Source organism: Haliotis rufescens, unplaced genomic scaffold, assembly GCF_023055435.1.
Source record: "Haliotis rufescens isolate VD_foot unplaced genomic scaffold, xgHalRufe1.0.p SCAF_1, whole genome shotgun sequence".
Taxonomy (NCBI): domain Eukaryota; kingdom Metazoa; phylum Mollusca; class Gastropoda; order Lepetellida; family Haliotidae; genus Haliotis; species Haliotis rufescens.
Window position 1 is genome coordinate 74,197,911 of NW_025963779.1, and position 72,089 is coordinate 74,269,999.

The window sequence follows — 72,089 nt, forward strand, 5'->3', positions numbered from 1 at the left end:
AGGCAGACAGTGACTGAGGAATGGGTCTGTGAAGGCAGAGAGTGACTGAAGAATGGGTCTGTGAAGGCAGACAGTGACTGAAGAATGGGGTCCGTGAAGGCAGACAGTGACTGAAGAATGGGTCTGTGAAGGCAGACGGTGACTGAAGAATTGGTCTGTGAAGGCAGACAGTAACTGAAGAATGGGTCTGTGAAGGCAGACAGTAACTGAAGAATGGGTCTGTGAAGGCAGAAAGTGACTGAAGAATGGGGTCTGTGAAGGCAGAGAGTGACTGAAGAATGGGTCTGTGAAGGCAGAGAGTGACTGAAGAATGGGTCCATGAAGGCAGACAGTGACTGAAGAATGGGTCTGTGAAGGCAGACAGTGACTGAAGAATCGGTCTGCGAAGGCAGAGAGTGACTGAAGAATGGGTCTGTGAAGACAGACAGTGACTGAAGAATGGGGTCTGTGAAGGCAGAGAGTGACTGAAGAATGGGTCCGTGAAGGCAGACATTTGCTGAAGAATGGCGTCTGTGAAGGCAGACAGTGACTGAATAATGGGTCTGTGAAGGCAGACGGTGACTGAAGAATTGGTCTGTGAAGGCAGACAGTAACTGAAGAATGGGTCTGTGAAGGCAGACAGTAACTGAAGAATGGGTCTGTGAAGGCAGAAAGTGACTGAAGAATGGGGTCTGTGAAGGCAGACAGTGACTGAAGAATGGGTCTGTGAAGGCAGACAATGACTGAAGAATGTGTCCGTGAAGGCAGAGAGTGACTGAAGAATGGGTCTGTGAAGGCAGACAATGACTGAAGAATGGGTCCATGAAGGCAGACAGTGACTGAAGAATGGGTCTGTGAAGTCAGAGAGTGACTGAAGAATGGGGTCTGTGAAGGCAGACAGTGACTGAAGAATGGGTCTGTGAAGGCAGACAATGACTGAAGAATGGGTCTGTGAAGGCAGAGAGTGACTGAAGAATGGGTCTGTGAAGGCAGACAGTGACTGAAGAATGGGTCTGTGAAGGCAGAGAGTGACTGAAGAATGGGTCCGTGAAGGCAGACAGTGGCTGAAGAATTGGTCTGTGAAGGCAGAGAATGACTGAAGAATGGGTCTGTGAAGGCAGAGAGTGACTGAAGAATGGGGTCTGTGAAGACAGACTGTGGCTGAAGAATGGGTACGTGAAGGCAGAGAGTGACTGAAGAATGGGTCTGTGAAGGCAGACAATGCCTGAAAAATGGGTCTGTGAAGGCAGAGAGTGACTGAAGAATGGGGTCTGTGAAGACAGACTGTGGCTGAAGAATGGGTCTGTGAAGACAGACAGTGACTGAAGAATGGGTCTGTGAAGACAGACTGTGGCTGAAGAATGGGTCTGTGAAGGCAGACAATGACTGAAGAATGGGTCTGTGAAGACAGACAGTGACTGAAGAATGGGGTCTGTGAAGGCAGACTGTGGCTGAAGAATGCGGGGAATGCTATAAATCTGATTATAGAAAAATACTGGAAACTAATGTTAACTGTTCACGACAAGGAACATGGGTCATAGGTCATGTCATAGTCAGCCAGGGATGTGCCCTCGTCGTTAGCTAACGTTTGGCAACCCTGTCAAGTGTCTCCCGAAATACGAAAAGTGGCGAATTCCGTTTTGATTTCAAAGCAATTATGTACGGATTTCAGTAACGGTACTTTAGAATTTTGAAGAACCAACAAAAGCATGGAACAGGTAATGGAAAATATGTGGAAAGAATGCAATCATCGAGAACTGATAGCAAACAGGGAGATTGACAGATTTAATGAAAACAATTAACCCCGTAAACGCTATACCCTTCACATATGGTACACGTGTACAGAAATGGGACATCATGAAAACATCGCCATGGATAAGATTTCTATGACTGTAAACAAGACATGTCGTAGATAGTAATGGGTGGTGAGGACATTTGTAGCCGATCACCAGGCTATCTTGCACTGTCATCAAGCCATTATACTGTCGTTTCACACCGAAACAGCCCCCGACATGTGGTGACGAAGGAGTGACGCCGAGAGACGCGCAAGTGGTTGGAGTGGAGCTGTAGTTGGGAGAGGGGGGCGTGGTGGTAGTAAATTACAGCTGTTGATCTATCCCATGTGTTCTCGTTAGTAAGGCGTTAGCCTAAATAACTGACTTTTAACATCAAAAATATTTTATTTGATGTGTGTGGAGTTGTATCATGATTATCTTAATTTTCTTTTCGAGATTAACGATCGAACAATGTTTGAATTCTTCGAAAGTCCGGAAACAGGACATACATAAACACGTGTTCCAAACCAGGATATAAGATATTTGTTGGGACATGGAACATTACAAACGCAGCCCTTTCACTGAGTAGATTACGTAAATGATATCATTTTTTAGTGGATGGGGGGCGTGCCACCACCTGACCTAATGTTTCCCGGCGCAATTTTAACCCTTTATTCTACTATTTACGCAAAGATAAACCCACTTCTACCTGACGTTACATTCTACCCGTTGCTTATAATATCGATCACTACTTGTCCAGACGTGAGTATACACAGGTTCCCGACATACAGTTGGACCTGGACTGAGCGCGGCGTTATACCAACAAGAAACAAGCGGTGGTCCTACCCGGCGATTACCCCACCACATTACGCTACCCGAAGATAAACATGTCACTCTATCGGGGAAAGCCATGTCTTCATGACCACGACCACTATCACCACAACTGACCAAACTATACAAGACTCCAAGAAGCCACTTACGTAGAAGTACCCTGTGGAGATCACAGGGCGTAAATTGTGTCAAGTGCGTTCTTGTTGTCTGGCTATGTGATGACACATAGCCGTACTATCGATTACCCGTTTGTATGCAGGGTTAGTGGGATAACTGTATTACCCGTTTGTATGCAGGGTTATTAGGATAACTGTATTACCCGTTTGTATGCAGGGCTATTGGGATAACTGTAGTACCCGTTTGTATGCAGGGTTAGTGGGATAACTGTATTACCCGTTTGTATGCAGGGTTAGTGGGATAACTGTATTACCCGTTTGTATGCAGGGTAAGTGGGATAACTGTATTGCCCGTTTGTATGCAGGGTTATTGGGATAACTTTATTACCCGTTTGTATGCAGGGTAAGTGGGATAACTGTATTACCCGTTTGTATGCAGGGTTATTGGGATAACTGTATTACCCGTTTGTATGCAGGGTTAGTGGGATAACTCTATTGCCCGTTTGTATGCAGGGTTTTTGGGATAACTGTCTTACCCGTTTGTATGCAGGGTTATTGGGATAACTTTATCACCCGTTTGTATGCAGGGTTATTGGGATAACTGTATTACCCGTTTGTATGCAGGGTTATTGGGATAACTGTATTACCCGTTTGTATGCAGGTTTAGTGGGATAACTGTATTACCCGTTTGTATGCAGGGTTATTGGGATAACTGTATTACCCGTTTGTATGCAGGGTTAGTGGGATAACTGTCTTACCCGTTTGTATGCAAGGTTATTGGGATAACTTTATTACCCGTTTGTATGCAAGGTTATTGGGATAACTGTATTACCCGTTTGAATGCAAGGTTATTGGGATAACTGTATTAGCCGATTTAATGCAGGGTAAGTGGGATAACTGTATTACCCGTGTGTACGCAGGGTTAGTGGGATAACTGTATTACCCGTTTGTATGCAGGGTGAGTGGGATAACTGTATTACCCGTTTGTATGCAAGGTTATTGGGATAACTGTATTAGCCGATTTAATGCAGGGTAAGTGGGATAACTGTATTACCCGTTTGTATGCAGGGTAGGTGGGATAACTGTATTACTCGTTTGTATGCAGGGTAAGTGGGATAACTCACTTATTCTTCATACGCCACGTTCACGAAATATATTAATAAACCTCTCAGCGTGGGTGTAACATGATTATATGTAAAGGTGCCATACATATACGTCGTAAACAAACACAATTTACATGTGGCATCTTATCGTTAAATTTATATTTTCCGCTCAAGAAATTATGTGTACTAAAAGTCAATACCTGTCACTATTTACACGTCCTACTATCTTGTTAAGGGATAACCGCATATTTTTAACAAACATTTAATCGGGTCATTGTCTTTACGAGCCGTTCGTGCCAAGTGGCCCAAACTATAAAAATAACTGTCCTACCCATGGATGGTGTTTACAACTTTGATGCGTCGCTGTTTTGACTCGATCAAATCTGGCGACATGTGCGCATGCGCTGGTGTGAGTATATCCCAGACGAAGGCCTGAAGTGTTATCATTATCGAAAGTGATATTTCATTTTGCACGTGTCTTCTCGAGTGACACGCGACATAACAACTCTCGCCGTCAGTATGCCCAGATCTTTCCTAATCCGAAACGCAACCCGCAGTTATTGCAGCGACAATTCTGCTTTGACCCCAATCGGTGAGTACATGATTTATTTGCCCATAGAATACTTTATTGTTTTTAAAAATAATTCATAAACTATTGAGATATTCCACATCAAGACCCGGACGCCGGATTCCGCTGTGCGATATTTATATCAGGGCACAAATAGGTGAATACACTTCTTGATAAATATTTATATACTTATATTTTATTGTGCTTATTTCTATATTATAAAATATACTGACACGTCCAACGTTATCCATTTTCATATGTTTGCAGCAATCATTCCTTTGTTGAATTCCGTATTTTAACAGCTTTCTCTAACCAGTATTTAGTCCACGTCAATTTTAATATTACGAATAACTTGTGTTTCATCTAATTGTAAATTCGTGCGTTTATTAACAGAGGTGAATTAATAGCTAGCGCAAGATTTTAGAGAAACATAGGTTTGTCTTGACTAAATGTAGCTCACGTGGAGATGGCGTTGTTTGCTAATTATATAGACAGCCTAAAGCATGAGTTGGACGCGAAACCAGGAAGATCCTGATATACAATATAAAGATGATGCATAAGTTGCGTTAATTAATTAGATAATGCTACTGAATTCATCACATTCCTACCTACACTTTTCGTGGAAATGCATGATTATTCCTTAGAATTAGAACATTATTTCACACGTAAAATCGTGCGTAGGCCTTCCAGCTAAGGGTCTTTGTCACAGTGAGTAAAATATAAATGACATATTTAAGTTTGACCCCACAAAAAGTTTCGAGTTATTTTAGTTCTCTGATGAGGTTCAAAACTCCCCTAAATAAGACAGATTGATATAATCACATGATAGAGCTATAACCACCGTCATGACAGATACAGGAATAAGTTTATGAATACTTCCTTCCTAAAATACTTCACACATAATGCAGAGAAGCATTATGTGTAAAAATACTGGTTTTCAGAGTTTGACAAAATCTGTCATTTTAGTAATTCTTAGAATGAAACCGGATGTTGCATATACATGAAGATCCACACATTACATACAGCAAGCGCCCGGCCTCAACTGACGGAAACATCGAGATCACCTCGAGACACCACCCACCCCCCCACCCCCTCAACCCCCTCCCTCCCGTCCCACACATTTATTTCGCAATGCTGGCCCTGCGATTTCCCAATCTCCTGTGAAATCGTTTCAGTCTCACATGTTCTCCACACTAACTTCCACATGCTATCGACTGATTCAGCCTTGCGTGTTCTACACCATATCGGTGGTAGAGCGTCCAACGAGAGCGGAAGGTCGGGGTTCGACTCCCGGCCGCGTTTCCAAAAGACGTTAAAAGATGGTACTTGGTATTACCCTGTCTGGCGCTCGTCATTAACGCGATAAAACGAGGACTGGTCGGCTCCGAGTCTGTATACTGTGTCTGAGTAGGGTATTCATGTTAAACTGCGGCGTGGTATCTCAGTGGGCTAGCGCTATAAAATAGGCATTAGTCACACACAGACACAGACACATACATACGCGACGTTAATCCCAATCTCACCTCGCCTACTCCCTATCTTCGACATGCTATCTACTTGTTCACTCTCACGTGTTCTACTCCCTATCTCCGACATGGCATCTGCTGGTTCAGTCTCACATGTTCTACTCCCTATCTCCGACATGCTATCTACTGGTTCACTATCACGTGTTCTACTCCCTATCTCCGACATGGTATCTACTGGTTCACCCTCACATGTTCTACTCCCTATCTCCGACATGCTATCTGCTGGTTCAGTCTCATATGTTCTACACCCTATCTCCGACATGCTATCTACTGGTTCACTATCACGTGTTCTACTCCCTATCTCCGACATGCTATCTACTGGTTCACCCTCACATGTTCTACTCCCGATCTCCGACATGCTATCTATAGGTTCACCCTCACGTGTTCTACACCCTATCTCCGACATGCTATCTGCTGGTTCAGTCTCACGTGTTCTACACCCTATCTCCGACATGCTATCTACAGGTTCACTCTCACGTGTTCTACTCCCTATCTTCGACATGCTATCTACAGGCTCAGTCTCACATATTCTACTCCCTATCTCCGACATGCTATCTGCTGGTTCAGTCTCACATGTTCTACTCCCTATCTCCGACATGCTATCTTCAGGTTCAGCCTCACATGTTCTACTCTCTATCTCCGACATGCTATCTACAGGTTCAGTCTCACGTGTTCTACTCCCTATCTCCGACATGCTATCTGCTGGTTCAGTCTCACATGGTCTACTCCCGATCTCCGACATGCTATCTACAGGTTCACCCTCACATGTTCTACTCCCGATCTCCGACATGCTATCTGCTGGTTCAGCCTCACATGTTCTACTCCCTATCTCCGACATGCTATCTACAGGTTCAGCCTCACATGTTCTACTCCCTATCTCCGACATGCTATCTGCTAGTTCAGTCTCATATGTTCTACACCCTATCTCCGACATGCTATCTACAGGTTCACTCTCACGGGTTCTACTCCCTATCTCCGACATGCTATCTACAGGTTCACCCTCACGGGTTCTACTCCCTATCTCCGACATGGTATCTACTGGTTCACCCTCACATGTTCTACACCCTATCTCCGACATGTTATCTACAGGTTCAGTCTCATATGTTCTACGCCCTATCTCCGACAAGCTATCTACAGGTTCACTCTAACGTGTTCTATGCCCTATCTCCGACATGCTATCTACAGGTTCAGTCTCACGTGTTCTACTCCCTATCTCCGACATGCTATCTACTGGTTCACCCTCACATGTTCTACTCCCGATCTCCGACATGCTATCTATAGGTTCACCCTCACGTGTTCTACACCCTATCTTCCACATGCTATCTACAGGTTCACCCTCACATGTTCTACTCCCTATCTTCGACATGCTATCTACAGGTTCAGCCTCACATGTTCTACTCCCTATCTCCGACATGCTATCTACAGGTTCAGCCTCACATGTTCTACTCCCTATCTCCGACATGCTATCTACTGGTTCAGCCTCACATGTTCTACTCCCTATCTTCAAAATGCTATCTACAGGTTCAGTCTCACGTGTTCTACTCCCTATCTCCGACATGCTATCTACTGGTTCACCCTCACATGTTCTACTCCCGATCTCCGACATGCTATCTATAGGTTCACCCTCACATGTTCTACACCCTATCTTCCACATGCTATCTACAGGTTCACCCTCACATGTTCTACTCCCTATCTTCGACATGCTATCTACAGGTTCAGCCTCACATGTTCTACTCCCTATCTCCGACATGCTATCTACAGGTTCAGCCTCACATGTTCTACTCCCTATCTTCGACATGCTATCTACAGGTTCAGTCTCACATGTTCTACTCCCTATCTCCGACATGCTATCTACTGGTTCAGTCTTCCATGTTCTATACCCTATCTCCAACATGCTATCTACAGGTTCAGCCTCACATGTTCTACTCCCTATCTTCGACATGCTATCTACAGGTTCAGTCTCACGTGTTCTACTCCCTATCTCCGACATGCTGTCTACAGGTTCAGTCTCACATTCACATATTACATCGGCATTCACGTATTGTTTCGGTATTTACAAATACAGGCATTCACGCACTGTACTATCATTTACGTAGTACATCGGTATTGACATTTTGTATATGTATTCACGCCTTGTATCGGTGTTCACATATTTCATCGGCATTCGCGTATCGTATTGGTATTAACATGCAAACAACACATTGGCATTCACGTACTGAATCGTCATCATAAAGATATATACAGCCAAAAAAGTAATTGGATCAATGATGGTTTCGAGGAAATCGTATCGCGACTGTAGCCACACTCTGTGGGTTACGTTGTGGTTGGGGAGAATGATGTAGCGGTATTAGGAGTGGGAAGCAGGTCGTATCGCTTCATCAACTGGTCTTACATCAACTGTTCGTTCATCGGATCTTTTCCCCAAAGTCTGGAGACAGGGAGCAAACATGTTCCATTACAGAGTACATTGTTCCAGATTATTGTGATTTTGAGACTTATTTTAATTTTGTAGCGCATTAATTCTTGCTTTTCAATAAAAGCGCATGCACGGAGTTAACAGGTAGCCGGTTCATTTGTGCAATATTCATAGTTCAGTCCCACATGTTCTACTCCCTATCTCCGACATGCTATCTGCTAGTTCAGTCTCATATGTTCTACACCCTATCTCCGACATGTTATCTACAGGTTCACTCTCACGTGTTCTACTCCCTATCTCCGACATGGTATCTACTGGTTCACCCTCACATGTTCTACACCCTATCTCCGACATGTTATCTACAGGTTCAGTCTCATATGTTCTACGCCCTATCTCCGACAAGCTATCTACAGGTTCACTCTAACGTGTTCTATACCCTATCTCCGACATGCTATCTACTGGTTCAGTCTCACGTGTTCTACTCCTTATCTCCGACATGCTATCTGCTGGTTCAGTCTCACATGTTCTACTCCCTATCTCCGACATGCTATCTGCTGGTTCAGTCTCACGTGTTCTACACCCTATCTCCGACATACTATCAACAGGTTCACTCTCACGTGTTCTACTCCCTATCTCCGACATGCTATCTAAAGGTTCACTCTCACGTGTTCAACTCCCTGTCTTCGACATGCTGTCTACAGGCTCAATCTCGCGTGTTCTACTCCCTATCTCCGACATGCTATCTGCTGGTTCAGTCTCACGTGTTCTACAACCTATCTCCGACATACTATCAACAGGTTCACTCTCACGTGTTCTACTCCCTATCTCCGACATGCTATCTACTGGTTCACCCTCACATGTTCTATACCCTATCTCCGACATGCTATCTACAGGTTCAGCCTCACATGTTCTACTCCCTATCTCCGACATGCTATCTACAGATTCAGTCTCACGTGTTCTACTCCCTATCTTCGACATGCTAACTACAGGTTCAGTCTCACTTGTTCTACTCCCTATCTCCAACATGCTATCTACTGGTTCAGTCGCATATGTTCTACGCCCTATCTCCGACAAGCTATCTACAGGTTCACTCTAACGTGTTCTACACCCTATCTCCGACATGCTATCTACAGGTTCACCCACACGTGTTCTACAACCTATCTCCGACATGCTATCTACAGGTTCAGTCTCACATGTTCTACTCCCTATCTTCGACATGCTATCTACAGGTTCAGTCTCACATGTTCTACACCCTATCTCCGACATGCTATCAACAGGTTCACTCTCACGTGTTCTACTCCCTATCTCCGACATGCTATCTACTGGTTCAGTCTCACATGTTCTACTCCCTATCTTCGACATGCTATCTACAGGTTCAGTCTCACATGTTCTACTCCCTATCTCCGACATGCTATCTACAGGTTCAGCCTCACATGTTCTACTCCCTATCTTCGACATGCTATCTACAGGTTCAGTCTCACTTGTTCTACTCCCTATCTCCGACATGCTATCTACAGGTTCAGTCTCACATTCACATATTACATCGGCATTCACGTATTGTTTCGGTATTCACAAATATAGGCATTCACGCACTGTATTATCATTTACGTAGTACATCGGTATTGACATTTTGTATATGTATTCACGCCTTGTATCGGTGTTCACATATTTCATCGGCATTCGCGTATCGTATTGGTATTAACATGCAAACAACACATTGGCATTCACGTACTGAATCGTCATCATAAAGATATATACAGCCAAAAAAGTAATTGGATCAATGATGGTTTCGAGGAAATCGTATCGCGACTGTAGCCACACTCTGTGGGTTACGTTGTGGTTGGGGAGAATGATGTAGCGGTATTAGGAGTGGGAAGCAGGTCGTATCGCTTCATCAACTGGTCTTACATCAACTGTTCGTTCATCGGATCTTTTCCCCAAAGTCTGGAGACAGGGAGCAAACATGTTCCATTACAGATTACATTGTTCCAGATTATTGTGATTTTGAGACTTATTTTAATTTTGTAGCGCATTAATTCTTGCTTTTCAATAAAAGCGCATGCACGGAGTTAACAGGTAGCCGGTTCATTTGTGCAATATTCATAGTTCAGTCCCACATGTTCTACTCCCTATCTCCGACATGCTATCTGCTAGTTCAGTCTCATATGTTCTACACCCTATCTCCGACATGCTATCTACAGGTTCACTCTCACGTGTTCTACTCCCTATCTCCGACATGGTATCTACAGGTTCACCCTCACATGTTCTACACCCTATCTCCGACATGTTATCTACAGGTTCAGTCTCATATGTTCTACGCCCTATCTCCGACAAGCTATCTACAGGTTCACTCTAACGTGTTCTATACCCTATCTCCGACATGCTATCTACTGTTTCAGTCTCACGTGTTCTACTCCTTATCTCCGACATGCTATCTGCTGGTTCAGTCTCACATGTTCTACTCCCTATCTCCGACATGCTATCTGCTGGTTCACTCTCACGTGTTCTACACCCTATCTCCGACATGCTATCTAAAGGTTCACTCTCACGTGTTCAACTCCCTGTCTTCGACATGCTATCTACAGGCTCAATCTCGCGTGTTCTACTCCCTATCTCCGACATGCTATCTGCTGGTTCAGTCTCACGTGTTCTACACCCTATCTCCGACATACTATCAACAGGTTCACTCTCACGTGTTCTACTCCCTATCTCCGACATGCTATCTACTGGTTCACCCTCACATGTTCTATACCCTATCTCCGACATGCTATCTACAGGTTCAGCCTCACATGTTCTACTCCCTATCTCCGACATGCTATCTACAGATTCAGTCTCACGTGTTCTACTCCCTATCTTCGACATGCTAACTACAGGTTCAGTCTCACTTGTTCTACTCCCTATCTCCAACATGCTATCTACTGGTTCAGTCGCATATGTTCTACGCCCTATCTCCGACAAGCTATCTACAGGTTCACTCTAACGTGTTCTACACCCTATCTCCGACATGCTATCTACAGGTTCACCCACACGTGTTCTACAACCTATCTCCGACATGCTATCTACAGGTTCAGTCTCACATGTTCTACTCCCTATCTTCGACATGCTATCTACAGGTTCAGTCTCACATGTTCTACACCCTATCTCCGACATGCTATCAACAGGTTCACTCTCACGTGTTCTACTCCCTATCTCCGACATGCTATCTACTGGTTCAGTCTCACATGTTCTACTCCCTATCTTCGACATGCTATCTACAGGTTCAGTCTCACATGTTCTACTCCCTATCTCCGACATGCTATCTACAGGTTCAGCCTCACATGTTCTACTCCCTATCTTCGACATGCTATCTACAGGTTCAGTCTCACTTGTTCTACTCCCTATCTCCGACATGCTATCTACAGGTTCAGTCTCACATTCACATATTACATCGGCATTCACGTATTGTTTCGGTATTCACAAATATAGGCATTCACGCACTGTATTATCATTTACGTAGTACATCGGTATTGACATTTTGTATATGTATTCACGCCTTGTATCGGTGTTCACATATTTCATCGGCATTCGCGTATCGTATTGGTATTAACATGCAAACAACACATTGGCATTCACGTACTGAATCGTCATCATAAAGATATATACAGCCAAAAAAGTAATTGGATCAATGATGGTTTCGAGGAAATCGTATCGCGACTGTAGCCACACTCTGTGGGTTACGTTGTGGTTGGGGAGAATGATGTAGCGGTATTAGGAGTGGGAAGCAGGTCGTATCGCTTCATCAACTGGTCTTACATCAACTGTTCGTTCATCGGATCTTTTCCCCAAAGTCTGGAGACAGGGAGCAAACATGTTCCATTACAGATTACATTGTTCCAGATTATTGTGATTTTGAGACTTATTTTAATTTTGTAGCGCATTAATTCTTGCTTTTCAATAAAAGCGCATGCACGGAGTTAACAGGTAGCCGGTTCATTTGTGCAATATTCATAGTTCAGTCCCACATGTTCTACTCCCTATCTCCGACATGCTATCTGCTAGTTCAGTCTCATATGTTCTACACCCTATCTCCGACATGTTATCTACAGGTTCACTCTCACGTGTTCTACTCCCTATCTCCGACATGGTATCTACTGGTTCACCCTCACATGTTCTACACCCTATCTCCGACATGTTATCTACAGGTTCAGTCTCATATGTTCTACGCCCTATCTCCGACAAGCTATCTACAGGTTCACTCTAACGTGTTCTATACCCTATCTCCGACATGCTATCTACTGTTTCAGTCTCACGTGTTCTACTCCTTATCTCCGACATGCTATCTGCTGGTTCAGTCTCACATGTTCTACTCCCTATCTCCGACATGCTATCTGCTGGTTCAGTCTCACGTGTTCTACACCCTATCTCCGACATACTATCAACAGGTTCACTCTCACGTGTTCTACTCCCTATCTCCGACATGCTATCTAAAGGTTCACTCTCACGTGTTCAACTCCCTGTCTTCGACATGCTGTCTACAGGCTCAATCTCGCGTGTTCTACTCCCTATCTCCGACATGCTATCTGCTGGTTCAGTCTCACGTGTTCTACAACCTATCTCCGACATACTATCAACAGGTTCACTCTCACGTGTTCTACTCCCTATCTCCGACATGCTATCTACTGGTTCACCCTCACATGTTCTATACCCTATCTCCGACATGCTATCTACAGGTTCAGCCTCACATGTTCTACTCCCTATCTCCGACATGCTATCTACAGATTCAGTCTCACGTGTTCTACTCCCTATCTTCGACATGCTAACTACAGGTTCAGTCTCACTTGTTCTACTCCCTATCTCCAACATGCTATCTACTGGTTCAGTCGCATATGTTCTACGCCCTATCTCCGACAAGCTATCTACAGGTTCACTCTAACGTGTTCTACACCCTATCTCCGACATGCTATCTACAGGTTCACCCACACGTGTTCTACAACCTATCTCCGACATGCTATCTACAGGTTCAGTCTCACATGTTCTACTCCCTATCTTCGACATGCTATCTACAGGTTCAGTCTCACATGTTCTACACCCTATCTCCGACATGCTATCAACAGGTTCACTCTCACGTGTTCTACTCCCTATCTCCGACATGCTATCTACTGGTTCAGTCTCACATGTTCTACTCCCTATCTTCGACATGCTATCTACAGGTTCAGTCTCACATGTTCTACTCCCTATCTCCGACATGCTATCTACAGGTTCAGCCTCACATGTTCTACTCCCTATCTTCGACATGCTCTCTACAGGTTCAGTCTCACTTGTTCTACTCCCTATCTCCGACATGCTATCTACAGGTTCAGTCTCACATTCACATATTACATCGGCATTCACGTATTGTTTCGGTATTCACAAATATAGGCATTCACGCACTGTATTATCATTTACGTAGTACATCGGTATTGACATTTTGTATATGTATTCACGCCTTGTATCGGTGTTCACATATTTCATCGGCATTCGCGTATCGTATTGGTATTAACATGCAAACAACACATTGGCATTCACGTACTGAATCGTCATCATAAAGATATATACAGCCAAAAAAGTAATTGGATCAATGATGGTTTCGAGGAAATCGTATCGCGACTGTAGCCACACTCTGTGGGTTACGTTGTGGTTGGGGAGAATGATGTAGCGGTATTAGGAGTGGGAAGCAGGTCGTATCGCTTCATCAACTGGTCTTACATCAACTGTTCGTTCATCGGATCTTTTCCCCAAAGTCTGGAGACAGGGAGCAAACATGTTCCATTACAGATTACATTGTTCCAGATTATTGTGATTTTGAGACTTATTTTAATTTTGTAGCGCATTAATTCTTGCTTTTCAATAAAAGCGCATGCACGGAGTTAACAGGTAGCCGGTTCATTTGTGCAATATTCATAGTTCAGTCCCACATGTTCTACTCCCTATCTCCGACATGCTATCTGCTAGTTCAGTCTCATATGTTCTACACCCTATCTCCGACATGCTATCTACAGGTTCACTCTCACGTGTTCTACTCCCTATCTCCGACATGGTATCTACAGGTTCACCCTCACATGTTCTACACCCTATCTCCGACATGTTATCTACAGGTTCAGTCTCATATGTTCTACGCCCTATCTCCGACAAGCTATCTACAGGTTCACTCTAACGTGTTCTATACCCTATCTCCGACATGCTATCTACTGTTTCAGTCTCACGTGTTCTACTCCTTATCTCCGACATGCTATCTGCTGGTTCAGTCTCACATGTTCTACTCCCTATCTCCGACATGCTATCTGCTGGTTCACTCTCACGTGTTCTACACCCTATCTCCGACATGCTATCTAAAGGTTCACTCTCACGTGTTCAACTCCCTGTCTTCGACATGCTATCTACAGGCTCAATCTCGCGTGTTCTACTCCCTATCTCCGACATGCTATCTGCTGGTTCAGTCTCACGTGTTCTACACCCTATCTCCGACATACTATCAACAGGTTCACTCTCACGTGTTCTACTCCCTATCTCCGACATGCTATCTACTGGTTCACCCTCACATGTTCTATACCCTATCTCCGACATGCTATCTACAGGTTCAGCCTCACATGTTCTACTCCCTATCTCCGACATGCTATCTACAGATTCAGTCTCACGTGTTCTACTCCCTATCTTCGACATGCTAACTACAGGTTCAGTCTCACTTGTTCTACTCCCTATCTCCAACATGCTATCTACTGGTTCAGTCGCATATGTTCTACGCCCTATCTCCGACAAGCTATCTACAGGTTCACTCTAACGTGTTCTACACCCTATCTCCGACATGCTATCTACAGGTTCACCCACACGTGTTCTACAACCTATCTCCGACATGCTATCTACAGGTTCAGTCTCACATGTTCTACTCCCTATCTTCGACATGCTATCTACAGGTTCAGTCTCACATGTTCTACACCCTATCTCCGACATGCTATCAACAGGTTCACTCTCACGTGTTCTACTCCCTATCTCCGACATGCTATCTACTGGTTCAGTCTCACATGTTCTACTCCCTATCTTCGACATGCTATCTACAGGTTCAGTCTCACATGTTCTACTCCCTATCTCCGACATGCTATCTACAGGTTCAGCCTCACATGTTCTACTCCCTATCTTCGACATGCTATCTACAGGTTCAGTCTCACTTGTTCTACTCCCTATCTCCGACATGCTATCTACAGGTTCAGTCTCACATTCACATATTACATCGGCATTCACGTATTGTTTCGGTATTCACAAATATAGGCATTCACGCACTGTATTATCATTTACGTAGTACATCGGTATTGACATTTTGTATATGTATTCACGCCTTGTATCGGTGTTCACATATTTCATCGGCATTCGCGTATCGTATTGGTATTAACATGCAAACAACACATTGGCATTCACGTACTGAATCGTCATCATAAAGATATATACAGCCAAAAAAGTAATTGGATCAATGATGGTTTCGAGGAAATCGTATCGCGACTGTAGCCACACTCTGTGGGTTACGTTGTGGTTGGGGAGAATGATGTAGCGGTATTAGGAGTGGGAAGCAGGTCGTATCGCTTCATCAACTGGTCTTACATCAACTGTTCGTTCATCGGATCTTTTCCCCAAAGTCTGGAGACAGGGAGCAAACATGTTCCATTACAGATTACATTGTTCCAGATTATTGTGATTTTGAGACTTATTTTAATTTTGTAGCGCATTAATTCTTGCTTTTCAATAAAAGCGCATGCACGGAGTTAACAGGTAGCCGGTTCATTTGTGCAATATTCATAGTTCAGTCCCACATGTTCTACTCCCTATCTCCGACATGCTATCTGCTAGTTCAGTCTCATATGTTCTACACCCTATCTCCGACATGTTATCTACAGGTTCACTCTCACGTGTTCTACTCCCTATCTCCGACATGGTATCTACTGGTTCACCCTCACATGTTCTACACCCTATCTCCGACATGTTATCTACAGGTTCAGTCTCATATGTTCTACGCCCTATCTCCGACAAGCTATCTACAGGTTCACTCTAACGTGTTCTATACCCTATCTCCGACATGCTATCTACTGTTTCAGTCTCACGTGTTCTACTCCTTATCTCCGACATGCTATCTGCTGGTTCAGTCTCACATGTTCTACTCCCTATCTCCGACATGCTATCTGCTGGTTCAGTCTCACGTGTTCTACACCCTATCTCCGACATACTATCAACAGGTTCACTCTCACGTGTTCTACTCCCTATCTCCGACATGCTATCTAAAGGTTCACTCTCACGTGTTCAACTCCCTGTCTTCGACATGCTGTCTACAGGCTCAATCTCGCGTGTTCTACTCCCTATCTCCGACATGCTATCTGCTGGTTCAGTCTCACGTGTTCTACAACCTATCTCCGACATACTATCAACAGGTTCACTCTCACGTGTTCTACTCCCTATCTCCGACATGCTATCTACTGGTTCACCCTCACATGTTCTATACCCTATCTCCGACATGCTATCTACAGGTTCAGCCTCACATGTTCTACTCCCTATCTCCGACATGCTATCTACAGATTCAGTCTCACGTGTTCTACTCCCTATCTTCGACATGCTAACTACAGGTTCAGTCTCACTTGTTCTACTCCCTATCTCCAACATGCTATCTACTGGTTCAGTCGCATATGTTCTACGCCCTATCTCCGACAAGCTATCTACAGGTTCACTCTAACGTGTTCTACACCCTATCTCCGACATGCTATCTACAGGTTCACCCACACGTGTTCTACAACCTATCTCCGACATGCTATCTACAGGTTCAGTCTCACATGTTCTACTCCCTATCTTCGACATGCTATCTACAGGTTCAGTCTCACATGTTCTACACCCTATCTCCGACATGCTATCAACAGGTTCACTCTCACGTGTTCTACTCCCTATCTCCGACATGCTATCTACTGGTTCAGTCTCACATGTTCTACTCCCTATCTTCGACATGCTATCTACAGGTTCAGTCTCACATGTTCTACTCCCTATCTCCGACATGCTATCTACAGGTTCAGCCTCACATGTTCTACTCCCTATCTTCGACATGCTCTCTACAGGTTCAGTCTCACTTGTTCTACTCCCTATCTCCGACATGCTATCTACAGGTTCAGTCTCACATTCACATATTACATCGGCATTCACGTATTGTTTCGGTATTCACAAATATAGGCATTCACGCACTGTATTATCATTTACGTAGTACATCGGTATTGACATTTTGTATATGTATTCACGCCTTGTATCGGTGTTCACATATTTCATCGGCATTCGCGTATCGTATTGGTATTAACATGCAAACAACACATTGGCATTCACGTACTGAATCGTCATCATAAAGATATATACAGCCAAAAAAGTAATTGGATCAATGATGGTTTCGAGGAAATCGTATCGCGACTGTAGCCACACTCTGTGGGTTACGTTGTGGTTGGGGAGAATGATGTAGCGGTATTAGGAGTGGGAAGCAGGTCGTATCGCTTCATCAACTGGTCTTACATCAACTGTTCGTTCATCGGATCTTTTCCCCAAAGTCTGGAGACAGGGAGCAAACATGTTCCATTACAGATTACATTGTTCCAGATTATTGTGATTTTGAGACTTATTTTAATTTTGTAGCGCATTAATTCTTGCTTTTCAATAAAAGCGCATGCACGGAGTTAACAGGTAGCCGGTTCATTTGTGCAATATTCATAGTTCAGTCCCACATGTTCTACTCCCTATCTCCGACATGCTATCTGCTAGTTCAGTCTCATATGTTCTACACCCTATCTCCGACATGCTATCTACAGGTTCACTCTCACGTGTTCTACTCCCTATCTCCGACATGGTATCTACAGGTTCACCCTCACATGTTCTACACCCTATCTCCGACATGTTATCTACAGGTTCAGTCTCATATGTTCTACGCCCTATCTCCGACAAGCTATCTACAGGTTCACTCTAACGTGTTCTATACCCTATCTCCGACATGCTATCTACTGTTTCAGTCTCACGTGTTCTACTCCTTATCTCCGACATGCTATCTGCTGGTTCAGTCTCACATGTTCTACTCCCTATCTCCGACATGCTATCTGCTGGTTCACTCTCACGTGTTCTACACCCTATCTCCGACATGCTATCTAAAGGTTCACTCTCACGTGTTCAACTCCCTGTCTTCGACATGCTATCTACAGGCTCAATCTCGCGTGTTCTACTCCCTATCTCCGACATGCTATCTGCTGGTTCAGTCTCACGTGTTCTACACCCTATCTCCGACATACTATCAACAGGTTCACTCTCACGTGTTCTACTCCCTATCTCCGACATGCTATCTACTGGTTCACCCTCACATGTTCTATACCCTATCTCCGACATGCTATCTACAGGTTCAGCCTCACATGTTCTACTCCCTATCTCCGACATGCTATCTACAGATTCAGTCTCACGTGTTCTACTCCCTATCTTCGACATGCTAACTACAGGTTCAGTCTCACTTGTTCTACTCCCTATCTCCAACATGCTATCTACTGGTTCAGTCGCATATGTTCTACGCCCTATCTCCGACAAGCTATCTACAGGTTCACTCTAACGTGTTCTACACCCTATCTCCGACATGCTATCTACAGGTTCACCCACACGTGTTCTACAACCTATCTCCGACATGCTATCTACAGGTTCAGTCTCACATGTTCTACTCCCTATCTTCGACATGCTATCTACAGGTTCAGTCTCACATGTTCTACACCCTATCTCCGACATGCTATCAACAGGTTCACTCTCACGTGTTCTACTCCCTATCTCCGACATGCTATCTACTGGTTCAGTCTCACATGTTCTACTCCCTATCTTCGACATGCTATCTACAGGTTCAGTCTCACATGTTCTACTCCCTATCTCCGACATGCTATCTACAGGTTCAGCCTCACATGTTCTACTCCCTATCTTCGACATGCTATCTACAGGTTCAGTCTCACTTGTTCTACTCCCTATCTCCGACATGCTATCTACAGGTTCAGTCTCACATTCACATATTACATCGGCATTCACGTATTGTTTCGGTATTCACAAATATAGGCATTCACGCACTGTATTATCATTTACGTAGTACATCGGTATTGACATTTTGTATATGTATTCACGCCTTGTATCGGTGTTCACATATTTCATCGGCATTCGCGTATCGTATTGGTATTAACATGCAAACAACACATTGGCATTCACGTACTGAATCGTCATCATAAAGATATATACAGCCAAAAAAGTAATTGGATCAATGATGGTTTCGAGGAAATCGTATCGCGACTGTAGCCACACTCTGTGGGTTACGTTGTGGTTGGGGAGAATGATGTAGCGGTATTAGGAGTGGGAAGCAGGTCGTATCGCTTCATCAACTGGTCTTACATCAACTGTTCGTTCATCGGATCTTTTCCCCAAAGTCTGGAGACAGGGAGCAAACATGTTCCATTACAGATTACATTGTTCCAGATTATTGTGATTTTGAGACTTATTTTAATTTTGTAGCGCATTAATTCTTGCTTTTCAATAAAAGCGCATGCACGGAGTTAACAGGTAGCCGGTTCATTTGTGCAATATTCATAGTTCAGTCCCACATGTTCTACTCCCTATCTCCGACATGCTATCTGCTAGTTCAGTCTCATATGTTCTACACCCTATCTCCGACATGCTATCTACAGGTTCACTCTCACGTGTTCTACTCCCTATCTCCGACATGGTATCTACAGGTTCACCCTCACATGTTCTACACCCTATCTCCGACATGTTATCTACAGGTTCAGTCTCATATGTTCTACGCCCTATCTCCGACAAGCTATCTACAGGTTCACTCTAACGTGTTCTATACCCTATCTCCGACATGCTATCTACTGTTTCAGTCTCACGTGTTCTACTCCTTATCTCCGACATGCTATCTGCTGGTTCAGTCTCACATGTTCTACTCCCTATCTCCGACATGCTATCTGCTGGTTCACTCTCACGTGTTCTACACCCTATCTCCGACATGCTATCTAAAGGTTCACTCTCACGTGTTCAACTCCCTGTCTTCGACATGCTATCTACAGGCTCAATCTCGCGTGTTCTACTCCCTATCTCCGACATGCTATCTGCTGGTTCAGTCTCACGTGTTCTACAACCTATCTCCGACATACTATCAACAGGTTCACTCTCACGTGTTCTACTCCCTATCTCCGACATGCTATCTACTGGTTCACCCTCACATGTTCTATACCCTATCTCCGACATGCTATCTACAGGTTCAGCCTCACATGTTCTACTCCCTATCTCCGACATGCTATCTACAGATTCAGTCTCACGTGTTCTACTCCCTATCTTCGACATGCTAACTACAGGTTCAGTCTCACTTGTTCTACTCCCTATCTCCAACATGCTATCTACTGGTTCAGTCGCATATGTTCTACGCCCTATCTCCGACAAGCTATCTACAGGTTCACTCTAACGTGTTCTACACCCTATCTCCGACATGCTATCTACAGGTTCACCCACACGTGTTCTACAACCTATCTCCGACATGCTATCTACAGGTTCAGTCTCACATGTTCTACTCCCTATCTCCGACATGCTATCTACAGGTTCAGCCTCACATGTTCTACTCCCTATCTTCGACATGCTATCTACAGGTTCAGTCTCACTTGTTCTACTCCCTATCTCCGACATGCTATCTACAGGTTCAGTCTCACATTCACATATTACATCGGCATTCACGTATTGTTTCGGTATTCACAAATATAGGCATTCACGCACTGTATTATCATTTACGTAGTACATCGGTATTGACATTTTGTATATGTATTCACGCCTTGTATCGGTGTTCACATATTTCATCGGCATTCGCGTATCGTATTGGTATTAACATGCAAACAACACATTGGCATTCACGTACTGAATCGTCATCATAAAGATATATACAGCCAAAAAAGTAATTGGATCAATGATGGTTTCGAGGAAATCGTATCGCGACTGTAGCCACACTCTGTGGGTTACGTTGTGGTTGGGGAGAATGATGTAGCGGTATTAGGAGTGGGAAGCAGGTCGTATCGCTTCATCAACTGGTCTTACATCAACTGTTCGTTCATCGGATCTTTTCCCCAAAGTCTGGAGACAGGGAGCAAACATGTTCCATTACAGATTACATTGTTCCAGATTATTGTGATTTTGAGACTTATTTTAATTTTGTAGCGCATTAATTCTTGCTTTTCAATAAAAGCGCATGCACGGAGTTAACAGGTAGCCGGTTCATTTGTGCAATATTCATAGTTCAGTCCCACATGTTCTACTCCCTATCTCCGACATGCTATCTGCTAGTTCAGTCTCATATGTTCTACACCCTATCTCCGACATGTTATCTACAGGTTCACTCTCACGTGTTCTACTCCCTATCTCCGACATGGTATCTACTGGTTCACCCTCACATGTTCTACACCCTATCTCCGACATGTTATCTACAGGTTCAGTCTCATATGTTCTACGCCCTATCTCCGACAAGCTATCTACAGGTTCACTCTAACGTGTTCTATACCCTATCTCCGACATGCTATCTACTGGTTCAGTCTCACGTGTTCTACTCCTTATCTCCGACATGCTATCTGCTGGTTCAGTCTCACATGTTCTACTCCCTATCTCCGACATGCTATCTGCTGGTTCAGTCTCACGTGTTCTACACCCTATCTCCGACATACTATCAACAGGTTCACTCTCACGTGTTCTACTCCCTATCTCCGACATGCTATCTAAAGGTTCACTCTCACGTGTTCAACTCCCTGTCTTCGACATGCTGTCTACAGGCTCAATCTCGCGTGTTCTACTCCCTATCTCCGACATGCTATCTGCTGGTTCAGTCTCACGTGTTCTACAACCTATCTCCGACATACTATCAACAGGTTCACTCTCACGTGTTCTACTCCCTATCTCCGACATGCTATCTACTGGTTCACCCTCACATGTTCTATACCCTATCTCCGACATGCTATCTACAGGTTCAGCCTCACATGTTCTACTCCCTATCTCCGACATGCTATCTACAGATTCAGTCTCACGTGTTCTACTCCCTATCTTCGACATGCTAACTACAGGTTCAGTCTCACTTGTTCTACTCCCTATCTCCAACATGCTATCTACTGGTTCAGTCGCATATGTTCTACGCCCTATCTCCGACAAGCTATCTACAGGTTCACTCTAACGTGTTCTACACCCTATCTCCGACATGCTATCTACAGGTTCACCCACACGTGTTCTACAACCTATCTCCGACATGCTATCTACAGGTTCAGTCTCACATGTTCTACTCCCTATCTTCGACATGCTATCTACAGGTTCAGTCTCACATGTTCTACACCCTATCTCCGACATGCTATCAACAGGTTCACTCTCACGTGTTCTACTCCCTATCTCCGACATGCTATCTACTGGTTCAGTCTCACATGTTCTACTCCCTATCTTCGACATGCTATCTACAGGTTCAGTCTCACATGTTCTACTCCCTATCTCCGACATGCTATCTACAGGTTCAGCCTCACATGTTCTACTCCCTATCTTCGACATGCTATCTACAGGTTCAGTCTCACTTGTTCTACTCCCTATCTCCGACATGCTATCTACAGGTTCAGTCTCACATTCACATATTACATCGGCATTCACGTATTGTTTCGGTATTCACAAATATAGGCATTCACGCACTGTATTATCATTTACGTAGTACATCGGTATTGACATTTTGTATATGTATTCACGCCTTGTATCGGTGTTCACATATTTCATCGGCATTCGCGTATCGTATTGGTATTAACATGCAAACAACACATTGGCATTCACGTACTGAATCGTCATCATAAAGATATATACAGCCAAAAAAGTAATTGGATCAATGATGGTTTCGAGGAAATCGTATCGCGACTGTAGCCACACTCTGTGGGTTACGTTGTGGTTGGGGAGAATGATGTAGCGGTATTAGGAGTGGGAAGCAGGTCGTATCGCTTCATCAACTGGTCTTACATCAACTGTTCGTTCATCGGATCTTTTCCCCAAAGTCTGGAGACAGGGAGCAAACATGTTCCATTACAGATTACATTGTTCCAGATTATTGTGATTTTGAGACTTATTTTAATTTTGTAGCGCATTAATTCTTGCTTTTCAATAAAAGCGCATGCACGGAGTTAACAGGTAGCCGGTTCATTTGTGCAATATTCATAGTTCAGTCCCACATGTTCTACTCCCTATCTCCGACATGCTATCTGCTAGTTCAGTCTCATATGTTCTACACCCTATCTCCGACATGCTATCTACAGGTTCACTCTCACGTGTTCTACTCCCTATCTCCGACATGGTATCTACAGGTTCACCCTCACATGTTCTATACCCTATCTCCGACATGTTATCTACAGGTTCAGTCTCATATGTTCTACGCCCTATCTCCGACAAGCTATCTACAGGTTCACTCTAACGTGTTCTATACCCTATCTCCGACATGCTATCTACTGGTTCAGTCTCACGTGTTCTACTCCTTATCTCCGACATGCTATCTGCTGGTTCAGTCTCACATGTTCTACTCCCTATCTCCGACATGCTATCTGCTGGTTCAGTCTCACGTGTTCTACACCCTATCTCCGACATACTATCAACAGGTTCACTCTCACGTGTTCTACTCCCTATCTCCGACATGCTATCTAAAGGTTCACTCTCACGTGTTCAACTCCCTGTCTTCGACATGCTGTCTACAGGCTCAATCTCGCGTGTTCTACTCCCTATCTCCGACATGCTATCTGCTGGTTCAGTCTCACGTGTTCTACAACCTATCTCCGACATACTATCAACAGGTTCACTCTCACGTGTTCTACTCCCTATCTCCGACATGCTATCTACTGGTTCACCCTCACATGTTCTATACCCTATCTCCGACATGCTATCTACAGGTTCAGCCTCACATGTTCTACTCCCTATCTCCGACATGCTATCTACAGATTCAGTCTCACGTGTTCTACTCCCTATCTTCGACATGCTAACTACAGGTTCAGTCTCACTTGTTCTACTCCCTATCTCCAACATGCTATCTACTGGTTCAGTCGCATATGTTCTACGCCCTATCTCCGACAAGCTATCTACAGGTTCACTCTAACGTGTTCTACACCCTATCTCCGACATGCTATCTACAGGTTCACCCACACGTGTTCTACAACCTATCTCCGACATGCTATCTACAGGTTCAGTCTCACATGTTCTACTCCCTATCTTCGACATGCTATCTACAGGTTCAGTCTCACATGTTCTACACCCTATCTCCGACATGCTATCAACAGGTTCACTCTCACGTGTTCTACTCCCTATCTCCGACATGCTATCTACTGGTTCAGTCTCACATGTTCTACTCCCTATCTTCGACATGCTATCTACAGGTTCAGTCTCACATGTTCTACTCCCTATCTCCGACATGCTATCTACAGGTTCAGCCTCACATGTTCTACTCCCTATCTTCGACATGCTATCTACAGGTTCAGTCTCACTTGTTCTACTCCCTATCTCCGACATGCTATCTACAGGTTCAGTCTCACATTCACATATTACATCGGCATTCACGTATTGTTTCGGTATTCACAAATATAGGCATTCACGCACTGTATTATCATTTACGTAGTACATCGGTATTGACATTTTGTATATGTATTCACGCCTTGTATCGGTGTTCACATATTTCATCGGCATTCGCGTATCGTATTGGTATTAACATGCAAACAACACATTGGCATTCACGTACTGAATCGTCATCATAAAGATATATACAGCCAAAAAAGTAATTGGATCAATGATGGTTTCGAGGAAATCGTATCGCGACTGTAGCCACACTCTGTGGGTTACGTTGTGGTTGGGGAGAATGATGTAGCGGTATTAGGAGTGGGAAGCAGGTCGTATCGCTTCATCAACTGGTCTTACATCAACTGTTCGTTCATCGGATCTTTTCCCCAAAGTCTGGAGACAGGGAGCAAACATGTTCCATTACAGATTACATTGTTCCAGATTATTGTGATTTTGAGACTTATTTTAATTTTGTAGCGCATTAATTCTTGCTTTTCAATAAAAGCGCATGCACGGAGTTAACAGGTAGCCGGTTCATTTGTGCAATATTCATAGTTCAGTCCCACATGTTCTACTCCCTATCTCCGACATGCTATCTGCTAGTTCAGTCTCATATGTTCTACACCCTATCTCCGACATGCTATCTACAGGTTCACTCTCACGTGTTCTACTCCCTATCTCCGACATGGTATCTACAGGTTCACCCTCACATGTTCTACACCCTATCTCCGACATGTTATCTACAGGTTCAGTCTCATATGTTCTACGCCCTATCTCCGACAAGCTATCTACAGGTTCACTCTAACGTGTTCTATACCCTATCTCCGACATGCTATCTACTGTTTCAGTCTCACGTGTTCTACTCCTTATCTCCGACATGCTATCTGCTGGTTCAGTCTCACATGTTCTACTCCCTATCTCCGACATGCTATCTGCTGGTTCACTCTCACGTGTTCTACACCCTATCTCCGACATGCTATCTAAAGGTTCACTCTCACGTGTTCAACTCCCTGTCTTCGACATGCTATCTACAGGCTCAATCTCGCGTGTTCTACTCCCTATCTCCGACATGCTATCTGCTGGTTCAGTCTCACGTGTTCTACAACCTATCTCCGACATACTATCAACAGGTTCACTCTCACGTGTTCTACTCCCTATCTCCGACATGCTATCTACTGGTTCACCCTCACATGTTCTATACCCTATCTCCGACATGCTATCTACAGGTTCAGCCTCACATGTTCTACTCCCTATCTCCGACATGCTATCTACAGATTCAGTCTCACGTGTTCTACTCCCTATCTTCGACATGCTAACTACAGGTTCAGTCTCACTTGTTCTACTCCCTATCTCCAACATGCTATCTACTGGTTCAGTCGCATATGTTCTACGCCCTATCTCCGACAAGCTATCTACAGGTTCACTCTAACGTGTTCTACACCCTATCTCCGACATGCTATCTACAGGTTCACCCACACGTGTTCTACAACCTATCTCCGACATGCTATCTACAGGTTCAGTCTCACATGTTCTACTCCCTATCTTCGACATGCTATCTACAGGTTCAGTCTCACATGTTCTACACCCTATCTCCGACATGCTATCAACAGGTTCACTCTCACGTGTTCTACTCCCTATCTCCGACATGCTATCTACTGGTTCAGTCTCACATGTTCTACTCCCTATCTTCGACATGCTATCTACAGGTTCAGTCTCACATGTTCTACTCCCTATCTCCGACATGCTATCTACAGGTTCAGCCTCACATGTTCTACTCCCTATCTTCGACATGCTATCTACAGGTTCAGTCTCACTTGTTCTACTCCCTATCTCCGACATGCTATCTACAGGTTCAGTCTCACATTCACATATTACATCGGCATTCACGTATTGTTTCGGTATTCACAAATATAGGCATTCACGCACTGTATTATCATTTACGTAGTACATCGGTATTGACATTTTGTATATGTATTCACGCCTTGTATCGGTGTTCACATATTTCATCGGCATTCGCGTATCGTATTGGTATTAACATGCAAACAACACATTGGCATTCACGTACTGAATCGTCATCATAAAGATATATACAGCCAAAAAAGTAATTGGATCAATGATGGTTTCGAGGAAATCGTATCGCGACTGTAGCCACACTCTGTGGGTTACGTTGTGGTTGGGGAGAATGATGTAGCGGTATTAGGAGTGGGAAGCAGGTCGTATCGCTTCATCAACTGGTCTTACATCAACTGTTCGTTCATCGGATCTTTTCCCCAAAGTCTGGAGACAGGGAGCAAACATGTTCCATTACAGATTACATTGTTCCAGATTATTGTGATTTTGAGACTTATTTTAATTTTGTAGCGCATTAATTCTTGCTTTTCAATAAAAGCGCATGCACGGAGTTAACAGGTAGCCGGTTCATTTGTGCAATATTCATAGTTCAGTCCCACATGTTCTACTCCCTATCTCCGACATGCTATCTGCTAGTTCAGTCTCATATGTTCTACACCCTATCTCCGACATGCTATCTACAGGTTCACTCTCACGTGTTCTACTCCCTATCTCCGACATGGTATCTACAGGTTCACCCTCACATGTTCTACACCCTATCTCCGACATGCTATCTACAGGTTCAGTCTCATATGTTCTACGCCCTATCTCCGACAAGCTATCTACAGGTTCACTCTAACGTGTTCTATACCCTATCTCCGACATGCTATCTACTGATTCAGTCTCACGTGTTCTACTCCTTATCTCCGACATGCTATCTGCTGGTTCAGTCTCACATGTTCTACTCCCTATCTCCGACATGCTATCTGCTGGTTCACTCTCACGTGTTCTACACCCTATCTCCGACATGCTATCTAAAGGTTCACTCTCACGTGTTCAACTCCCTATCTTCGACATGCTATCTACAGGCTCAATCTCGCGTGTTCTACTCCCTATCTCCGACATGCTATCTGCTGGTTCAGTCTCACATGTTCTACAACCTATCTCCGACATGCTATCAACAGGTTCACTCTCACGTGTTCTACTCCCTATCTCCGACATGCTATCTACTGGTTCACCCTCACATGTTCTATACCCTATCTCCGACATGCTATCTACAGGTTCAGCCTCACATGTTCTACTCCCTATCTCCGACATGCTATCTACAGATTCAGTCTCACGTGTTCTACTCCCTATCTTCGACATGCTAACTACAGGTTCAGTCTCACTTGTTCTACTCCCTATCTCCAACATGCTATCTACTGGTTCAGTCGCATATGTTCTACTCCCTATCTCCGACATGTTATCTACAGGTTCAGTCTCACTTGTTCTACTCCCTATCTCCGACATGCTATCTACAGGTTCAGTCTCACATTCACATATTACATCGGCATTCACGTATTGTTTCGGTATTCACAAATATAGGCATTCACGCACTGTATTATCATTTACGTAGTACATCGGTATTGACATTTTGTATATGTATTCACGCCTTGTATCGGTGTTCACATATTTCATCGGCATTCGCGTATCTTATTGGTATTCACATGCAAACAACACATTGGCATTCACGTACTGAATCGTCATCATAAAGATATATACAGCCAAAAAAGTAATTGGATCAATGATGGTTTCGAGGAAATCGTATCGCGACTGTAGCCACACTCTGTGGGTTACGTTGTGGTTGGGGAGAATGATGTAGCGGTATTAGGAGTCATGAGTGGGAAGCAGGTCTTATCGCTTCATCAACTGGTCTTACATCAACTGTTCGTTCATCGGATCTTTTCCCCAAAGTCTGGAGACAGGGAGCAAACATGTTCCATTACAGAGTACATTGTTCCAGATTATTGTGATTTTGAGACTTATTTTAATTTTGTAGCGCATTAATTCTTGCTTTTCAATAAAAGCGCATGCACGGAGTTAACAGATAGCCGGTTCATTTGTGCAATATTCATAGTTTGAACATGGAGTTTTTGAGATAACAAAATATGTTAACGATCACAAAAGTTGAACGGGTTTCCGTCTTGTGGTTCGTACAAAGAACGCTTATAATATATAATTAAATATATGTCCTCTATTAGTGCAATGACTGACTGTAAGAGCCTGTAATCGATTGTGGAATTCACTATCTTTCAAACATGATGACCAGTTTTAAGTTTATAATCTCAACCGATTCTGGACACAAACATTGACAATGAAATACATCTTGGACTGAATAATATGATAAGCCAAATGTTTATCATGCAAAGAACGTGGATTCCAAAAGGATGCATATTTGCAAAAAAATGAATTGTCACCAACATTGATTGGATTAAGCTACGGACTGTTTTTTATTGGTTTGTTTATAATAAGCTAAATCCGTTTATTATCTTGGCGAGTTTACTTCAGTTTGGGTTGTAATGTGAACCATGTCTCGAAGTCGCAAACGCATTGAAGATTTGAATTTATATGTAGAATTTATCATTAAAACGATATAATCGCATATATGTTCTATGATTTATTAAACAATAAATAACTGTAGTTCCCAGACAAGCATATGCCTTCTAATTCTCACTGTTATTGAAGAAATAGCACTTTCACTTAAGTCCTAACAGGGTACAACATCCTGGGTGTATATTTAACTCAGGCTTACAATCTGTAGTTCATTGTATTTAGTAAACGGCCAACCAGTCATGCGATAGTTGCATTATTAACGGACAATTCTAAAAAAGAGCACAGAAACATCCAACTGTTTGGTTGACATTCTAGAAGTTTGTGAGTAAATATGATAACAGCTTCTGATTTATTGCATTAGCGTCGTTTCGATGTAGATTCTTACACCGTTCATTTCAGTTTGATAAGTGTAAGAATCTACATCAAACGTGGCTAGCGCAATACACCAGAAGCAGTTAATTATGTGAAGACTTTTTATATATTCATAGTCACAGTGTACTACTTTTTTCTATCACGATGACAGACGTTGTGTTTGACTTATTTTGGCGTGACGAGCGAACGCTTTAACCACTAGGCTACCCGACCGCCCCTCTAGTGTTATGATAGATAGATCAAGTAAAGAGGAAGTGAAGTGGAGACTCTAAATATAAAGCGCACTATCCATGCTGCAATATTTGCAATACGCCTGTCAGCTCCATGAGTTTTAAGGTCATTGCATCCACTTATTAAACGAGCTTGAACATTTTGACAATATAGAATGCCGTAAATAAAGTCTATATCCTCCAGTGGTCAGAATGTGCTCGGATCTGAGCAGAGATTGTGGAGTTTCAAGTTACAAAATGACATTCCATTAACAGACTCAGTGCTGGTCCTTATGCAGAGAGGGCTGGGGATGACTTATCTTGAAGACATTTAATGGAGATAATATTACCAAGCAAAAGCCACTGTGTTACAAAGTATATAAAGTCAAAAGCTATGCAAAAACATAGCGGTTTTTCCGGTTTGTATTATTTTTACCATTGTGTCATTTATTAACACCACGTGCAATTGCCCCATGTTTAGGAATGCGAGGCAAGTTCTTTCTCGATATGGCGTTGCGAAGGTGTAACAAAGTATTCTTTAAACGTTGCGTATTTCGCTTTTTGTAAAGCGGAACCATTTTTGTTCAATTCGCTTTATCCAGTTACTGGAAGGGAATATTTTCTTACTGATGTTTGCGTGCCATATGTTGAATTTATACACGATTAGTACTTCATTCATTAACTAGTTTTAAGTTTTAACCAATCCCGGACGTGAAGGCCTCTTTGGACGCTTATGTAATTATGTATATTATGTGTCAATTAAGGATTACATAGAATTGAGGGGTGGGTTAGCCTAGTGGTTAACGCGTTCGACCGTCACGCTGAATACCCGGGTTCGGTTCCCCACAAGGGTACAATGTGTGAAACCCATGTATGGTGTCCCCCGCTGTGATATTATGGGAATATTGCTCAAAGCGGCGTAAAACCATACTCACTCACATAGAATTCCCTCACGAGCATATATTTAATTAAACACTCCATTCCAATCACACACCCTCCTCAGTCCTCTAGAAGTCTAAACTCACCCCCCCCCCCCCCCCACACCTCCCCCCCCCCCCCCCCCCCCCCCCACCACCACCACCACCACCACCACCACCCCACCCACCCACCATTTCAACTCTAGAAATCAAGACACATTATGATTCATCAGTACTCGAGGGTCCCATCATGAAATTATTTTTTATTTCACCTTATACAGAAGTTAATTCGGTGAGTATATGTTAGTCTACACTAACTTCAGCTTTTAGCGAAGGCCGTCTTGAACTCTGCTCGTTTGTACTTGCCAACTCCCCGCTGACTGGCGGAAAGGAGGCGGCCTCTACTGGTACTGGTGCTGGTGCGATGAGCGGCACCCCGGGACACTATCAGAGCTAGCACGGACCCCCTGGCCCGACTACAAGCTAAAGTTTCCAGCTATTAAACGCACGGCTTGCGAGCAAGATAACCCTCTAAACGCTTTCTCATTGTCATTTGTTTCAAATAGATATTATCTCGTGTTGAACATCTGGGAAAAGTTATAGAAAATATAGTTATGTCTTGTTTATAATAGTATCATTTAAAACGGACTGTGTGAAAAACATTACGTAAAACTAGAACTGAACACATTTCATTGATTATTAATAAGGGAAATTAAATCTTTTTTTCTAAACAAAGATAACAGTCAGTTGTTAAGTGCGGGCTATCTCGCTGACTTCGCGTGTTCGTACAAAATGCCGAGATATTGTGGAAAGTAAGGAGATGGTGTTAGACGCTTAGCATACTCATCAAATACACAGTACTGAAAAGTAACTGAATAAATAGCACAGTTACACGAGACCGTTTAAGTATATAAGAAACTAGTTACTTTCATTAAAAAACACAGACTGCTAATATTTACCCATTTTCATATTTTGAGTGAGTGGGTTTTAAGTCGTCTATCAAATTCAAAGTCAAACAGGCTAAACGGTATTGAGTACATTTCGGTTACTACATTCAAAACATACGCACATTATCACCGGATCCATCATGCACAGTAATTTCAGAAATACGAATTTAAAAATAGAAATTAACAAGAATGTTGTCATTATAGAAAAAACATACACCACTTAAATATATTTAATTTAGCTGTGTCAGTATTATTGTTTATAACCTCATGACACATATTTCATGATTCGATTCTGTCTCATGCGAATCTTCAGCGGACCATTCCTTTTTCAGCTTTACGAACTAAATCAGGGTAAAACATTATTATAATTATTCTTTACTGGACATGGTAAATATAGGTTTCTTTGCATTGTTTATAAAAAAATATGATCCGCCAGACATGGTTAACCGAACCACTGTTTGCAATACACGAATAAAACTTATGCTACGTTAAACGAATTTGCGTTCTTTAACATGTATTTAATAACAGTGATTGCTGGAGATTTAACGAGTGCTTTCGGTGCAACCGATTTCGCACTCGGTAATGTAAGAAGCAAAATGCAACTTTTTACGCAACAGGTATCTGCAGTATCTAAGACAGCGCGCTATGGCATCCTGCGCTTGAATGTCATGAGAATGGTGACAATACACACGATCTATGAGCGAGCGCGCAGAACGAGCCGATGCACTTGCCGCTCGAGCGTGTCAGCGTGTCAACACACCCGTACCCGTGTCAAACCCGATGTTTATTGTAACCATCCCCCCATTCACCATGAATTATTCATAGGTGGTGTGTATATAGCACATAACGTATGTAGTGTGTACTGACACAACATCAATAACCCACGACGAGGTAAGAGAACGGTCATCTGAAATTGCTGAAGTTCTTTTCTGGACAGTTGACAATCCACACCACCTCGACGTTATTGGAGGTAAGATTCCGTGGTTTAGTTACCGATATATTATGCAAGAGGTTTTTCGAATACTTAGTATTAGATTGATTAGAAAAAATAATGTTTTCGATTTAAAAATTAATGTAAAAGTTATGATACATATGTGTCCCATTCGGGTATTCCATGTTTTCCAATAACCCTAAGCCCCAAACTGACCCCAAAACACCGATGCAATAATAAGACGCACTACAGGATAACAACGTGGGAGAATTCACTTTTTACCTTCCCATTTTGAACCGATTCCATATATGATAACGTATTGTGTTGAAAATAATGATTAGCACAAAGCACCCTTTGCAAGAACCAAGAAAGAGGAACAATGACTGTGTTTTAATGACACAAAACTGTGATATATTGCTCAAAAGAAGTTGAACACTCGATTCATTTATATTATTATAGTTATTTTTTTAACAATGGGAATATATGAAAGAATTGGATGTTCGTTAACTTCTTTCAAGTAGTATATTTGACAGTCGTTATTAATTTAAGTTGGAATTTTACGCTCTTAAACATGGACGCAACCCTTTAGAGACCTGAACGCGGGATCCCCAGGGATGCAAACATTTGGGAAAGAATTGTCCATAAACATAACCCCTCAAGATTGTGCTGCTACAAGTACTAATCCAGAAATTAGAGAGAAAAAGGGGGGTCGGGCAGCCTAGTGGTTAAAGCGTTCGCTCGTCACGCCGAAGACCCGGGTTCGATTTCCGACATAAGTGCAATGTGTGAAGCCCATCTCTGGTGTCCCCTGCCGTGATATTGCTGGAATATTGCTAAAAGCAGCGTAAAACCACACTCACTCACTAGAGAGAAAAATACGTTCGCGTATGTTTATGTGTCCAGCGACATACTTTTGGATCTACTGGCTTATCTCTACGTCTGCTTGGTCAGATTGCTCAGATTTAAGGGAGCTAGGCAGAATAATATTTTCTCTTATTATTAATAAGGACTAAAACAACTGCATTCTTCATCCCACTTGTCTCAAGAGCTACCCAAAACCCCGTGCTTCACACTCCCGTGGAGAGATCCACCACTTCACTCGTCGGGAAATGAAATCTCAAAACAGCGTCTACAGTTCTGCAACCCCAGACAAGCACTCAAATGATGAGGAGCACACACTAGACCCATCTTCAAAACCACAGGACAGTTCCTGTCTCACACCTACCTTTCCACACTATTTCGTATATTTGTCACTGACGAATGAGCGAATATTGTTTTTCGTTTATTATTGTTCCAGCAATATCTAGGCTAACATATCTTTCAAATATACTCTTAACAAGAAAGTATGCACTTGAAAACTGGATTTGAAAAAAAAAATTACGCTTAAACGTTACTAGGCTGAAAACAGTCGCCGAAATACTGCAAACTTCACGTCCAACACACAACTATAATACACGTATCAAATACATCACCATGGAACATTTCTTTTTTGTTTAATTTTTTGCCACCATCAAACATAAGTCACAATGTATACCTTCTATTGACCGGCAGTTTGACCAGTTTCTTTCATTTTTGATGGGGTGAAAGGTGGGTTGGTTTGAGTTCAGCATCAGTATTGTTTGTTAATATTTAGGAGCTCAATTACTTTTCAAAACATAAACTGATGCTCAATTTTTTTTTTTATAATGGAAACAACCGAGTTTTATCTACAATGGGAGGCATCTGTAAAACATTTCAGTAAAACAGGGTTTTCATTATATTTTTTATTAGAAACAATCCCGGCCTCATCAAATTATTGCTCCTAACTACTATTAACCCTGCCTGAAAGAAATACATCTATGATGTAGTTGTGTACATCAGTTAAACAGTTCATGTATAGTCTGTATACTGTGGACCCCAGGCTCGAACATAAACCGTGGATATTCATATAGTAGTTTACGGCATCTGTGGTAGATTGTGTGTACAGCTCACATAACTAGTTGACTTGTTATTGAGTTAAATAGAACATATATTGGTCCAACATGGCTTCGTTTTTTTATCAAGGCTTGGAATATTTCTATGCCTGATTAAAAGTTACTAAAAGACGCGTACATTAGAAGCGATTGCTTTCTTGCCATATGAAAGATACTTCACACGTATAAATATACACGTCTTGGAATTATGTGCGGTATGAAGAATTTATAAACATAGGAAATTATTATGTGGAACCGTTTACAATGGGAAATATATTTTTTATGACCACATTGACCTGCCCTTGCAAGTGTGAACTTGTCGGGTTAAATTGTAAGGTATCGATAGTGGTGCCAAACTGATACATTGTAGAGGCCTATTATTAACGTGTTCCGTTATTGGATAACATATTTAACTTATTATTAGTCTGTCTTTTTGTAGTTACCAGTGTTCAGTCCTTGTTTATGTCGAGAGGAGAATATATGAAGTTACTTGGATTGTGTATGATTATGATGATAGATATATATATGGCAACATGGACGTTAAACATGTTATAATTACCATTTTTTCAAGTACGCGTTTATAGTTTTCTCTTTCCGATTGAAACGCATTACATGGTAATCGTCAGTATTCATGAACACGGCACTATGTAAAATAATGTTGCTTCGTGGAACGTGAGAGGAAGAAAGTTTTCTGATTGGTCCGGTGCAGATTAACATGCAGTCTGTAAAATATTTTATTTCACAATACATTTCTCTTTTATACATTTTCTATTGCGGTGGAATATAACTGAATTTGTCTATTTCTTAAGCATTTAGAATGATTTTTATTTAATTAAATGCAGATAGTTTGCAGTCATCGAGGTCAGATAAGCCTAGAGTGATCTCGGGGTATTCGCTAGATGAGGTCGCGTCACAGCAGCATGATGATGTGACATATATATATGTGAACAAACACACAGTGTGTATTCCAATAAACCAATCTGTATAGGAAATTTTATGGTAGAAACATAAAAAAGATTTGCCGAATTGTTTGATGTCAGTTTCGTTTTCAAATCAAATGTTGAGACATGTTTTCCGTCCGTCTTCTTTATTCCGTAAAAGCTAATGGGGAGATAATGCTATAAACACACATTCGAAACGATGTTGGCTTTGTTCGTAGACAGTCTATTTGTAAATTAAGCCATTTGTGTGGAGCCTACGGGTCGTATTTCATATTGTAACAGTGTGAAAATTTCAAACAAAAAATACGTCTGAGCAAGGAGGTCACTGACTCTGTAACCATGGTAACTCGATACTCCTTGTGTATATATTTGCGAGGCGTAATCAATTCGATTTCTCAGCGATAATTTATCGCTCTAATATCACCAGATTTAATTAGGCTCTCGGATGGAAGATAGACTGAGGGTATTTAATACGTGAGAAAAAAAGGAGAAAACTTTGTCGAGAACAAAAGCGATTTTGTAACTGCAAACGCACGATAGGTTCAAAGCCATCTGTTTGACGCTGGGATGATGTAGGTCGTCACTCGCGGTCACGACCCGACTACGCGCTTCAACCATTACGGAAAAAATGTTAAAGTTAGGAAGATGGCCAAAAGTGCATAATTATCTATTGAATTGTGGATGACCAGTTTAAACAATATCATGGCTTGCCCATGGGATATCGTTACATGCGCACTAGGTGTCTGCCCATACGTACGGAGCAATAGTTGTAACACGATATGTTTTTTTATTACCAGTGTTAAATGGATAAAATCAACAATTTATTTAGCGATAGACTCGTAGCACACAAGGTTTTCACAAAAGGGTGTAAGTATCACCACGTGCATGTAGTTGAAATTGAATACTCAAAGCATAATTCATTTTTTTTCGTAACCTTAATCACTAACCCAGCTGTTTGTCGTTATATGAGAAAAGACACATCTGCTATGTCATTGAAGAAAGAGCATTCCATGTAGTACAAAAATAAACTTTGTCAATATACCACCTGTTGCGAATTTGCACATTCTGCGCTGTGCATCATCTATGTACGGTGCACTATTTTATATGTTACATGATATCCATAGTATCTGGTGATGACCAAGTAAATTGCATGTGCAAACAGTGCTAGTTGTTTTGGTGAGGGTGTTGTCAATTACAGCTGATTTGTATTATAATTGTATCATTACCCGATTTTATTTAAAGGAGACAGCACTATTGTATTTTTTGTTTGGCAAGATCATGGGTTATATGAACAAATAGACAAAGCAAGGGTTCAGATAGTTTCAGGTGTCCGAGTACATCATGGGTATGTCTAGCTATTAACAATATCAACTTAAAGGTAAATTTCCTCTCAAACGGTATAAAACATCTGTCATTACCATGGTTATTGGAAGTATTGCAGATTTCTTTGTCTGTGGGCTAATTTTGTTTCATTTTTCAATTTAAACTACAGTTATTTCTGAAAAAGTACAATGTGAAATATCTACAACTTAAAACAGCATTGCATTGACGCTGACTTACTGAAAAACTACTGAGTATAATACTGAGGACACACGACCTAACAGATGGACACACAAACTAGGTTTAAATAATATAAATAACAGTAGCATGTTTTAATAATGAAAAGTTTAATAATAATAATCCTAGAAATCACTTACGAGATATGAGTGAACTTTGCAGTTAGACTAGAATTACAGACTCTGTCAGATGGTCGACATTTATAAATACACTGGCAGATCTATTTAAAGATGATAAATATAAACTGTGCGTATGTATATAATAAAAAATGTAAATCTTACTTCCAGTAAATATAAACCCGATAAAGAAAAAAACTCGACTTTGAGCGCCATATGCCTTGTGTTGTATGTTAATACTGACTGCGCTGGCTTAAGCGCCAAGGGCAGGTAACTCTAATGTATCAAGACGTAGACATATTTATTCGGTAAGCACCCGTCAAGCAGCATAAAGTGTTATAGAAATTGGTTTAATTGTGTCGTTTGCAATGTCGTGACTTGTCAAAAATCAATCTGGTCGACTCAACCTGAGCGGTATATTGATAAGAAGGCCTTTTGCCCCAAGAATTTACAACCCCTTTTCGCGTTCTTTTAATAACTATTCATTGTGGCCCGTCACAAGTTCCCAACCGAGCAGCAAAAGTGCTTGTATCCTTAAAAATGCGTATCTAAGATGTTATTTTCTATAGTATAAATGCCTAACATTTGCATTATGTCACATCTAATCGCTTTTTGTAATCGGGTTATTAACATCAACGTGAACTTTCACTTTCCTGGGCATAAATTCGCGCTATTTCCAGATGTAGTAACTTGATTTGGATTTCGAAACAATGACATTTATTCACACCAGGAAAAAGATGTATAAACTGGCTTGGTGTTATCAAGAACACCTTATGAAGATAAGAAGAATAGTTCCAGCTATCTCCATGCATCAGGGTACGTTGTCAAGTTGCGTACACCACTCCATTTCGTCGACACTGTTTTATTTATTGCCAGTTGACGACTTTTGACTTTAGCCTACCTCTACAAATTAATTTTTCCCCTGAATGGACATTTTTAGTGAGAATGTTTATAAGATTAAATATATATGTCACAGTGAAATCAAGATTTAACAGAGCCAAGACCTCCCATGTCCTCAAATCTCTTCCCCATGATGCGTTACGACGCCAGATTTCGGGTTCCCTATCGTATTCTGCAAACCTTTCGTCTTCTATTTATTAATTTATTCTTATTTCTTTTGCAAACACGTATGGCATGATAAATGGAAAAACAACTGCAAATAGATTTTGTTTATGGCTATTTCTTGAACTGTTATTAGGCAAAATGACTTTCTCATGAGACTTTGATCTAACGTCGGCAGAATTATGTCTGAGTTCCCGTTGCCACGTAACATACAAGACAAACAATCGTCCTTGTTGAAATATCACGAAACAGCCACATGTGGTTTGTGTATGCAATTCTGTTTGTTTTACTTTGTCTTAAGCAAGATAAGTCTGACGTTAAACCACTTTCAACCGACTCATGCCGGCCGTAAACCCTAATTTCTTTTTGAAACAAGTCGAGTTTTGCCGGGTTCAAATTCTACGCAAATGTCCAATCATGAAATAATCAAGTTTGAAAAAAAGAACTTTCTCACAAATATTTGGCAAACAAATGTGTTTTCACTTGTCAAACTTCGCGCATTAATCACGTTATCAGATTCTGTTCTTTTTTACAAATACACTAGACATGTTCAAATGAGAGTATTTTTTCATTATTCTACAAAATACACAAATTTTCTGTCGATAACCATGACCTTTGGACTCTTTCAAACATTGAGCTTATATCGTGACTGTTTTTGCAGGATTAGACCTCTGTGTTCCCACGTTCTCTGATTAAAACTAATTTCCCAAGACTCCCACATACCCATATGCTTTTAAATCTGACACTGGGTTCCCTAAAAACGTTTGAACTTCACCTATAGGATGTATGTTTTCTTTTACTGGCGCACATAAGCTGCAGAAACACTACCTGCCAGGCTCTTGAAGTTCTCATATGACTTCTCAAAGCCTGTTTATGGAATATATGTCCCTGATATACATGCGTAACCCCTCCAACCAACCCAAATATTGCGCACTTATACAGATGTGTGAACGACAGTGTACGTCCGGGACATAGGATCTGGTGCCACACACCTAAAGTAATGCTCTACCGTGTCACGAGACTAATGTATGGGGCATTTTTTAAATTAAAAGTGAAATATAACTTATGAGAAATGAGAAATGTCCCACGTAATACATCGCCGAGTTTAAAACGTCTGCCGGGTAAACTCCACGATGGCATGACCTCGTTCCTGAGCCGTAGTTGGCTGTTCAGGGGCCGCCTTGCGTACAGCGGTACACACGTTCTACACACACCCAAACCTCCAACCTCTACCCACTCATTCCTGTCGGGGAACGCACACCTTAACGCATGCTTCTGTAGAAATACAATGGACTATAACATATGTAATCAAGTATTTAACACTTGCATATTCAATTTCTTTACAATGCGCTTGGTTCCATGTATAAAATGATAGCAACTTTTCGGCTACTGTAACAACGCGAGTCGGGCTATCGGAATATCTCCCCACACGTATTCATGAAGGTTGGCCCGTTGCTCGCGGGTAACGTTGCAATATTAAGACATCGTTTGCGCTTGGATTCCACAATGAAAGCGATGCAATCGCTTGTTAACACCTAATTATAAGCACTTCTCAGTCTCGTGGATTGTTCATGAATATTCATTAGGTTGTTGTGTACATGAATATTCATCATGTTATTGTGTGTATGAATATTCATGTCGCAGATAGTTTGGCGACTTCTTGTGAGTTATGTGCGTGAATCATATGTCGACATGTCGTCAGCAATCGTCTCAATGCGACTGCCTCTCTCCGACACCACTTGTCCCTAGATACCTCTTCAGGTAAGAACCTGTAAGTCATCTCTAACTGAAATTGTAGCTCCTACTCCGATAAAGGACCAAGTCGCATTCTCATTGTGGAAGGATAGACATGACGTTTTTTGATAAACAACATATTTTAGCGTCGTTAAAACAAAGTTTAAATTCCAAACTGTTTCAAATAAAAAATGACCACGAACCATGTTTAGTATCGCATTAGAATCTTTCATTTATACTAACTCAATAATTTAACAAATATTGTCATCACAGGTTTAAGTTGGGTATTTGTGAAAAAAAGTCTGTCATAATTTAGACTCCTCGTTGCTTTCACTTATATACAAAATGTTAATATGAAAATACTAACTTTACCGCAATTATTGTAGGAGAAGACGAATTAAGGAGACACTGCTATTGTCCCAACTGCACGTCTGTGTCACGAAGCCATGTTAAAGAGTAGAGTACACCACCCCGGCGTTTAGTGTGCAGTTGGAGTAACGTCGGGAGCACCATGCTATCCCTATGTCTGAGGAGGCCCCAGTTTATGATAGTGGAGATATATCGTGATATATCACAAGACAATTACTGTAGCGCTTATCTCACCGACTGAACACAACCTATCTCGCATGTCGGCATCAACTTTCAGTTATGACCAACCAATAAACTCCTAATAAAATACCATATCAAATTGGTCAGGCAATAGAGGCTTCAAAGCAGAGTTTCATGTCTTATCGGAATTGTTTACGGGAGACAATTATGCAAATTAATCACAAGACAAGGGAATATATCTCTGTATTGAGGCTCGTGGCCGCACGGATGGGGCGACCTGTTGCCAATTAAAAGTCGGAGAAGATTAAAGCAACTCCGTTACATTGATTACAAACAACGGTTTCACCTACTCGACCTACAATAACTACAGCAGGGGGGCGCGAGGCGGGGCTTTTGATGTAATTAGCACCACTGATTGGCTCACAATTGATGACAAAGGCTTGAGTGGGATTAATTAGTCAGGTGTGAGCTTGTTCTAAAGTGTTGCTAAATACACAGCGCGAGACGTATCAATTCACAGTCAATCGATGCCAATCAGTTGTGTATAATCGGCAATACCTGAATCACTCACACTTGAACACGTGCGCTCTCAAGTTTCCTCTCCAACTGTGATTAAACATTTCTATCTCTGGACGCCTCGCGCTGTAATCCAAAATAAAATCGTAAAACTAATTCTTCATTTCCTATATATTATATAATGTATGTATATTATATTGCTATCATATTCTGTACAATTGTGTTTTATATAATGACAAAAGTAACCAATTGCTTCACGAAATTGTTACAGCATTGCTTCTCCGTGTACTTTACCTCAACCAGAACTAATTGTAAAATTTGCTAAATTTCTAATGTATGTATTCGAAATGAGAGAGTAATTTAAATGTGTACAACTCAGTAATAATGTATTGAAGACTTTATGTACTGTCGGTCTTTTACCTTTACTGCAATGAATTTTTTATTGTTATTTCTATTTCGCATATGGAACTTAATTACTTACTAAAGGATGGACCTAATATTTAGGTATTAACGCGTGGGGGAGTGCATCATACGGTGTACAGACTAACAATATATATTAATTTCCCAACTCCCCTTACAAACTAGCTGATAGCTTTGAATGTTAAAACTAGTGTGTTTTTCTTTATTTTATTCAGTTTCGACTTTAATTAAACTTTTTTAAATGTGTATCAAACATGCAAAGTGTTATACACACAATGAAGTGTAATATAGGCATATGCAAAGTGGTATACAGTATATGTCCTCCCTCAAGGTACCACGTGCAGCCTTATGCAAAACTTCAAAGAAAGTCCTTTTCAAGACATGAAAATATTTTCTGGGCTACTGAAAAGACAATGGAACAAAACAGAAACTTTCAAAATATTTCATTTCGCAGACTAAATGGTAGCATTGGCCACGTACTATATATGACCAACCACCACAGACATACCTCAGCTCTACAAACATATCATAGTCATTTAATAACGCGAAGCAATTTAAACACAAACACGCACAAGCATATGACATTAAAGTTCACGGCATGTCACTTCTTAAAGAAGCAGCAGATATAGATCTGCTGTGATAAGTCTTTATGACTATTATCTCCAGTATCTGTTAACATCTTATGTACAGCGGACAGACGGACGTACGGCAACTCTCCAGCCAGACATGGTCCTAAAAACTCAGACATTTCGTTTGACACGTATGTCTCAAGTGGCCTCTTAAAGAAAGGACATCCAGTTGATTTCTTAACTAAAATGAAAATGTTTAAAATAAATAACTTTGTGAGGGGCACTGCCACATGTATTTGTGTTTGGACGTCATATCTTCATCAAAGTCGTGCAATTAGGTATTTTCTCTCGGTTAACAAATTGCATTGTTTGATAGAACATAATACTTAACAGCTCTGCGTTATTGAAAACATTTTCTTTAAAAAACAATTGCAACAGTAAAAACGTCATAGAACTATGTGCGGTTTGACGACAGTAATCTACAGGGAGCGGAATACTGGTACCCCACCGTTCTATTGCTAAGTGTATGTTAATGAAGTGCTGGGCGAGTCTGCACTGAGGGGAGTCCCCTGTGGATACCCGTAGTGACGTGTGTCAACAACCCGACATCTCCCTGTCTTGTCTAAATGTGGCGCGAAATCTCACGCGGGGTTGTCTATTGCAGGGTAATTTGAAGTAAGATATGATACAGTCGTGTTTATTGCACTCTCTTCTCGATCGTGTCACGACGACTCTAATTATTCTGTTTGTGCTTATTTAACTAAGTAAACGAGATGAGACTGATTGTGCGTTTCGGAACCAATTCTGTCGTGATGAACGCGACTTTAAGTATTTCTGTTTGAGCATCTGACACACAGTGATTTCTATATGGGAAGAAAATGGGAGCACGAATTACACGATTAACAGCGAATTGATGACATTTTTATCAACCGGCTGCTACAGCATTATATCTTCATAACAATGCTATACCCAAATTTATACTTCTCCATCAATTCCGGTACAAAAGAGTATATTACCATTACATATTCTACTCAAAAGAAGTCAAGGACCACCTGATTCTTTCATAGTACTATAGTTACATGTCCTGGCAGGACTGATTGTCACAGTAATATGAATGAATCAGGCTGTCCTTAACTTCTTTTTGGGTTGTATACATTTGCAAGTTAATGATAATAGAGGCATGTTATCTATTGAATAAACATGTTACCTGTTGAATATATAAGTTCGTTCTTTCACTCGTACACAAACAGCTTAAATGCGTGTATCTTCGAGCTTATTTAGTATATTCTACGGATATACTTATATCTCACTTGTGAGAATGCCTCACATCTGAGGGTTAAGAGTTTTATACATGAGATGTATACACTTGTTGGGGGAAAACACAGTGTTTTAGTCCATTGTTCAAATAATTGTACATATTTGTGAGAAACACGTTTTATATAAGTTCACCTGTAGACAAAATAATGCCAGATCCTCATTAATATACTATTCTGTGATAGAACTTCCAAAACATTCCATAGTTGTCTGTACGCCCGCAGGTTTCAATGGCGTCTCATTATTTTCCCCTAGGACCCGTTCCACATAGCAATTTTAGCTCTACGACCGTGTAAGTATGGGAGTAAGATCGTCTTAGCGCAAAGATTGCCTAGACACATGAAGATGACGACCACTTATTATATCGTAGAATGACCAGGCTACGACATCTTACAGGTTTTCATGCATATCATTAAATCTTGGAACAAAATAAATATATTTTACATGACATTGGATCTTGCTGGAAGAAACGAAATTCGGAAAATCGAACAGTTTCCCGAAAATGATGTAATAGCCGTACTGTCAAGTTGGGTGGAGTTACACGGATGCACGTACACATATATTTCCTTACAATTAGAGGGTGACATACAGAGAGACAGATATTTATTTAGTATAAGATGTCTAAAGGCCTAATTGATAAATGTAGCTCAGTCACAGTTAAGACATAGCTAGTTTACTTGTGTACGGGAGGAACACGGGATTTAGAAACTTCGTTACACGGCGACCATTTTCAGTATATATTGACTGTTTTCATTTAACCACATTGACAATTTGTTCTTAAACCTCAGCGCCTTTCACACACACAATACATGGAACTCACCTTTAATTAAATTAGATATGCAAGGGCAGAAGTAGCAATAATAGGGTTAATATCTTTAGGTTTAAGAATATAAACATTGAAAACTATGAAGTGATATCCTGAAGTGGTATCCAGATGCCTGTTCATCGATCATATGGAAATAAAAATAATATTGACCCATGCCTTTATGACACATGAAACCTGGCGTTCATGACGAACTAAACGAATATTTAGTCCCTCGAGAACTCTAGTAACTAAGACGGCACGGACATATAATTAAAAAAGAAGATGGCAATCTTTCAGTCCCCTTAGTGTCAGTACATGGTAGACATCAACAGAGAATCTGAGTGATAATTACACGACCCCCTCCCCTAAGTGTACACCCCCCTTCCTCCCGGGAGAGTATACCCCCTCCTCTCCCACGAGTGCAATCCCCTCCGCCGAGAATATCGCAGGCGGATGCCACTCTTATCTCTCGAGGATATGCACTTTACAGAGCATATCATGAGCTATCACATTATGTACGTTTGTGGTGTCATTGCGTATGTCAAATATATAGCATGTTTGGACATGTTTACAATACACCTAAACACTGTACTGTAAACGCTATCTTCTTTTAAAACGCTGCCGGTCTTTATTGTATAGACGGACAGATTTTTATTATAATCTGTTATGTTATGTATTTGTCAACATACTGTATACGCGTACTCAATATTCACCTAGTTAAGTAATTCTGAAACTCTGCAGAGGATAAACTAAGTTGTCATCCATGCAAAAGTGTCATGTATTCATGTTATTCCAACTTGCAAATGCCTACCAAAGACTTAAGCTTCATGTTGAATCTTGACTATAGAAAAAAATCAAGGCTTATTAGTGATATCCTAAAACATGAAAAATATAGAAGGGGTTCACACAACTAGTGGTTAATTCCTGACTTTATGATTTTTATTAGAAAACGACCCATACACGTCAGAGTTTATTGTATAATCAAGTAGTTATGTAGTTTTTACCACAAAAATATTATAATTCAGAACGATCATGTATATTGTTACCCTTTCTTCATCATAATATTATGAATGTTTTGTGAATTGTGTCCCCCGAATTGGTCTAATTAATTTAAAGTTATATCTGCATTGCCTTTAACGTAACATTGAAATTGAGACAAGAAAATAAGACATAACCCTTTCTCTCTACAAATATTTCAGAAAAATCTTTAGAAGTGGAAAATATGACATTAAATACAATATACTTGCCTTTTGTAGTGTCGTGTTAGGACAATATGGTGGACTTCGGTGTTACTAGGAATCGATAACGGTTATTCCACATTTTCTTAAACAATAGTTTATGTCGCATTCAACAAGTGGATTGTTATTCTGTCTGTAAATAAGAAATAAGGATTTGCATAAAAAAATTCTCCAGCAATCACAAGTTTCGCGAACCACTTACTATGTCGATTCTGCGAATCAGGATTTTTGTTCCCATTTCCCTGTAAACAAGGCGTTAAACCTCAATGTGTCGGACTTGAAAATGATTCATCTCCCAATCAACAACGTATTTAATTCCCGGTAAGTACGGTCTCGTACACCTAAAACAATGCAGGTATATTTGCGGGTGCGCGTTGGTTTGCGGGTACATCAAAGAAAGCCTACTTTCTCAGGTCGGTGTTCCGTGTGAGCGGGTCGGTGATAAGCACTACTGTAAACAGATTACGCCAAGTAACGAGCGGTCAGCTTTGTTGTCCTAGTGCTCATACTTCACAGATGGAATTTGTAGCAAATAATCAAATAAATTCTCACATGTCTGTTTGCGGCTGTTCTGGGTTTGTGTTCTTATTGAAGGCGTTGACGCAAGTGTGAACACCACTTAACGAACATCGAAACATCTGTAATGCTTATTACGGCATTTTTCTTAATTTAGTTGGAATTTCTAAATAATTAATGCTCATTTCAATTGAAACTGACAAACTAATATTGAAGACATTATATGCTATAAAAAAAACCTGGCGAGCCGTTAAATATTTATAAAATATATTCGTTGACAAACATCGTGTCAGACTGGATACACAATGCACATATCCGGAGTAGAAAGACAACGAACTGTTATATATTAATCAAGATTCATCAAAATGTGTTTTCAATATATTCAAGACTGTGTTTTAGTAGTTCGATGTCTTGTATTCATAAAACATCGTTAGTTGTACTACAGTATTTTATCTAGGTTATTCCACAGTAATTATTTTTATATGTTATTCCACAGTAATATTTTGTATATGTTATTCCACAGTAATATTTTGTATATGTTATTACACAGTAATTATTTTTATATGTTATTACACAGTAATTATTTTCATATGTTATTACACAGTAATTATTTTTAAATGTGTTAAGTTTATTTCTGATAATGAACATACTTATGAACGGTTTGCAAAACAATATGTTTGATCGGATCAAACACAATGTGCATCATTTATATTTATGTTCCAGAGTGATAACATGTATTAAGAAGAATATACAGTTTATTATAAGAAAGTATATTGACCTACGTTCTTCTAAAAATGGTAAAACAGTTATTTATATTTATTGTCCTCTTATTTCTACATAAACACTTTATGACCCTCTACTGCCTTTTAGCGTTGCCTCTGTGTGTTTATGTCACCTTGTGTTCAAGTTCCCATTTGACTTTGATAACTTAAGTCACTAATGTTATATTGGGCTACAGATGACCTCCACAGGATTCCACAGTAATATCAGGTTCAAACTTCGTTGTGTTCTGGTGAATTATCTTGTATGTTTGTCTCGCCCATTATGGATTTACATCAATCTTAAACATCAAGAAAGAGAATCGGAGTGTTGTTTTCTTCTTGATCCCAAATCACACCTAGAGGGCATCAAACCTCCCTGTTTTTTTCTAACTGAACAAATGTTTTTGTGTGTGTACACAGTTAAAACATGCATGTGTTAAGCCATAGTCGATATCATCATTTAAATATGATCAATTTTCAGTTTTCCCAAAAACAACCTATATAAATTGCAGTTAATGCCTTGATATATGTGAACATCCTAAATGACCACTATTGAGCCTTTGTATACAAGCATATGTGTATTGACATTTTGTAAACTCTTTAAAAAACAGTTGTTCCACTTAATTTAAATATATTGAATTGCAATTTAAGGAATCGTGTAACATTTGTAATATTGAATTAACAGCAGAGACAACAACTACACACATTTATAAAGTTCTCGGAAATCAGTGTTTGTTTAGCAGTATTACATATGAATGTGATCAGGCACACACAATCCAAATACTCAGGAATACTACATAATACCCTACTACGCTCATCAACACATGACACTTTCAGTGTATATTCTGCAATCTCTCTGCGGAACAACACCAGAGATCCCCTCTGCTACACCTGCCTTCTACGATCCGTTTGTGTTTCAATCAAAGCTTGTATCAACTGTAATTGTTTGTGAGGACTTACTAATGTGATCCAAACTAGATGTGATAAGAACCCCCTCCCCCCTGTTTTCAAACCCCGCCTCGCGGTGAGCAGTGTCTCCACGGGCCGAGTCCTCTCCGCTGTTGTCCTAGCGGTGTCGATCTCGAGCAGTCACCAATCAAAATGTGTCACGTCACAGCGCTATAGTCACGTGACCTGGAAGAGCCACATGAGCCTCCGTGATTCTTTATGGAATATGTAAATGTATATATAAGTTTCGAGTAGCACGACCTCTATCACACTGGTGAACAGGGGACTTGACGCGCTGCTGCAGGTAAGACCTTATACCCAAAACGACTTCCTTAAGTTAATGTATATCTTGTAGATTTTAATTAAATGTACATATCATGTGCACATACAAACATTATAGCAGCGTACGTGACGCCGAATGTAAACAGTGCAAATTCTTTGTACATATGTACTGGATATGATTAATTTAAATTTTTTTGTTTGTTTGTATGTTGGTGATATTTGTTTGCGATATAAGACAATGAGTGAGAAAAAAGGAATATGGTACAATAACCGATTTGCATAATGGATCATGTGACCGACTCTAAATACTCTACTCTACTTTTGGCACTAAAGTTTGCGTCAGCACATTCAAACAATGGTTTACCTAGTTTCATCGCAGTGTAGTGAATTCTTCCTTGTCGACAAGGACTCTCGTCCTTATCGTGACTTCGGAAATCTGAACTTTCGCTTCATTGGGAATCTTGCACCTAGTTAATAAGCTGCAGCCGTTTGCTGTATCCGACTTTCCTGTTTCAATTATAAAATTATAAAAAAGAAATTCAATGCGATTAACTGATAAATCAATAACCGAGAACATTATTTCTTTTAAAAAAAAATCATACACGTACACACATAACATGTTAAATGTGTTTCGTTTTACAATACCAATTACCGATTTCTTCATGAGGAATCTTATTTTTCAGATTACTCCAAGACAGGCTCCTTCCATTCTACACCATCCAACCGCCCTGGTAACAATATGGCGTCCTCCACGGCAATCCAACCTCAGCCCATCTTCAGCTACCCCACCCTGTCTTCACTCGGTAGCCCATCCCTAGGAATGTACCCGCCCGTCCCCCGGGCGTCGCTCAGCGCCCACAGCGGGCTGTCCCTATACCCTCTCCCAGCCTATGTGGCCTTCAACTCTTACCACATGAACTCTTGGACGTGTTCTCCGTACCCAGACTGCCGGTGTGAGGGTGACGGGACTCCCGTCACCCCCGTCATGGGCCTTCCCCTGGAGGCTTACCGTGGAATGACGACACCCAGCACCCCCGAGAAAGACAGCAGTCCAGGGTATGACGTCGCCAGGGAACTCTTGTATAGTGACGGTGAGTACTCGAATGTATGATTGCCTAACCAAGTGACAATATTTCTGAGATGGTATATTATTATTGCTGCGTGTAGATTCAGATAAGTTGTTATATTTTGTTAGTAATTAATATTTTTGTGGTCATTTAATGTTAAAAATGTTCGCCTAGTTGGTTTATTAGCATATACATCAAGGAATAATTGTCACATGAATGAAAATCTTTTGTTAAGTTTGACAATGTCATGCTTCATAACTGATATCACTAGACTGTGTAAATACTTAAAATTGTGAAATCATCACATTCTACTTCAACATTGTTTCTCAAAAATACTAGTTTCGTAATATTGCATGTGTAATTCTGATAAAGTGACATTCCAATGTGTATAAATCATGCACGTAGTTAGTTGTTAAATTGAATGAGGATGCGGTGGATCTCCGCATCTAATTATGGCTAATAGGATATGAAACGGAGGAGCCTTGGAGAAGCGGATCATAATCCCCCCCCCCCCCCCCCCCCCCCCCTTCTCATCGCTAACGGTCACCACTAGTGATTTAATGCCATTGGCGCTGACATAGTATCCTATATCAAACACAACAGATACAAACGGTTTGTTTACAGATACAATCTACAACGAAATCTGTATATTCAACAGCGATTAATGTTTAGATCTGGAGCGGTAGCCCTTGCAAAGACTTGTCTTTTAAAGATATAATAATTCATGTAAAATGCATATTGTCTCAACTGATGAGTGGGTATAGCGGTCGGGTTGGGAGGGTCACGGGAAATATCCCAACCGATGATAAACGGTACCAAACCTTTTTTCCGCTGGTATGCTATTTTTTCAATTACTTTTGTCACAATAATAAGTAAGGATTACAAACGTTGCTTGTTGATATGTTTGCGCCGACCTTGTGTGAACTGTAGTCGGATATACAGATGCTGCAAAGGAAGTGATAAGGCGCAAACTCAGTAGTTCATATTGTTTTAACGAAAGCGGTAGTGTGGCAGACATTTTTTTCAGTGTTAGTGATGCTCCTACAAGCATCTAACTTCCGGCCATATCTCTCTGTGCAAAGGGCGAATGACATGACTTCCGGATAGATGAATGGTAGCCATTTGTTACAATTATATATACGCAATAATTTATGCACTTGCTTATTTTGATCCAATATGTATTTCCAAATTTATTTTAATAAATTTACATATTTCCAAGCTGCTAGGGATCGCTGGATGTCTCTTTTTCTCTCTCTAGAGAATAGAAAAAAACATGATAATTACAAAGTCATTATTTTCTTCTATCAACTGTATTCATTCTGCGACAATGATTGGTTGATTTTAAAATATTTTCAGCCGATAGCCCTGATGAGAAACCACGGTTAAAGCCTCGCTTCGACTTTTCCCGTCTTGCCGAATCAGCCACGCGAGACTTGAAGAAAAACGATGGGGAGGCGACGCGATCTGGTAGCGCAGATGCGAAAGTCTACAGTCACGCTCTAGCCCTGTTGCAAGACAGTTTGAGGTAAGTTAAAACGAATACGTTTAGTCCTAACTTGACAAATGTACTTCATGCTGAACAATTCACTTGTTGATCTCAACCAACGGTTTCAAATTGTGCGAAAAAGCATATATTAAGTTAAAAACGGATGATATACTTCGCCTTGCATCTTTTGTAAATCATACAACTTTATGATTATATTCTGTAAATCTACAAGAATACATTCAGCTGGTCCCGAAATGACACGAGTTGTCACGAATGGGAATAGACCTTTTTTTTGCATTGTTCTGATTGGATGTTTATTTGCAGGTACAGCCAATTACTGAGCGGCATCAGACTTCCGGTGTTGCAGAGGGCGCCTTCAGACACGGAGAAACCCATTAGCAAAAGACCAAGAAGGTGACTAGAAATACCCGACCTCATAAAAATATATATATGTACACTAAGACACTAACCAAAGAGGTTATAAGTTTACCCGAACCTCGTTCTACATATTAGTAGTAGCGTTGCCACAATCGAAGCGCTGATATCCTTTTTTGAAACGGAGCATTGGAACTAAACTAGAAGTTACAATAAGAGCGTTAGACAGACAATCGTCATTTAAGTTGGTTGGTATTGTACTGATGTGAACACGAACTAAGCGGAGGTTTGGCTTTGAAATACATATATATGAAACATTATTTTATATAAAATAAATACAATATTAGATGCTCTTAATATTAAATATGATGTAATAGAATGGAATATAGATTCTACAATATAGAATTAGTGAATGTAGTTTTACGCCGCTTTAAGCATTATTCCACCAATATCACGACGAGGGACACCAGAAATGTACATAACATTTAGCTTTCAAAGGTAGCAGCTCGTCTTGATATTAAAGGGGCGGTCGGGTAACCTAGTGGTTAAAGCGTTTGCTCGTCACGCCGAAGACCCGGGTTGATTCCCGACATGGGTACAATGTGTGAAGCCCATTTCTGGTGTCCCCCGCCGTGATATTGCTGGAATATTCCTACAAGCGGCGTAAAACCATACTCAGTCAGTCAGTCTTGATATTAAATATAATTCTCGGTGTAATGCAGTTTTCAATAGTTAACTCTTGTTAGAATTGATATTACATATACAGAGATTTACATACAAATAAGTTATGTGAGGTTGAAGACTACGGTAGGGTCTTAGAGCTTCTACATTCCTCTAATATTTAAAGAAACATACTAGCTACGGCCAGTGGAAATATTTAGATGTAAACACAGCACTATAAAAGTCATAAGCCATATCAAGAGATACGTTTATAGATCTTGTTTCGTGCCAATGGTTCACGTACTTACATTGCATATTCACATATTTTTCATTAAGTAATGAGATCTAAAGGTAACCGCCGCGAAAAGCTGCAAGATTGCTGGTGCGTCTTTTAGCAATGTCTCTCTCATTCTAATATTATATGCTGGAGTCTAGTTGGTGTATCACATCGCCATGGTCTGTACACGTGATACACGTAATCTGTTGTGACATATATCACTGGGTGACCAGGAAGAATTATATACACACACTTGAAGCAGGAGTAAGTTGCTTCATTTGGCTTCCACTCAGCCTCCGGATCTGATATCGGAAGACCAGTAGTCTAAGCGAAACCCTCGACAGATCGACTTTCCTGAATAAAAATTGTCATTATATTGACTCATCGTGAAACTGACACATCACGTGAAGTAACGCGCACCCCCGTGGGCTCACGTTCCAAGAAAACGAGATTGGTTATGAGGTCGTTAATCACCTTGACATGCATGAGTATAGGACATAGGGCAGATATACTCCCTAAACCGGACGTTACTCTCACAAGGGTGAGTAGGCTGGGTTTTGCCGCGCCTTTTCAATACTCCCACCACATCACTGTAGGTTACATCTAGAATAAACTGCGTTCATTGTATCCACGGGGAAATCCATTCATTAACCACGTATAGACATGTAGTTTGGCTGCTATATGGATGCTCAAATGAAACGATGTTTGTATATATATAGGTATTAAAATCACACATGTATTACTTTTTTTCCAGAGCTAAGAAAGAGTTCATATGCAAGTATTGCGGGCGTCACTTCTCCAAGTCCTACAACCTGCTGATTCACGAGAGAACCCACACGGACGAGAGGCCCTTTCCATGCGAGATCTGCGGCAAGGCGTTCAGGCGACAAGACCATCTCCGCGACCACAGGTAAGACCCTTTCTCACTGCCAAAACCTCCAGCCTGTAGTATCACCTGTCTCACTAGTAAAGCGTCAAGCTGATACTTTATCTACTACATCCGCCGATTCTCACAAGTAATACCAGAAGCTATTTGTTTTACCTGTCTCACCAGTGAAATGTGAAGGTCATTGTATACCTGCCTCACCAGTAAAATCTCACCAGTAAAATGTGAAGTTCATTGTATGCCTGTCTCACCAGTAAAATGTGAAGTTCATTGTATGAATGTCTCGCCGGTAAACTGCGAAGTTCATTGTATGCCTGTCTCATCAGTAAAATGTGAAGTTCATTGTATGCCTGTCTCACCATAAAATGTGAAGTTCGTTGTATGCCTGTCTCACCAGTAAAATGTGAAGGTCATTGTATGCCTATCTCACCAGTTAAATGTGAAGTTCATTGTATGCCTGTCTCACCAGTAAAGCATGAACCTAGACTCATCTGTCTCCTTCAGGTACATACACTCTAAGGAGAAGCCTTTCAAGTGCGAGACATGTGGCAAAGGATTCTGTCAGAGTCGAACCCTGGCTGTCCACAGGGCAACTCACATTCAGGTAAGTCATCCTAACAGTGCAACAAAACCCGCCTCGGAGACAAACAAAAACCAAGATTGGCATTTACTAGGAGGACGTAAGAGTGAATGCTATTTTACACCACAGTCAGTAATATTCCATCCATATCACGACGACCTATAAATACTCGAATCTGGACCAAGCAAACCAGTGACTGAAAACATGGAAAACGATACCTCGCATCACCCTTACAGCTCCCTACCCTAAGGGGGAGATGAGGTAGCCTAGTGGTTAAAGCGTTCGCTCGTCACATGGAAGACCCGGGTTTGATTCCCCACATAGGTACAATGTGTGAAGCCCATTTCTGGTGTCCCCTCTCCGTGATATTGCTGGAATATTGCTAAAAGCGGCGTAAAACCATACCCACTTACCCTACCCTAAGCATTGACGTAATTGTTGTTACTTGTGCTTTGTTATTAAGATCTTTGGTAGACGTGGAATATTTTGACAGTTCTTGATGGCCTATATCTTCCCTTCCAGCCTTAACCTCTAACCAGTGAGGTTTGCAGTGATACTGTTACGAAGGCCGGAAAGTGCTATTGATTGACTCATGTCATCACAAGTGGCGAAGAGACACATTTGTGTAGTTTCAGCCGTGCGCTACTTCAAGTGGACATCGACGATAGATTCACACAGTGTTTTCCAACAAACTGTCTATGGACCAACTTCGGAAGGCAGTTGTTGCAGAGCCTACATTGCACGTGCTATTCAGCCTACTCATCCTAGTCTTCAGAAGGCAGTTGTTGCAGTGCCTACATTGCACGTGCTTCACAGCCTACATTGTTCTCAGTAAAATGCCAAGTTCTCCTGCTTGACGGGACCCCCTGGCGTCATGTTGCCATGTTGTTATCCTTGTTTGTTTTGTTTATATTTTCATATTTACTTTGTTAGTGATGAGATACTTAATAATATATAAGTATCAGTATCCTAGAACCAGTATGGTGACCTGATGTGTGTAGCTAGTCGGCGCTTCATTTTTCTACTTGATGCCAAACTTACACCTTAGTATATACATGTATGACTAAATGTACATAGGTTTATCATTTTGATAAAGACATCATGTATATACATACCTTACATTACAGAACCAATTGTGCCAAGTGTTTCTCATGCAAATTGCGTCCATTAAATCTACCTGAGTGCCAGCGACGGGGCGTCGTGCGCGTCTCGCGAACCCAGTGCCAAACCCAATACAGTATTACATATGTGATAAGTGCGAGGCTGCCCACTGCTAGCGTGTGGGGCAGTGTAGTCGTAGTGGTAGATCTGTAGGTAGGGTCGTAGACTTAGTGACGGTCTCAGCGTGTCTGAGATTCATCGTAACTACTGCCACCATTCCTTCAATGTACATACAAACTAGGCATAGACATGCGAAACCTGCTGATGCAAATAAAATGTTTATGAACGGTAATTATCTGTGTTGTTATTTGTGTTTTTCCAGTCGCCTCTTACTTTGGCGTGTGTGTGTGCGTGCGTGCGTGCGTGCGTGCGTGTGTGAGTGCGTATGTGCGTGCGTGTAGGGTGAAGTATACCTCGGTGCAGGTGTATATGGGCGTGTAGGGTGACGTATACCTCAGTGCAGGTGTATATGGGCGTGTAGGGTGATGTGTCCCTTGGTGCAGGTTTTATTGGGCGTGTAGGGTGACGTATACCTCGGTGCAGGTGTATATGGGCGTGTAGGGTGAAAAATACCTCCGTGCAGGTGTATATGGGCGTGTAGGGTGAAGTATACCTCGGTGCAGGTGTATATGGGCGCGTTGGGTGATGTGTCCCTTGGTGCAGGTGTATCTCGGCGTGTAGGGTGACATATACCTCGGTGCAGGTGTATCTGGGCATGTAGGTTAACGCATACCTCGGTGCAGGTTATCTGGGCGTGTAGGGTGACGTATACCTCGGTGCAGGTGTATCTGGGCGTGTAGGGTGACTTATACCTCGGTGCAGGTGTATCTGGGCGTGTAGGGTGACGTATACCTCCGTGCAGGTGTATCTGGGCGTGTAGGGTGACTTATACTTCGGCGCAGGTGTATCTGGGGCTGTAGGTTAACGTTTACCTCGGTGCAGGTGTATCTGGGCGTTTAGGGTGGCGTATACCTCGGTACAGGTGTATCTGGGCGTGTAGGGTGACGTATACCTCGGTGCAGGTGTATCTGGGCGTTTAGGGTGGCGTATACCTCTGTACAGGTGTATCTGGGCGTGTAGGGTGACGTATACCTCCGTGCAGGTGTATCTGGGCGTGTAGGGTAACTTATACCTCTGTACAGGTGTATCTGGGCGTGTAGGTTAACTTATACCTCTGTACAGGTGTATCTGGGCGTGTAGGGTGACATATACCTCCGTGCAGGTGTATCTGGGCGTGTAGGGTGACATATACCTCCGTGCAGGTGTATCTGGGCGTGTAGGGTAACTTATACCACGGTACAGGTGTATCTGGGCGTGTAGGGTGACATATACCTCCGTGCAGGTGTATCTGGGCGTGTAGGGTAACTTATACCACGGTACAGGTGTATCTGGGCGTGTAGGGTGACTTATACCTCTGTACAGGTGTATCTGGGCGTGTAGGGTGACTTATACCTCTGTACAGGTGTATCTGGGCGTGAAGGGTAACTTATACCTCTGTACAAATGTATCTGGGCGTGTAGGATGTCATATACCTCGGTGCAGGTGTATCTGGGCGTGTAGGGTGACATATACCTCGGTGCAGGTATATCTGGGCGTGTAGGTTGACATATACCTCGGTGCAGGTATCTCCGGTCGTGAAGGGGGAAATCTACCTCCGTGCAGGTATATCTGGGCGATGTACGGTGGAGTATACCTTAGTGCAGGTGTATCTGGGCGTGTAGGGTGAAGTATACCTCCGTGCAGGTATATCCGGGCGTGTAGGGTGAAGTATACCTCGGTGCAGGTGTATCTGGGCGTTGTACGGTGAAGTATACCTTGGTGCAGGCGTATCTGGGCGTGTAGGGTGAAGTATACCTCCGTGCAGGTATATCCGGGCGTGTAGGGTGACATATACCTCCGTGCAGGTGTATCTGGGCGTGTAGGGTGAAGTATACCTCCGTGCAGGTATATCCGGGCGTGTAGGGTGACTTATACCTCGGTGCAGGTGTATCTGGGTGTGTAGGGTGACGTATACCTCGGTGCAGGTGTATCTGGGCGTGTAGTGTGACTTATACCTCGTTGCAGGTGTATCTGGGCGTGTAGGGTGACTTATACCTCGGTGCAGGTGTATCTGGGCGTGTATGGTGACTAGTCTTCGGCGCAGGTGTATCTGGGCCTGTAGGTTAACGTATACCTCGGTGCAGGTGGATCTGCGCGTGTAGTGTGACTTATACCTCGGTGCAGGTGTATCTGCGCGTGTAGGGTGACTTATACCTCGGTGCAGGGGTATCTGGGCGTGTAGGGTGACGTATACCTCGGTGCAGGTGTATCTGGGCGTGTAGGGTGACATATACCTCCGTACAGGTGTATCTGGGCGTGTAGGGTGACATATACCTCCGTGCAGGTGTATCTGGGCGTGTAGGGTAACTTATACCTCTGTACAGGTGTATCTGGGCGTGTAGGGTGACTTATACCTCCGTGCAGGTGTATCTGGGCGTGTAGGGTGACTTATACCTCTGTACAGGTGTATCTGGGCGTGTAGGGTAACTTATACCTCTGTACAGGTGTATCTGGGCGTGTAGGGTGACATATATCTCCGTGCAGGTGTATCTGGGCGTGTAGGGTAACTTATACCACGGTACAGGTGTATCTGGGCGTGTAGGGTGACTTATACCTCTGTACAGGTGTATCTGGGCGTGTAGGGTGACTTATACCTCTGTACAGGTGTATCTGGGCGTGTAGGGTAACTTATACCACGGTACAGGTGTATCTGGGCGTGTAGGGTAACTTATACCTCTGTACAGGTGTATCTGGGCGTGTAGGGGGACACTACCTCCGTGCAGGTGTATCTGGGCGTGTAGGGTGACTTATACCTCGGTGCAGGTGTATCTGGGCGTGTAGGGTGAAGTATACCTCCGTCCAGGTATATCCGGGCGTGTAGGGTGACTTATACCTCGGTGCAGGTGTATCTGGGCGTGTAGGGTGACGTATACCTCGGTGCAGGTGTATCTGGGCGTGTAGTGTGACTTATACCTCGGTGCAGGTGTATCTGGGCGTGTAGGGTGACTTATACCTCGGTGCAGGTGTATCTGGGCGTGTAGGGTGACTAGTCTTCGGCGCAGGTGTATCTGGGCCTGTAGGTTAACGTATACCTCGGTGCAGGTGGATCTGCGCGTGTAGGGTGACTTATACCTCGGTGCAGGTGTATCTGCGCGTGTAGGGTGACTTATACCTCGGTGCAGGGGTATCTGGGCGTGTAGGGTGACGTATACCTCGGTGCAGGTGTATCTGGGCGTGTAGGGTGACATATACCTCCGTACAGGTGTATCTGGGCGTGTAAGGTGAAGTATACCTCCGTGCAGGTATATCCGGGCGTGTAGGGTGACGAATACCTCCGTGCAGGTATATCCGGGCGTGTAGGGTGAAGTATACCTTAGTGCAGGTATATCCGGGCGTGTAGGGTGACATATACCTCGGTGCAGGTGTATCTGGGCGTGTAGGGTGAAGTATACCTCCGTGCAGGTATATCCGGGCGTGTAGGGTGACTTATACCTCGGTGCAGGTGTATCTGGGCGTGTAGGGTGACGTATACCTCGGTGCAGGTGTATCTGGGCGTGTAGTGTGACTTATACCTCGGTGCAGGTGTATCTGGGCGTGTAGGGTGACTTATACCTCGGTGCAGGTGTATCTGGGCGTGTAGGGTGACTAGTCTTCGGCGCAGGTGTATCTGGGCCTGTAGGTTAACGTATACCTCGGTGCAGGTGGATCTGCGCGTGGAGGGTGACTTATACCTCGGTGCAGGTGTATCTGCGCGTGTAGGGTGACTTATACCTCGGTGCAGGGGTATCTGGGCGTGTAGGGTGATGTATACCTCGGTGCAGGTGTATCTGGGCGTGTAGGGTGACATATACCTCCGTACAGGTGTATCTGGGCGTGTAAGGTGAAGTATACCTCCGTGCAGGTATATCCGGGCGTGTGGGGTGACGAATACCTCGGTGCAGGTATATCCGGGTGTGTAGGGTGAAGTATACCTCGGTGCGGGTATATCCGGTTGTGTAGGGTGACATATACCTCCGTGCAGGTGTATCTGGGCGTGTAGGGTAACTTATACCTCTGTACAGGTGTATCTGGGCGTGTAGGGTGACATATACCTCGGTGCATGTGTATCTGGGCGTGTAGGGTAACTTATACCTCTGTACAGGTGTATCTGGGCGTGTAGGGTGACTTATACCTCTGTACAGGTGTATCTGGGCGTGTAGGGTGACTTTTACCTCTGTACAGGTGTATCTGGGCGTGTAGGGTGACTTATACCTCTGTGCAGGTGTATCTGGGCGTGTAGGGTGACGTATACCTCGGTGCAGGTGTATCTGGGCGTGTAGGGTGACTTATACTTCGGCGCAGGTGTATCTGAGGCTGTAGGTTAACGTATACCTCGGTGCAGGTATATCTGGGCGTGTAGGGTGACTTATACCTCTGTACAGGTGTATCTGGGCGTGTAGGGTGACTTATACCTCTGTACAGGTGTATCTGGGCGTGTAGTGTGACTTATACCTCGGTGCAGGTGTATCTGGGCGTGTAGGGTGACGTATACCTCGGTGCAGGTGTATCTGGGCGTGTAGGGTGACTTATACTTCGGCGCAGGTGTATCTGGGGCTGTAGGTTAACGTATACCTCGGTGCAGGTATATCTGGGCGTGTAGGGTGACTTATACTTCGGTGCAGGTGTATCTGGGCCTGAGGTTAACGTATACCTCGGTGCAGGTGTATCTGGGCGTGTAGGGTGACTTATACCTCGGTGCAGGTGTATGTGGGCGTGTAGTGTGACTTATACCTCGTTGCAAGGGTATCTGGGCGTGTAGGGTGACTTATATCTCTGTACAGGTGTATCTGGGCGTGTAGGGTAACTTATACCTCTGTACAGGTGTATCTGGGCGTGTAGGGTAAGTTATACCTCTGTACAAATGTATCTGGGCGTGTACGATGTCATATACCTCGGTGCAGGTGTATCTGGCCGTGTAGGGTGAAGTATACCTCGGTGCAGGTATATCCGGGCGTGAAGGGTGATTTATACCTCGTTGCAGGTGTATCTGGGCGTGTAGGGTGACGTATACCTCGGTGTAGGTGTATCTTGGTGTGTAGTGTGACTTATACCTCGGTGCAGGTGTATCTGGGCGTGTAGGGTGCCTAATCTTCGGCGCAGGTGTATCTGGGCCTGTAGGTTAACGTATACCTCGGTGCAGGTGGATCTGGGCGTGTAGGGTGACTTATACCTCGGTGCAGGTGTATCTGGGCGTGTAGGGTGACCTATACCTCGGTGCAGGGGTATCTGGGCGTGTAGGGTGACGTATCCCTCGGTGCAGGTGTATCTGGGCGTGTAGGGTGACATATACCTCCGTACAGGTGTATCTGGGCGTGTAGGGTGACATATACCTCCGTGCAGGTGTATCTGGGCGTGTAGGGTACTTATACCTCTGTACAGGTGTAACTGGGCGTGTAGGGTGACATATACCTCCGTGCATGTGTATCTGGGCGTGTAGGGTGACTTATACCTCTGTACAGGTGTATCTGGGCGTGTAGGGTAAGTTATACCTCTGTACAGGTGTATCTGGGCGTGTAGGGTGACATATACCTCCGTGCAGGTGTATCTGGGCGTGTAGGGTAACTTATACCTCTGTACAGGTGTATCTGTGCGTGTAGGATGACATATACCTCGGTGCAGGTATATCTGGGCGTGTAGGTTGACATATACCTCGGTGCAGGTATATCCGGTCGTGAAGGGGGAAATCTACCTCCGTGCAGGTGTATCTGGTCGTGTAGGGTAACTTATACCTCTGTACAGGTGTATCTGGGCGTGTAGGGTGACTTATACCTCTGTACAGGTGTATCTGAGCGTGTAGGATGTCATATACCTCGGTGCAGGTGTATCTGGGCGTGTAGGATGACATATACCTTTGTGCAGGTATATCTGGGCGTGTAGGGTGACATATACCTCTGTACAGGTGTATCTGGGCGTGTAGGATGACATATACCCAGGTGCAGGTGTGTCTGGGCGTGTAGGTTGACATATACCTTGGTGCAGGTACATCCTGGCGTGAAGGGGGAAATCTACCTCCGTGCAGGTATACCTGGGCGTTGTACGGTGAAGTATACCTTAGTGCAGGTGAATCCGGGCGTGTAGGGTGAAGTATACCTCCGGACAGGTATATCCGGGCGTGTAGTGTGAAGTATACCTCGGTGCAGGTGTATCTGGGCGTGTAGGGTGAAGTATACCTCCGTGCAGGTATATCTGGGCGTGTAGGGTGACATATACCTTGGTGCAGGTGTATCTGGACGTGTAGGGTGACATATACCTCCGTGCAGGTATATCCGGGCGTGTAGGGTGACTAATACCTCGGTGCAGGTGTATCTGGGCGTGTAGGGTGAAGTATACCTCGGTGCAGGTGTGTCTGGGCGTGTAGGGTGAAGTATACCTCCGTGCAGGTATATCCGGGCGTGTAGGGTGAAGTATACCTCGGTGCAGGTGTATCTGGGCGTGTAGGGTGAAGTATACCTCGGTGCAGGTGTATCTGGGCGTGTATGGTGAAGTATACCTCCGTGCAGGTATATCCGGGCGTGTAGGGTGACCAATACCTCCGTGCAGGTATATCCGGGCTTGTAGGGTGAAGTATACCTCGGTGCGGGTATATCCGGTTGTGTAGGGTGAAGAATACCTCCGTGCAGGTATATCCGGGGATGTAGGGTGACGTTTACCTTGGTGCAGTTGTATCTGGACGTGTAGGTTGAAGTATACCTCGGTGCGGGTATATCCGGGTGTGTAGGGTGACGTGTAACTTGGTGCAGGTGTATCTGGACGTGTAGGGTGAAGTATACCTTGGTGCGGGTATATTCGGATGTGTAGGGTTGAATTATACATTGGTGCAGGTGTATCTGGGCATGTAGGACTAAGTGTACCTGGGTGCAGGTGTATCCAGGTGGGTAGAACAAAGTGTACCTGGCTGCAGGTGTATCCGGGTGGGTAGGACTAAGTGTACCTGGCTGCATGTTTATCCGGGTGGGTTGAACAAAGTGTACCTGGCTGCAGGTGTATCCGGGTGGGTAGGACGAAGTGTACTTAGGTGCAGGTTTATCCGGGCGGGTAGGACGAAGTGTACTTGGGTGCAGGTGTATCCGGGTGGGTAGGACGAAGTGTACCTTGTGGAGGTGTATCCGGGTGGGTAGAACAAAGTGTACCTGGCTGCAGGTGTATCCGGGTGGGTAGGACTAAATGTACCTGGCTGCAGGTGTATCCGTGTGGGTAGGACGAAGTGTACTTGGATGCAGGTGTATCAGGGTGGGTAGGACGAAGTGTACCTTGTGCAGGTGTACCTTGGTGCAGGTGTATCCGGGCGGGTAGGACGAAGTGTACTTAGGTGCAGGTGTATCCGGGAGGGTAGGACGAATTTTACCTAGGTGCAGGTGTATCCGGAGGGTAGGACGAAGTGTACGTAGGTGCAGGTGTATCCGGGAGGGTAGGACGAAGTGAACGTAGGTGCAGGTGCATCCGGGAGGGTAGGACGATAAGTACCTTGGTGCAGGTGTATCCTGGCGGGTAGGACGAAGTGTACGTAGGTGCAGGTGCATCCGGGCGGGTAGGACGAAGTGTACCTTGTGCAGGTGTACCTTGGTGCAGGTGTATCCGGGCGGGTAGGACAAAGTGTACGTAGGTGCAGGTGTATCCGGGAGGGTAGGACGATAAGTACCTTGGTGCAGGTGTATCCGGGCGTGTAGGACGAAGTGTACCTGCGTGCAGGTGTATCCGGGTGGGTAGGACGAAGTGTACCAAGGTGCAGGTGTATCCGGGAGGGTAGGACGAAGTGTACCTGCGTGCAGGTGTATCCGGGCGTGTAGGACGAAGTGTACCTAGGTGCAGGTGTATTCGGGTGGGTAGGACGAAGTGTACGTAGGTGCAGATGTATCCGGGCGTGTAGGACGAAGTGTACCTGGGTGCAGGTGTATCCGGGCGTGTAGGACGTAGTGTACCTGCTTGCAGGTGTACTCGGGTGGGTAGGACGAAGTGTACCTAGGTGCAGGTGTATCTTGGCATGATGACGATGAAGGGCGAACTGTACCTTGTTGCAGGTGTATCCGGGCGTGTTGGCTGAAGTGTACCTAGGTACAGGTATACCTAGGCGGGTAGGACGAAGCGTACCTTGGTGCAGGTGTATATGGGCGTGTAGGGTGAAACGTGCCTTGGTGAAGGTGTATCTAGGTGTGTATCGTGAAGTGTACCTTTAAGCAGGTGTTGACGATGTATCTTGGCGTGTAGGGCGACGTTTATACCGATGGAAGTGTTTCCGGGCGTGTTAGGTGAAGTGAAACTAGGCACAGGTGTATCTGGGCGTGTCGGTTGAAGTGTACCTAGGTACAGGTATATCTGGGCGTGTTGGTTAAAGTGTACCTTGGTGCAGGTGTTTCCGGGCGTGTTGGGTGAAGTGTACCTTGGTGCAGGTGTATCTGGACATGTTGACAATGAATCTCGGCGTGTTGGGTGAAGTGTACCTTGTTGCAGGTGTATCTGGGCGTGTTGGGTGAAGTATACCTAGGTACAGGTATACCTAGGCGGGTAGGACGAAGCGTACCTTGGTGCAGGTGTATATGGGCGTGTAGGGTGAAACGTGCCTTGGTGAAGGTGTATCTAGGTGTGTATCGTGAAGTGTACCTTTAAGCAGGTGTATCTGGGCATGTTGACGATGCATCTTGGCGTGTAGGGCGACGTTTATACCGATGGAAGTGTTTCCGGGCGTGTTGGGTGAAGTGTACCTTGGTGCAGGTGTATCTGGACATGTTGACGATGAATCTCGGCGTGTTGTGTGAAGTGTACCTTGTTGCAGGTGTATCTGGGCGTGTTGGGTGAAGTATACCTAGGTACAGGTATATCTGGGCGTGTTGGGTGAAGTGTACCTTGGTACAGGTATATCTGGGCGTGTTGGGTGAAGTGTACCTTGGTGCAGGTATATCTGGGCGTGTTGGGTGAAGTGTACCTTGGTGCAGGTATATCTGGGCGTGTTGGGTGAAGTGTACCTTGGTGCAGGTATATCTGGGAGTGTTGGGTGAAGTGTACCTAGGTACAGGTATATCTGGGCGTGTTGGGTGAAGTGTACCTTGGTGCAGGTATATCTGGGCGTGTTGGGTGAAGTGTACCTTGGTACAGGTATATCTGGGCGTGTTGGGTGAAGTGTACCTTGGTACAGGTATATCTGGGCGTGTTGTGTGAAGTGTACCTAGGTGCAGGTATATCTGGGCGTGTTGGGTGAAGTATACCTTGGTACAGGTATATCTGGGCGTGTTGTGTGAAGTGTACATAGGTACAGGTATATCCGGGCGTGTTGGGTGAAGTGTACCTTGGTACAGGTATATCTGGGCGTGTTGTGTGAAGTGTACCTAGGTGCAGGTATATCTGGGCGTGTTGGGTGAAGTGTACCTTGGTACAGGTATATCTGGGCGTGTTGGGTGAAGTGTACCTAGGTGCAGGTATATCCGGGCGTGTTGGGTGAAGTGTACCTTGGTGCAGGTATATCTGGGCGTGTTGGGTGAAGTGTACCTAGGTACAGGTGTATCTAGGCGTGTTGGGTGAAGTATACCTAGGTACAGGTATATCTGGGCGTGTTGGGTGAAGTGTACCTAGGTACAGGTATATCTGGGCGTGTTGGGTGAAGTGTACCTAGGTGCAGGTATATCTGGGCGTGTTGGGTGAAGTATACCTAGGTACAGGTATATCTGGGCGTGTTGGGTGAAGTGTACCTTGGTACAGGTATATCTGGGCGTGTTGTGTGAAGTGTACCTAGGTGCAGGTATATCTGGGCGTGTTGGGTGAAGTATACCTAGGTACAGGTATATCTGGGCGTGTTGTGTGAAGTGTACATAGGTACAGGTATATCTGGGCGTGTTGTGTGAAGTGTACATAGGTACAGGTATATCTGGGCGTGTTGGGTGAAGTGTACCTAGGTACAGGTATATCTGGGCGTGTTGGGTGAAGTGTACCTAGGTGCAGGTGTAACGTGTGAAGTAATGACTGGGTGAATGTGTGATGCACATAGATTCCGGTTTACTAGATTCCCGTTATATCACGGCATTGCAGCCTTATGTGGGATTCAGGTCGTTGACGTTTTCCACTTGCATGAGGAGCGGTGTGGTGCAGACAAACCACGGATCATACCACAACAGTACATCTCAGGGATTTGAACCCTCGATCAGCGGAACAGGACAGTACTGAGGGACTTCAGAAATATTTTAAGACTAAAGTTTGATATCGGACACAATCATACTTCACAACAAAGAACAATCCAAACTGATACCTATTGTATTGCAAACGTCAATGCCAGAGGATAGCCCTTCTCGATTATCAGATTCCAATTGGAATAAAAGGCAAAATTGCGGTGAAAATTATGTGAATGGATCACTGAAAACAAGAGATGACATCAGGTGTTTGCGAAAAGGGTCAGTGTGTCCTGTTTAAAAAATCACAGATGTAAAATGTGTTTTCACAATTGACGGATGTCAAAATAAACAAAACAAATTTAGCAATTTTAACTTTTTTATTATACTGTAATAGCGACGTTTCGGCATAGATCCTTACACCGTTGTCAAGCAGGAATTAAAGAATTGACCTTCACTTTGTGTGAGTTCATTGGAGTATGAACCTTCATAGAGTGAGGGCCAGACACTGTATGAACGTCGGAGCTCAGAGAAAGTGAAAGTCAATTCTTAAACAACAGATCCCAATATCTCGTCACTCGTCCTTCATTAATAAGCGTGATTACAGATACAAGGGCATGGCCATCTTAGCACTAAGGTGTTCGTAACTCCCATACTTTAACACTGGCTTACGATAGTCGTAGCGCTAAGATCGCTTTTGTGGAACGGTGTCCAGGACACAGCCAGACAGGAGTCCGCATTACCGTACTGAATGACCCCGCACCCGCCCGGTTGTACAGATAGCCTTGTCCAGTGACACCCACCTCCTTGCTATCTGCATGGTCACGCCTGATGATGGCCGGTCAGTTTCATCATATCTCCACCGCCATACAACTGATGAAGTCCGGCTAATTTGCCACATCCCCGTCTTTGATTAGTGTAGTAATAATCGCTTCGTCTCGGTGTAGACTTCATGCATATCATGTTTACTGTAACATAACCTTGTAAATGCTGTGGGCCTGCTGGAACGCCTCAATAGATCACATTACTTAGCTTGTTGGAATTACCCCTAAATATGTCCATGCAACAGTAGATAAGATAAGAGACATGACTGGCTTTGATGGATTTTGTCTGTGCCGAATGGGACTTTAGCTTGCTGGTGTTCAACAAGGATGTTTCTCCCGCCCGCTTTATAACTGGCATTGTCCACACTGGACAGCACTGGCATTGGACTCTTGTGATTGTGTACGTGTATATAGTTTCGTTGTTATCAGTTCTTCTCTCACATTACTGTAGATGTGGGAGGAACGTGATAGGTCGTTCACGTAAACATTCAACTGGAAAGCAAGAAATGTAGTATCGTGGATGCTTGGAGACTCAACGGCTTGTGTCACCTTGGGCCACTGGACTTCACTCCTCTTCTTCACGAGGATGCACCCCCTTCTCCCCTGAATTCTCAATACCATCTATTTTCTATATCGTCTAATTGCACACTACTGAATCCTTGAAATTACAGAAAAAACATCGCAAAAAAATCTATAAAGGAACTTTTTATGTACACCACTATTGAAAGAAATGTCGAATGTGGTTATATCAAATACATAACCCCCCGAATCCTGCGTACCAAAAGGGACTGTCAGCCTCCCTCACAATATGCAATAGTTTGATAAGTCTTTGTGGCAAGGGAGACATCACAAAGTAATACAATCAATCTATGCGTGCTGCTGAACAGCTGACAATATGGTGGTGGATGACGATAAATCAATCTCAATATCGAAATTAAAATACCCCCACCCCCACCCCCACCCCCACCAACACACACACACACACACACACACACACACACACACACACACACACACACACACACACACACACACACACACACACACACACACACACACACACACACACACACCACCGCAGACACACACACACCACCGCCAATATTCCCCAAGCAAATCTTCCCACAATCCACAATCTCGACGTGAAAGTTTAAGGTTTTAATGTCATCGCTGGGTGACAACGCTGAGCATTGTACAACCAAAACTGACAGTACAATGTCGCCATATTTACAACCGTCTGGACTACTTCAAAACTGTGATGATCATTCTATCATCACACGTCGATTACGACTTGAGAATAAACTCAACTACTGATACTATAAATTGGTGTTGTCAGCAGAGGCGGTGGAGCTGCGCGAACTACTGGCTTCGTTCCCAGGAACAACCCAGTTGTCTCCCTTTACTGTTTTGAACTGCTGACACGCATTCGGGAGGCGTAATGGCAACTTGCTGCAACAAATTGTTATGGCCTGTTGACAAGGTGTGAATTATGGCTTAAAGAAACACTCGCTTGTTGATAGGAAGCACCAAGGTAAACGATAATTAAACTGTAAAGTACTACTGTTGTATAAATCACGTCCCAGACGAGGATGCGAAGTGTCCGATTCTATCATATGGCGTGTCGGTTTGAGACAGGTATAAACGACATGTGTGTTAATACACTTTACCTTTGATCTCAGCACCACCAGGCCTGTCTTAAAACCGGATCGTGCACAGAAACACATTACAGGATGTCACAGGAGGAAATAGGTTTCCATCACTAAAAAGGCAACAACATGGTTAGAGTGTGAGTGCATGTGTGTGTGTGTGTGTGTGTGTGTGTGTGTCTGTGTCTGTGTGTGTGTGTGTGTTTGAGTATAAGCGTGTGTAAGTATGTGTGTGTGGCATATCGCTATTCATAAGTCACACAGACAGACAGATCACTACACACCGACAGATCACTGCACACACGTCACACACAGAGTTCACTACGCACACGCCACACAGACAGGTCACTACACACACGTCACACACAGAGATCACTACACACACAGAGTTCACTACGCACACGCCACACAGACAGATCACTACACACACGTCACACACAGAGATCACTACGCACACGTCACACAGACAGATCACTACACGCACGTGACATCTCACAGACAGATCACTTCATACACATCACTCAGACAGATCACTACACACGCGTCACATCACAGAGACAGATCACTACACACACATCACACAACACCGACAGACAGATCACTACAAACACGTCACACAGACAGATCACTACACACACGCCACATAACATAGACAGATCACTACACACACGTCACACAGACAGATCACTACACAGACATCACTCCACACAGACAGACAGATCACTACAAACACGTTACACAGATCACTACAGACACGTCACATCACACGGACAGATCACTACACGCACGTCACATCACACGGACAGATCACTACACGCACGTCACATCACACGGACAGATCACTAAACGCACGTCACACCATAGTTACTTGTCTGTGTGACGTGTGTGTAGTGATCTGTCCGTGTGATGTGACGTGCGTGTGTGAGCCAAACGTCACACAGACAGATCACTACATACACGTCACACAGACAGATCACTCCACACACGTCACACAGACAGACATGCAGATCGCTCCACACACTTCACACAGACAGACATGCAGATCGCTCCACACACGCCACACAGACAGACGTGCAGACCACGCCACACACGTCACACAGACAGACATGCAGATCGCTCCACACACGCCACACAGACAGACGTGCAGATCACTCCACACACGTCACACAGACAGACATGCAGATCGCTCCACACACGTCACACAGACAGACGTGCAGACCACGCCACACACGTCACACAGACAGACATGCAGATCACTCCACACACGTCACACAGACAGGTCACTGCACACACGTCACACAGACAGACATGCAGATCGCTCCACACACGCCACACAGACAGACATGCAAATCACTCCACACACGTCACACAGACAGGTCACTGCACACACGTCACACAGACAGACATGCAGATCGCTCCACACACGTCACACACAGACAGACATGCAGATCGTTCCACACACGTCACACAGACAGACGTGCAGACCACGCCACACACGTCACACAGACAGACATGCAGATCACTCCACACACGTCACACAGACAGGTCACTGCACACACGTCACACAGACAGACATGCAGATCGCTCCACACACGCCACACAGACAGACATGCAGATCACTCCACACACGTCACACAGACAGGTCACTGCACACACGTCACACAGACAGACATGCAGATCGCTCCACACACGTCACACACAGACAGACATGCAGATCGTTCCACACACGTCACACAGACAGACATGCAGATCGCGCCTAGAACGTCACACAGACAGACATGCAGATCGCGCCACACACGTCACACAGACATGCAGATCACTCCACACACGTCACACAGACAGACATGCAGATCGCGCCACACACGTCACACAGACAGACATGCAGACCACGCCACACACGTCACACAGACAGACATGCAGATCGCGCCACACACGTCACACAGACAGACATGCAGACCACGCCACACAGACAGACATGCAGATCGCTCTACACACGTCACACAGACAGACATGCAGATCACTCCAGACACGTCACACAGACAGACATGCAGACCACGCCACACACGTCACACAGACAGACATGCAGATCGCGCCACACACGTCACTCAGACAGACATGCAGATCACGCCACACAGACAGACATGCAGATCGCTCTACACACGTCACACAGACAGACATGCAGATCACTCCAGACACGTCACACAGACAGATCGCTCTACACACGCCACACAGACAGACATGCAGATCACTCCACACGTCACACAGACATGCAGATCACTCCACACACGTCACACAGACAGACATGCAGATCACTCCACACACGTCACACAGACAGATCACTCCACACACGTCACACATGCAGATCACTCCACACACGTCACACAGACAGACATGCAGATCACTCCACACACGTCACACAGACAGACATGCAGATCACTCCACACACGTCACACAGACAGACATGCAGATCACTCCACATACGTCACACAGACAGATCACTCCACACACGTCACACAGACAGATCACTCCACACACGTCACACATGCAGATCACTCCACACACGTCACACAGACAGACATGCATATCACTCCACACACGTCACACAGACAGACGATCTGACATGCTTCTTAGTTCTGAACGGATATATTTAATACACAAACCAACAAGGCCGATAAAACACAAGATGACTTCAAAATCAGAAGTATGCATTGGCTCCTTTAAAATCGCAAAACGCTGTAAATGAGGCTGAACGGGCCATGCCCCCAAACATTCCACGTTCTTTTGTATCTCCTCGATGTATCAAGCTGTCATATGTTGGAGAATATCATGTGATATATAAGCGGGGACAATACAACCAGGCTTCCAGTTACCTAGTGCACAAATTGTTGATGTAAACCCATGCCCCTTCTGGCTGGGCGTGTCCCCTCACTGATCGGGGAAAGTGTCCTCCTGCGTCTGACGGCTCGCACTGGGTGTACCAGGGTATATTTTGGGGCCCCATATCGATACTAAACAGCGATTGTAACGTATATATCATACAGACGGGACACAGGTCATCGTCCCAGAGACCCCGGCAGGTCAGCGCGTGCCAAGAATGTGCCAATTGTGCGCCACTGTCCACCGAAGATGATAAAGGGAGACAACTAATGCCACCTGCTGCAGCCAACTTCTGCTAGCTGGGGTCAGGATTTAATTGGCAATTACGCAGATAGGCGAGACTGCTGGCAGGCCAGGAGCCTTCATACTACCATGAAAAGAAATGGTCAGACTCTTTTGCTACCCATAGCAGTATAAACACACACAACAATAACATTAGTCCTGCACCATGACTATGGAATATATTTATTTTATGAAAACAAAACCAATCTAGAAACGTATACCAAAGCAAGTCTAACCAGCTCCAGCCAGCTCTATTCCACATATGAAATCAGCATCTGCAAATTAAAAAAAATTTTTTTTTAGAGTCAATAAGGTTATTGTGTTATAAAAGATTTCATAGACTAAATGTGAGTCTAACCAATCTAAACCAATCTAGATATATAAGCAGGTCTAGCCAGCTCTATCCACGAATCAGCATCAGGAAAATTATTTGTTTTAAGTTTAGAGGAGAGAAATGCATTGTGGGGTCGGTCGTATTCGGTAATTCTTACTGGGTACTTGAATGAGAACATGAGTTAGCAGGTGTTGGGGTATGTCCGTCCGGTAATTCTTACTGGGTACTTGAATGAGAACATGAGTTAGCAGGTGTTGGGGTATGTCCGTCCGGTAATTCTTACTGGGTACTTGAATGAGAACATGAAATAGCAGGTGTTGGGGTCGGTCGTATTCGGTAATTCTTACTGGGTACTTGAATGAGAACATGACTTAGCAGGTGTTGGGGTATGTCTGTCCGGTAATTCTTACTGGGTACTTGAATGAGAACATGAGATAGCACGTGTTGGAGTCGGTCGTATTCCGTAATTCTTACTGGGTACTTGAATGAGAACATGAGATAGCAGGTGTCGGGTATGTCGTATCCGGTAATTCTTACTGGGTACTTGAATAAGAACATGAGATAGCAGGTGTCGGGTATGTCGTATTCGGTAATTCTTACTGGATACTTGAATGAGAACATGAGATAGCAGGTGTCGGGTATGTCGTATTCGGTAATTCTTACTGGGTACTTGAATGAGAACATGAAATAGCAGGTGTTGGGGTCGGTCGTATTCGGTAATTCTTACTGGGTACTTGAATGAGAACATGAGTTAGCAGGTGTTGGGGTATGTCTGTCCGGTAATTCTTACTGGGTACTTGAATGAAAACATGAAATAGCAGGTGTTGGGGTCGGTCGTATTCGGTAATTCTTACTGGGTACTTGAATGAGAACATGAGTTAGCAGGTGTTGGGGTATGTCTGTCCGGTAATTCTTATTGGGTACTTGAATGAGAACATGAGATAGCACGTGTTGGAGTCGGTCGTATTCCGTAATTCTTACTGGGTACTTGAATGAGAACATGAGATAGCAGGTGTCGAGTATGTCGTATCCGGTAATTCTTACTGGGTACTTGAATAAGAACATGAGATAGCAGGTGTCGGGTATGTCGTATTCGGTAATTCTTACTGGATACTTGAATGAGAACATGAGATAGCAGGTGTCGGGTATGTCGTATTCGGTAATTCTTACTGGGTACTTTCAAGAATGAGAACATGAAATAGCAGGTGTTGGGGTCGGTGGTCTTCGGTAATTCTTACTGGGTACTTGAATGAGAACATGAGTTAGCAGGTGTTGGGGTATGTCTGTCCGGTAATTCTTACTAGGTACTTGAATGAGAACATGAAATAGCAGGTGTCGGGTATGTCGTATTCGGTAATTTTTACTGGGTACTTGGATGAGTGCATGAGTTGGGGTCTGTTGTTCTTTGAATACTCACTGTGTACATGAATGAGTTCGCAATTAAATG

The 72,089-nt window shown here is 43.3% G+C and overlaps 1 protein-coding gene across 2 annotated transcripts; it reads left to right on the forward strand.

The window, feature by feature from the left end:
• Positions 1-4,246: 4,246 nt before the first annotated feature.
• On the forward strand, positions 4,247-54,799 carry LOC124146775 (protein odd-skipped-related 1-like). 2 transcript variants are annotated; one of them, XM_046517229.2, is made up of 7 exons: positions 4,247-4,396; positions 48,699-49,106; positions 50,439-50,607; positions 50,893-50,982; positions 52,635-52,790; positions 53,271-53,370; positions 53,869-54,799. In XM_046517229.2, the coding sequence occupies exons 1-7, from the start codon at positions 4,324-4,326 to the stop codon at positions 53,872-53,874; spliced, it is 1,002 nt and encodes a 333-aa protein (XP_046373185.1). In that variant the 5' UTR covers positions 4,247-4,323; the 3' UTR covers positions 53,875-54,799. The 2 variants fall into 2 exon arrangements, with proteins under 2 accessions (XP_046373185.1, XP_046373186.1); XM_046517230.2 differs by lacking the exon at positions 4,247-4,396 and adding an exon at positions 47,901-48,037.
• The last annotated feature ends 17,290 nt before the right edge of the window (positions 54,800-72,089 follow it).

Excerpts from the sequence above, each read along its gene's own strand:
- LOC124146775 (XM_046517229.2), top strand. The coding sequence starts at position 4,324 with ATGCCCAGATCTTTCCTAATCCGAAACGCAACCCGCAGTTATTGCAGC. Across the intron at positions 4,397-48,698 it reads TTCTGCTTTGACCCCAATCG|ATTACTCCAAGACAGGCTCC; the intron begins GTGAGTACATGA and ends CTTATTTTTCAG. Across the intron at positions 50,608-50,892 it reads CTGTTGCAAGACAGTTTGAG|GTACAGCCAATTACTGAGCG; the intron begins GTAAGTTAAAAC and ends GTTTATTTGCAG.